General features: G+C 44.8%; 4 protein-coding genes across 6 annotated transcripts in view; 2 read left to right on the plus strand and 2 right to left on the minus strand.

Moving 5' to 3' along the window:
* LOC110531407 (polyadenylate-binding protein-interacting protein 2B) overlaps window positions 1-1,042 on the plus strand; it is an 8,195-nt gene extending 7,153 nt beyond the window's left edge. For both annotated transcript variants that reach the window (XM_021614604.3, XM_021614603.3), the window contains exon 4: window positions 1-1,042. This exon is cut by the window's left edge and continues 2,064 nt beyond it. The gene's annotated coding sequence lies outside the window, so the exon portion shown is untranslated.
* Window positions 1,043-12,444: 11,402 nt separating this feature from the next.
* Window positions 12,445-29,016, minus strand: nagk (N-acetylglucosamine kinase). 2 transcript variants are annotated; one of them, XM_036987248.2, is made up of 10 exons: window positions 28,777-29,016; window positions 28,366-28,450; window positions 26,814-26,912; window positions 22,671-22,812; window positions 22,328-22,438; window positions 22,032-22,144; window positions 17,876-17,963; window positions 16,154-16,251; window positions 14,057-14,135; window positions 12,445-13,006 (listed from the first exon to the last, which is right to left on the minus strand). In XM_036987248.2, the coding sequence occupies exons 1-10, from the start codon at window positions 28,803-28,805 to the stop codon at window positions 12,798-12,800; spliced, it is 1,053 nt and encodes a 350-aa protein (XP_036843143.2). In that variant the 5' UTR covers window positions 28,806-29,016; the 3' UTR covers window positions 12,445-12,797. The 2 variants fall into 2 exon arrangements, with proteins under 2 accessions (XP_036843143.2, XP_090039584.1); XM_090183458.1 differs by lacking the exons at window positions 26,814-26,912; window positions 28,366-28,450 and having other exon boundaries at window positions 28,777-28,975.
* Window positions 29,017-29,743: 727 nt separating this feature from the next.
* On the plus strand, window positions 29,744-56,380 carry dok1b (docking protein 1b). The gene is made up of 7 exons (XM_036987249.2): window positions 29,744-30,374; window positions 40,815-40,940; window positions 45,150-45,320; window positions 46,339-46,432; window positions 47,780-47,952; window positions 53,797-54,238; window positions 54,520-56,380. Exons 1-7 carry the CDS (start codon window positions 30,318-30,320, stop codon window positions 55,452-55,454), a joined length of 1,998 nt encoding a protein of 665 aa, XP_036843144.1. The 5' UTR covers window positions 29,744-30,317; the 3' UTR covers window positions 55,455-56,380.
* Window positions 56,381-66,469: 10,089 nt separating this feature from the next.
* m1ap (meiosis 1 associated protein) overlaps window positions 66,470-72,089 on the minus strand; it is a 59,546-nt gene continuing 53,926 nt past the window's right edge. Inside the window, exons 11-13 of the mRNA XM_036987250.2 lie at window positions 71,943-72,058; window positions 71,442-71,520; window positions 66,470-66,700 (exon numbers count right to left, since the gene is read on the minus strand). Of these exons, the coding sequence (XP_036843145.2) occupies window positions 66,521-66,700; window positions 71,442-71,520; window positions 71,943-72,058 (375 nt within the window). The 3' untranslated portion in view covers window positions 66,470-66,520. The remainder of the gene's footprint in view (window positions 66,701-71,441; window positions 71,521-71,942; window positions 72,059-72,089) is intronic.

Genomic DNA, 72,089 nt, shown 5'->3' on the forward strand with positions numbered 1-72,089 from the left:
CATAGTTGTCAATGGTTTTAGCGGAGCTAGAGGTCTCCTTGCCCCCCTAGCAGCCAACTCGAACACTCTGCACTGTATTGTGACGTTTTTATTGATAACCACCTACAGACCTGCCTAAATTTCCTCTTATGACATCATAAACACTCTCTGTGTAGAGCGGTTTTTATTCCTCATGGGTCTGGTTCCAAACCAGTTACTCCTCTCTCCTATCCCCTAACCCCTTGTGGGTGAAAAGATTGAGGTTCTAGCCCCCATATCAGAACCTGGATCTGAAAGGTAGGTCTTGTATGGGGAGTATTTGAACCCTTTTGATGGTTCTAAGTGAACAAGGGTGTAGGGTTTAGGGTATTTTAGAGTTTGGAACGAGGCTATTCTCTCTGGCTTGCATCTCAAATGGCACCCTGTTCCCCCGTACAGTGTTCTACTTTTAACCAGAACCCTACGGGCTCAGGTCAAAAGTAGTGCACTAAATAAGGAACAGGGTCCTGTTTGGGACGCGGCCTCTCAGTACTGAAAGAATGGAAGCATCATGTTGAACTCTTGTTGGTTCAATCGTGTTTATATAAACACCTGATCAGGCTCTGTTTTAAAATTTAAATCTCATTTATTTTGTCTTTCGAGGAGCAAAGTTGTTTTGTCTCTCTTGGGTTGCCGTAGCCTGTGGTCAAAACGGGAATTGGAAATGAATTCCAAAATGGCACCCATATTCCTTCGTATAGTGCCCTACTTTTGATCAGGGCCCATGGGGCTCCCAGTGGTAGTGCACCACATGGGCAATAGGGTGCCATTTTGGGGTTCATACTTGTCTGTCTTTAGCTCAGTGTCTAGGGGAGGTTCAAATGAATGGGCGGGACTTGAGGTCAAGTTGACTAATCACAGGCCACGTGCACGCTGGGTCAACCAATAAGAATTGTCCGCCGAGTGGATTTACATAAATCATTTTCTTTTTTGTGATTTTTGAGTTGGAAAGTCCTGACAACACAAAGTATGAATTTCAATACAAAAAAAAAAAGATTAATAAAGATGAAAAAATGCAGGTAAACGGCTGGTTGTCTTTGTCAACTTGTTTAGGAGTTATTTCTCAACGTTAGGAGGAAGGAAAGATTGTCATGTTACAGTTGATGAGCACAAACAGAAAGGGAACGTTTCTCTTGGAAGACTTTGAGGTTGGTTTATAACCGCCCTGAGGGAAGACTTCCAGCGAGGTTGGTTTATAACCGCCCCGAGGGAAGACTTCCAGCGAGGTTGGTTTATAACCGCCCCGAGGGAAGACTTCCAGCGAGGTTGGTTTATAACCGCCCCGAGGGAAGACTTCCAGCGAGGTTGGTTTATAACCGCCCCGAGGGAAGACTTCCAGCGAGGTTGGTTTATAACCGCCCCGAGGGAAGACTTCCAGCGAGGTTGGTTTATAACCGCCCCGAGGGAAGACTTCCAGCGAGGTTGGTTTATAACCTCCCCGAGGGAAGACTTCCAGCGAGGTTGGTTTATAACCGCCCCGAGGGAAGACTTCCAGCGAGGTTGGTTTATAACCGCCCCGAGGGAAGACTTCCAGCGAGGTTGGTTTATAACCGCCCCGAGGGAAGACTTCCAGCGAGGTTGGTTTATAACCGCCCCGAGGGAAGACTTCCAGCGAGGTTGGTTTATAACCGCCCCGAGGGAAGACTTCCAGCGAGGTTGGTTTATAACCGCCCCGAGGGAAGACTTCCAGCGAGGTTGGTTTATAACCGCCCCGAGGGAAGACTTCCAGCGAGGTTGGTTTATAACCGCCCCGAGGGAAGACTTCCAGCGAGGTTGGTTTATAACCGCCCCGAGGGAAGACTTCCAGCGAGGTTGGTTTATAACCGCCCCGAGGGAAGACTTCCAGCGAGGTTGGTTTATAACCGCCCCGAGGGAAGACTTCCAGCGAGGTTGGTTTATAACCGCCCCGAGGGAAGACTTCCAGCGAGGTTGGTTTATAACCGCCCCGAGGGAAGACTTCCAGCGAGGTTGGTTTATAACCGCCCCGAGGGAAGACTTCCAGCGAGGTTGGTTTATAACCGCCCCGAGGGAAGACTTCCAGCGAGGTTGGTTTATAACCGCCCCGAGGGAAGACTTCCAGCGAGGTTGGTTTATAACCGCCCCGAGGGAAGACTTCCAGCGAGGTTGGTTTATAACCGCCCCGAGGGAAGACTTCCAGCGAGGTTGGCTTATAACCGCCCCGAGGGAAGACTTCCAGCGAGGTTGGCTTATAACCGCCCCGAGGGAAGACTTCCAGCGAGGTTGGTTTATAACCGCCCCGAGGGAAGACTTCCAGCGAGGTTGGTTTATAACCGCCCCGAGGGAAGACTTCCAGCGAGGTTGGTTTATAACCGCCCCGAGGGAAGACTTCCAGCGAGGTTGGTTTATAACCGCCCCGAGGGAAGACTTCCAGCGAGGTTGGTTTATAACCGCCCCGAGGGAAGACTTCCAGCGAGGTTGGTTTATAACCGCCCCGAGGGAAGACTTCCAGCGAGGTTGGCTTATAACCGCCCCGAGGGAAGACTTCCAGCGAGGTTGGTTTATAACCGCCCCGAGGGAAGACTTCCAGCGAGGTTGGCTTATACAGTGCCTTGCGAAAGTATTCGGCCCCCTTGAACTTTGCGACCTTTTGCCACATTTCAGGCTTCAAACATAAAGATATAAAACTGTATTTTTTTGTGAAGAATCAACAACTAGTGGGACACAATCATGAAGTGGAACGACATTTATTGGATATTTCAAACTTTTTTTAACAAATCAAAAACTGAAAAATTGGGCGACCAGGTACATGGCTTTACCTTCCCTTCACAACCTGCTCAAAGATAACGGCGATAGGTTTAGGTGTTATTCCAAAGGTTTAAGGAGAAATGTATTGAGGAACAGCCATGATTCTTTTGTATTGCATATATAACTTCAGCATACTTCGGGAAAATAACAGAATTTCAGATGAAGGGATGTTTTTTTCCCTGACTGTTGTGATAATTTGCTGTAGGGGGAAAAAAAAAAAAACTCTATGAAGATCGAGGTGAGGAGGATGAAGGCTGTTGGTCAGTGGCTGGTGTTCTGGACCGGTCCTGAGGTGGGACATGGGAGTCTGGTGAGGAGGATGAAGGCTGTTGGTCAGTGGCTGGTGTTCTGGACCGGTCCTGACGTGGGACATGGGAGTCTGGTGAGGAGGATGAAGGCTGTTGGTCAGTGGCTGGTGTTCTGGACCGGTCCTGAGGTGGGACATGGGAGTCTGGTGAGGAGGATGAAGGCTGTTGGTCAGTGGCTGGTGTTCTGGACCGGTCCTGAGGTGGGACAAGGGAGTCTGGTGAGGAGGATGAAGGCTGTTGGTCAGTGGCTGGTGTTCTGGACCGGTCCTGAGGTGGGACATGGGAGTCTGGTGAGGAGGATGAAGGCTGTTGGTCAGTGGCTGGTGTTCTGGACCGGTCCTGAGGTGGGACATGGGAGTCTGGTGAGGAGGATGAAGGCTGTTGGTCAGTGGCTGGTGTTCTGGACCGGTCCTGAGGTGGGACATGGGAGTCTGGTGAGGAGGATGAAGGCTGTTGGTCAGTGGCTGGTGTTCTGGACCGGTCCTGAGGTGGGACATGGGAGTCTGGTGAGGAGGATGCAACTGATGTGTTGCATCTGAAAATACATTACACAAAGCAGCCACAACTGTCAGTAAGAGTGTCCATGATTGAGTCTTTGAATGAAGAGATTGAGATAAAACTGTCCAGTTTGAGTGTTTGTTGCAGCTCGTTCCAGTCGCTATCTGCAGAGAACTGAAAAGAGCAGCGACCCAGGGATGTGTGCTTTGGGTACCTTTAACAGAGTGTGACTGGCAAAACGAGTGTTGTATGTGGAGGATGAGGGCTGCAGTAGATATCTCAGATAGGGGGGAGTAAGGACTAAGAGGGTTTTATAAATAAGCATCACCTAGTGGGTTGCGACGGGTATAGAGAGATGACCAGTTTACAGAGGAGTATAGAGTGCAGTGATGTGTCCTATACGGAGCATCGTGGCAAATCTGATGGCCGAATGGTAAAGAACATCTAGCTGCTCGAGAGCACCCTTACCTGCCGATCTATAAATTATGTCTCCGTAATCTAGCATGGGTAGGACGGTCATCTGAATCAGGGTTAGTTTGACAGCTGGAGTGAAAGAGGAGCGATTACGGTAGAGGAAACCAAGTCTAAAAATAACTTTAGCCTACAGCTTTGATATGTGCTGAAAGAAGGACAGTGTACCATCTAGCCATACTCCCAAGTACTTGTATGAGGTGACTACCTCAAGCTCTAAACCCTCAGAGGTAATCACACCTGTGGGGAGAGGGGCATTCTTTTTACCAAACCACATGACCTTTGTTTATTTTGGAGGTGTTCAGAACAAGGGTAAGGGTAGAGAGCTTGTTGGACACTAAGAAAGCTTTGTTGTAGAGCATTTAACACAAAATCCGGGGAGGGGCCAGCTGAGTATAAGAGTGTATCTGCATGTAAATGGATGAGAGAGCTTCCTACTGCCCGACACTATGAAGATGTAAATTGAGAAGAGCGTGGGGCCTAGGATCGAGCCTTGGGGTACTCCCTTGGCGAGAGGCAGTGGCTGAGACAGCAGAGTTTCTGACTTTACACATTGCACTCTGAGAGAGGTAGTTAGCAAACCAGCCCAAAGACCCCTCAGAGATCAGGGTCGTACACAGACACTCATACCATAGTTCGCCTCTTACACAGTATCCAGGTCCTACACACAATAGTTCGCCTCGTACACAGTATCAGGGTGTATACACAGTCCCTTTGGTATCTTATTTCTGTGACTGGTAGTCCTAGCACAATAATGGCCTGAAAGGAGCCTAACTCCATGTTCTGTTTAAAGGTGAATTGGCTCTGGAAGCCATGTGGCTCAGTTAGCACTTGCAATGCTAAGGTTGTGCGGGAAAAAAAATGTCTGCACTTGCTACTACTGTAAGTTGCTCTGGATAAGAGCGTCTGATAAATGGCAAAATTATAAATTAAGCTAAAATACTCCATCTAAACATGAATTGATTCTCAATTGCGGTACTGTTCTAGAAACAGAAATCACACTTCCTCTAAACAGTTTTAACACAATTGCAGCCGACCAGTATTTTTCAGTAGCAACATGTTTGTGGCGTCCACCTTCCGATTACACACAGGTGTTGGGAGATGCAGTGTGCTAATTATCCCAGGTAGTCCTGTCATCAGTTGGTCTTCTGTAAACACGCGTTGTGACATGGCGTTATGGCCGTGTGGGAGCTCTAACCCAATAAAAGGTGTCTATCAATTTAACCTTTTTGTTTGACAATTATTTCTCGAGGTTATGAAATAAGGACATTAGGCGTCCAAAAACCGTACAGCAAGAGATGAGTGTCAATGTTCAGACCGAGCGTCAGGGCTCTTAACTATAAACTCCACCCATACAGAAGACACCTTCTTCCAATGACTCTTATATGGAGTCATGGTCAAGGGCTACAATACTCAATGCAAATCTCTCACTCAAAGTTTATTATAAACAGTATATGAATAAAACAGGTATGTACAGCAGTAGCTTTTATGTGGCAAGTCAGTTAAGAACATATTCTTATTTACAATGTTGGGTCTAGGAACCCAACTTGTTCAGGGGCAGAACGACAGAGTTTTACCTTGTCAGCTCAGGGATTCGATCTAGCTTTCGGTTACTGGCCCAACTCTCTAACCACTAGGCTATCTGCCGTTATGCAGGATGAGCCATGACTAGAATACAGTATATACATATGAAGTGGGTAAAACAGTATCTAAACAAAGTGACCAGTGTTTATTGACTATGTACATAGGGCAGCAGTCTCTAAGGTACCGGGTGGTAGCCGGATAGTAACATTGACTGAGGATGCTTTCACGTATCCCTTTATGATCGTGGAGTGTTTGGTACTCTGATTTGCGTTATAAAGCATGTGTGAAACAAATCCTGAACCTGTCTGAGTAACTGGTCCAGGACCAGAGTACCAGGTTCTAAAAATAGCTAGCTCGCTAATGTCATGTAGAATGTGCATCTTGCTAATCGCAACATGAAACTGTTGTTTTTCAGGTTTTGTGAAAGATGAACTTATTCTGTTCTATTCTCACAAACAAGCTCCAGGAAACCGAACCAGGGTACTGAATTTTCTACGTGAAAAAGCCCAGGACAGGGTACTGGGCAGAGAGGGCAGATAGTGGGTGAAGTCTGATGGCCTGGAGATGGAAGCTGTTTTATCAGTCTCTCAGTCCCAGCTTTTATGCACCTATATATACTGTCTCCTACTTCTCAGGATGCTCTCAATGTTGCATATATAGAAGTCTGTGAGGGTCTTAAGGAACAAGCTGAATTTCTTCATCATCCTGATGGTTGAAGAGGCGCTATTTCCGCCTCCTTCACCACACAGTCTGTGTGAAGGGACGCTGAGGAACTTGAAGCTCTTGACCCTCCACTGCAGCCCTGTGGATGTGGATGGGAGCGTGCTCTCTCTGCTGTCTCCTGTAGTCCATTACCTTTGTTTTCAAATCAAATATTATTGGTCACATGGTTAGCAGATGTTAACGCGAGTGTAGCTTGTTCTAGTTCCGACCGTGCAGTAATATCTAACAAGTAATCTAACAATTACCCAACAACTACCTTATACACACATATCTAAAGGGGTGAATAAGAATATGTACATATAAATGTATGGACGAGCGATGGCCGAGCTGCAAAGGCAAGATGCAATAGATGGTATAGAGTACAGTATATACAGTTGAAGTCGGAAGTTTACATACACCTTAGCTAAATACATTTAAACTGTTTTTCACAATTCTTGACATTTAATCTTAGTAGAAATTCCCTTAGGTCAGTTAGGATCACCACTTTATTTTAAGAATGTGAAATGTCAGAATAATAGTAGAGTGATTTATTTTAAGCTTTTATTTAATTCATCAAAGTATTTGGTAGCATTGCCTTTAAATTGTTTAACTTGGGTGAAACGTTTCAGGTAGCCTTCCACAAGCTTCCCACAATAAGTTGGGTGAATTTTGGCCCATTCCTCCTGACAGAACTGGTGTAACTGAGTCAGGTTTGTAGTCCTCCTTGCTCAAACACAGTTCTTCAGTTCTGCCCACAAATCTTCTATGGTATTGAGGTCGGGGCTTTGTGATGGCCACACCAATACCTTGACTTTGTTGTCCTTAAGCCATTTTGCCACAATTTTGGAAGTAATGCTTGGGGTGATTGTTCATTTGGAAGACCCATTTGCGACCAAGCTTTAACTTCCTGACTGATGTCTTGAGATTTATCCACATAATGTTATTTCCTCATGATGCTATCTATTTTGTGAAGTGCACCAGTCCCTCCTGCAGCAAAGCACCCTCACAACATGATGCTGCCACCCCCGTGCTTCACGGTTAGGATGGTGTTCTTGGGCTTGCAAGCCTCCCCCTTCTTCCTCCAAACATAACGATGGTCATTATGGCCAAAATATTACATTTTTGTTTCATCAGACCAGAGGACATTTCTCAATTAAGTACGATCTTTGTCCCCGTGTGCAGTTGCAAACCGTAGTCTGGCTTTTTTTATGGCAGTTTTAGAGCAGTGGCCTCTTCCTTGCTGAGTGGCCTTTCAGGTTATGTCGATATAGGACTCGTTTTACTGTGGATATAGATACTTTTGTACCTGTTTCCTCCAGCATCTTCACAAGGTCCTTTGCTGTTGTTCTGGGATTGATTTGCACTTTTCGCACCAAAGTACAGAACATGTCTCCTTCCTGAGCGGTATGACGGCTGGATGGTCCCATGGTTTATACTTGCGTACTATTGTTTGTACAGATGAACATGGTATCTTCAGGCATTTGGAAATTGCTCGCAAGGATGAACCAGACTTGTGAAGGTCTACAATTATTTTTTTCTGAGGTCTTTGCTGATTTCTTTTGATTTTCCCATGATGTCAAGCAAAGAGACACTGGGTTTGAAGGTAGACCTTGAAATACATCCACAGGTACACCTCCAATTGACTCAAATTATGTAAATCAGCCTATCAGAAGCTTCTAAAGCCATGAAGCTTCTAAAGCCATGACATCATTTTCTGGAATTTTCCAAGCTGTTTAAAGGCACAGTCAACTAAGTGTATGTAAACTTCTGACCCACTGGAATTGTGATACAGTGAAATAATCTGTCTGTAAACAATTGTTGGAAAAATTACTTGTGTCATGCACAAAGTAGATTTGCCAAAACTATAGTTTGTTAAGAAATTTGTGGAGTGGTTGAAAAACAAGTTTTAATGACACCAACCTAAGTGTATGTAAACTTCTGACTTCAACTGTACATATGAGATGAGTAATGTAGGGTATGTAAATATTATTAAAGTGGGGTTATTTAAAGTGACTAGTTTTATTATGTCCATTTATTAAAGTGGCCAGAGATTTGAGTCAGTATGTTGGCAGCAGCCTCTCTATGTTAGTGATGGCTGTTTATGTTAGTGATGGCTGTTTAGCAGTCTGATGGCCTTGAGATAGAAGCTGTTTTTCAGTCTCTCGGTCCCTGCTTTGATGCACCTGTACTGACCTCACCTTCTGGATGATAGCGGGGTGAACAGGCCATGGACCGGGTGGTTGTTGTCCTTGATGATGTGACAAGCCACATTTCTTCAGCCTCCTGAGGTTGAAGAGTTGCTGTTGCTCCTTCACCACACTGTCTGTGTGGGTGGACCATTTCAGTTTGTCTGTGATGTGTACTCCGAGGAACTTAACTTTCCACCTTCTCCACTGCTGTCCCTTTGATGTGAATAGGGGTCTGCTGTTTCCTGAAGTCCACGATAATCTCCTTTTGTTTTGTTGTTGAGTGAGAAGTTGTTTTCCTGATACCACACTGAGTGCCCTCACCTCCTCCCTGTAGGCGGTTTCGTCATGGTTGGTAATCAGGCCCACCACTGTTGTCATCTGCAAACTTAATAATTGAGTTGGAGATGTGGGTGAACAGGGAGTACAAGAGGGAGCTGAGCACGCACCCCTGTGGGACCCTCGTGTTGAGGATCAGCGTAGTGGAGGTGTTGTTGCCTACCGTCACCACCTGGGGTCAGCCCATCAGGAAGTCCAGAACCCAGTTGCACAGGGCGGGGTTCAGACCCAGGGTCCTGATCTTAATGATGAGCTTGGAGGTGTTGAAAGCTGAGCTACAGTCAAACAGCATTCTTACATAAGTATTAATCTTGTTCAGATGGGATAACGCAGTGTGTAGTGCGATGGCGTTGCCTGTGGATCGGCTGTGGCGGTATGCGAAATGCAGTGGGTTTAGGGTCTCAGGTAAGATGATATGATCCGTAACTAGCCTCTGAAAGCACTTCATGATGAGAGAAGTGAGTCCTACAGGGAGATGGTCCCTAGTTAAGGTAACTGAACTAAATGACTCTCTCTCTCACTGTGTTTTCCCACCAGGGACCATGTAGTGGAGGGCTGGGTTCCTCTGAAGGCCCGGGTCAGAAAACGAGTTACACATCTGAAATGTAAAAAAAGATATGAAGACAAGTTCTCGTGGCGAGATTGAATCCCCAGCGCTGAAGATCCACTTTATGGCGCGAGTCAAATTTAAAGGTGATCTCCGATTGCGCCGACATACGAAGCATTTACCGTGAATGCAATCTCTGCGACTGTGGAAACATTTGCCTTTAAATTTCAATCGTACTATTGCGCAGATCTTCACTGCAGATTAAGAGCAGCAGGTAGCCTAGCAGGTAACCGAAAGGACGCTTGTTTGAATCCCCGAGCTGGCAAGGTGGAAAAATCTGACGTTCTTCCCTTGAGTAAGGCAGTTAAGGCAGCCACCCGCACCACTCTAATTCAGAGTTTTGGTTAAATGCGGAAGACACATTTCGTTTGAAGGCATATCCTTTTCCCCTTTCCTTAAATCTATGCCTGACTATAGATGGACTCTTCGCAGTAGTTATCGAGCAGCAGTGATTGTGTTAGGCAAAAGGTGAGTAAGTAAGCCTCGTCCCAAGCCAGACCCATAAGCCAAAGGTGATCCTACCAGGGCTGTTTGTGTTTGAAACTGGGCTGAGGGAAGCGTTCAAAAAAACACAGTGTTGTACAACTGTTTGTCATTGATGTATAGGTGAGCGTTCAGAGTCATACCAGGGCTGTTTGTCATTGATGTATGGGTGAGCGTTCAGAGTCATACCAGGGCTGTTTGTCATTGATGTATGGGTGAGCGTTCAGAGTCATACCAGGGCTGTTTGTCATTGATGTATATAGGTGAGCGTTCAGAGTCATACCAGGGCTGTTTGTCATTGATGTATAGGTGAGCGTTCAGAGTCATACCAGGGCTGTTTGTCATTGATGTATATAGGTGAGCGTTCAGAGTCATACCAGGGCTGTTTGTCATTGATGTATAGGTGAGCGTTCAGAGTCATACCAGGGCTGTTTGTCATTGATGTATAGGTGAGCGTTCAGAGTCATACCAGGGCTGTTTGTCATTGATGTATGGGTGAGCGTTCAGAGTCATACCAGGGCTGTTTGTCATTGATGTATAGGTGAGCGTTCAGAGTCATACCAGGGCTATTTGTCATTGATGTATAGGTGAGCGTTCAGAGTCATACCAGGGCTGTTTGTAGCTTGATGCTCTTCTCTGCTGGACTGAAGCTGGGGGAGTGGTTGGTAGAGACACACGCGTGTCTGTTTTACTATACTTGGGGGGACCCATAACATTTAAAATCCTATTTTCCCTAATTGTAATCCTGACCTTTAAGCCTAAAATAGCCTTTTTCCTTGTGGGGACTAGTGAAATGTTTGTTTTAACATAGTCAAACCACACACACACACGGGTCAAGTGCAAGGTGGACTTATGGTCTAGGTTGGTCTCGTTAATAGTGTCAGTTGTGTTAGATAATTAGGTCTATGTTGGTCTCGTTAATAGTGTCAGTTGTGTTAGATAATTAGGTCTAGGTTGGTCAGTGGTCGCCCCCCAGTGGTCAGACTAAGATAAGACAGAAATATGGGGGGAGCCGTCCTTTCTCGTTTGAAAGTTAGGCTGGTAGCGCCCCACGCAGAGATGCAAAACACAATTTGTACAGCAGAGGTTGTCTTTGAGTCACCAGTATAGACCCATCCATTAAAGTATTGTCAGGTCTGGTGTACTTACATCTGTGACTGTGTGTGTACCTACCACAGGAGGTTGGCTGGCACCTTAATTGGGGGAGGACAGGCTCATGGTAACGGCTGGAGCGGAATTCATATCAAACACATGGTTTCCATGTGTTTGATTCCATTCGCTACGTTCCAGCTGTTACCATGAGCCTGTCCTCCCCAGAGCGGCCTGTTGGTGGTCTTATAGCAGAACCTCCTAAACATGGCCCAGTGTCACTGTCAATCTACAGACCGGAGACGCAGGAACACTGTCATTCAGATGGTGACAGGAGTGCTATTCGTGATTCTCTGTGAAGTGCTGGTCTGGGGTATCAGTTAGTTAGCTGTCGTTCCACCCCTTGCCACTCATGTCTTGCTAAACATCAACACAATCTTTGGCATATGACACGGAGCACAAGGAGTGGAGTGTCAGCTAAGTAGGCGGGTACCCGGGTGACTAAAGCGCTACACATCTCCAACTAAAGCCGACCCAACCGCCCAATGCAACGGTTGTTTAAAGAATCAGCCATGTGTGTAGCCTCCAGTGGGTCACCATAGTTACTTTAAGTTCCCGACATGCAGAATCAGCCGTGGAACAGTGCTGGGGGAAACTACCCACTGCATCAATAGTTAGCTGAGGATGATGGATAGATTTGTAGAAGTCTTATCACTCAGACACACGCCACTTCAAAGCTCATCCCACTCATGTTGGGTGGGGTGATGAGTTTGCGGTGCACCTGTAGAGGCTCAATTAAGACAGTCCTGTAGGTCTGAAGGGGGGGGGGGGGGGGGGTCTGGATTAAGTGTTCAACTGTTTCTCAATGTCTTCCTCTCACTCTGTTGTTCATAGACAGTGGAGACAAAATAGATTCTTACGTGACACATCAAGGCTCAATGTCATGGCACTGTCATTCCTTTCAACGGTGTATATAAGAGTACAGGCAAATCTGTCGTATGTGAACAGCGCATTAGCTGAACCATTGACTTAAACTAGTTTGGTGGTATTGAATTAGGTAGGCCTGATTTTACCTTCCGGCTTGTCATAATATTCATCTGGTTTTTACAGTCTCACATTCAATCTATCACTTTACCAGTGTGAACTTCTACAGGAGAATGTCCCTCTACACTCTCTGGATTAGAAATGGAATGTTAGAACTATGATGTCACACTGGTTAGAACTCGCTCTCTGCTGTGTCCTTTGGAATAGAATGTTGTGACTCAATGTCATATCACAACAATCCATAACCATGATGTCACAATGGCCGGGCCGTTCTGACCAATCCAAGCCATGGTAATTATGTAGCCTTGTCAGCAAGTGAGAGAAGAATCGGTAAAAATAAGACAGCGACCGAATGCTTTCACAAATGTTTACTACAAAACGTTGTGTATATTTCATAATTGCATTACAGATATTAGTAAACATACCTCAGACTATATTCTCTTAATATGATTAAACATAAATCTTTCCTGCTGATATATTTAGATTCACAGTACAATTGATGGACAGTTGCCGTGTGCTTGATAGCTAAAGACCTCCCTCTTGTGGAGAGTTATTAGAAGTACAAGAAACCAGAGCTAATCAAATCAAGGACATATTATTGGTCAAATAAATCCCAAGCACTTAATTATTGCCCTACTTATAGCTGCGTCCTGATTGGTCAAGCTTGTGAGGCTTCGTTTGAATTGGTTCAGAGGCGATTCCTCATTGACTGCTTTGAAAGGAGTGTTTGTAGAAGACTTGTGCGTTGTCGGCGTAGTTGAGTGTTACCGTGGCGCCCGCGCTCTTCGCGCCGAGAACCGCGCCGCCTAGCGCCGACCCCGATGACTGCCTCAGGGTCAGCAGGTTGTAACCGTAGAAATTACCCTTGAAGGCAGGCGTGGACTCCAACTCCGCCAGGACCTCTGTGAAACCTGCCAACGAGACAGTTAGAGCTTAGCTGAACCCAAGTATTTATATATACACTAGATGACTGACAGGGGGTGCTGTTTGGAAGCCATTGCTCCATCTTGGTACTCTCCCACATTTAAATAAATATTTTAGAAGCTATAGAAATGCATGTATTAATGTCTACATTTGTTCTATTAAACACTTCAATGCATAATGTTAAATTATATTATGTGAGCTAAACAAATTAAAACACACTACATGACCAAACGTATGTGGACACCTGCTTGGGGGAACATCTCATTCCAAAATCATGGGCATTAATATGGAGTTGGTCCCCCCCTTTGCTGCTATAACAGCCTCCACTCCTCTGGGAAGACTTTCCACTAGATGTTGGAACATTGATGCAGGGACTTGCATCCATTCAGCAAAAGAGCATTACTGAGGTTGGGCGATTAGGCCTGGCTCATTGTCACGCTGAAGCAGGAAAGGGCCTTCCCTAAACTGTTGCCACAAAGTTGGAACCACAGAATGATCTAGAATGTCACTGTATGCTGTAGTGTTAAGATCTCCCTTCACTGGAACTAAGGGGCCCGAACCATGAAAAACAGCCCCAGAGCATTATTCCTCCTCCACCAAACTTTACAGTTAGCACTATGCATTTGGGGCAGGTAGCGTTTCTCCTGGCATCCGCCAAACCCAAATTAGTCAGTCGGACTGCCAGATTGTAAAGTGTGATGTATCACGAAAGAGAACGCGTTTCCACTGCTCCAGAGTCCAATGGAGGCGCGCTTTACACCACTCCAGCCAACGCTTGGCGTTGCGCATGGGGATCTTAGTGTCATTTTGACATCCAGTGTGGACTGTTGGCTTGAAAAAAGCTCATCTTTATGTTGACCTGGGAAATCCTTAGCCTGGTCCCAGATCTATTTGTGCCATCTTCCCATTCCAAACATGTTTAACAAGGAGTGGGATGTTAGCACAAACAGACTAGTACCCAGGCTAGGAAATCCTGCCATAAGAGGACATTTTGACAACAGACTGGACTGATCCAACAACAGTCAGTTATAACCCACCTGGCTTCAGCAGCTCCCAGCTCTTCCACACTGATCCAACACACAAGATGGGTAGACACTGTTCACCTGTCAACAGAGCCTGATGTAGAGAGACAGAGACAGGGAGATAAGGGGGGTACAATATCAGTGTAATCTGTTGAACCTTATATACGACATCATAGAAAAGGGTGAAAGTACAGTGCATTCTGAAAGTATTCAGACCCTTTGACCTTTTCCACATTTTGTTATGTTATAGCCTTATTCTAAAATGGATTAAAACAAATTCCCATCAATCTACACACAGACATCACAATACGCCATAATGACATCACAATACCCCATAACGACATCACAACACCCCATAACGACATCACAACACCCCATAATGACAAAGCAAAAACAGGTTTTTAGAAATGTTTGCACATTTATTAAAAAATAAACTGAAACCTTATCCAGACCCTTTGCTATGAGACTTAAAATTGAACTCAGGTGCTTCCTGTTTCCACTGATTATCCTTGAGATGTTTCTACAACAGGAGTCCACCTGTGTTAAATTCAATTGATTGGACATGATTTGGAAATGCACACACCTGTCTATATAAGGTCCCACAGTTGACAGTGCATGTCAGAGCAAAAACCAAGCCATGATGTCGAAGGAATTGTCTGTAGAGCTCAGAGACAGGATTGTGTCGAAGCACAGATCTGGGGAAGGGTACCAAAACATGTCTGCAGCATTGAAGGTCTCCAAGAACACAGTGGCCTCCTTCATTCTTAAATGGAAGAAGTTTGGAATCACCAAGACGACTTATATTTGGCCGAACGGAGAAACTGAGCAATCGGGGGAGATGGGCCTTGGTCAGTGAGGTAACCAAGAACCCAATGGTTAATCTGACAGAGCTCTAGAGTTCCGCTGTGGAGATGGGAGAACCTTCCAGAAGGACAATCATCTGTGCAGCACTCCACCAATCAGGCCTTTATGGTAGAGTTGTCAGACGGAAGCCACTCATCAATAAAAGGCACATGACATGACAGCCCGCTTGAAGTTTGTCAAAAAGCACCTAAAGACTCTCAGACCATGAGAAACAAGGTTCTCTGGATTTAACTCTTTGGCCTGAATGCCAAGCTTCATGTCTGAAGGAAACCTGGCACCATCCCTACAGTGAAGCATGGTGGTGGCAGCATCATGCTGTGGGGTTGTTTTTCAGTGGCAGGGACTGGGAGACTAGTCAGGTTTGAGGGAAAGATAAACGGAGCAAAGTACAGAGATCCTTGATGAAAACCTGCTCCAGAGCTCTCAGGACCTCAGACTGGGGTGAAGGTTCACCTTCCAACAGGACAACAACCCTAAGCACACAGTCAAGACAACACAGGAGTGGCTTCAGGACAAGTATCTTAATGTCATTGAGTGGCCCAGCCAGAGCCCGGACTTGAACATCTCTGGAGAGACCTGAAAATAGCTGTGCAGCGACGCTCCCCATCCAACCTGACAGAGCTTGAGAGGATCTGCTGAGAAGAATGGGAGAAACTCCCCAAATACAGGTGTGCCAAGGTTGTAGCGTCATACCCAAGAAGACTCAAGACTGTAATCACTGCTTCAACAAAGTAAAGGGTCTGAATACTTATTAAATTGTATTTCAGTTTTTAATTTCTATACATTTGCAAAAAAAAATCCTAAAACCTGTTTTTGCTTTGTCATTATGGGGTATTGTGATGTCATTATGGGGTATTGTGATGTCATTATGGGGTATTGTGATGTCATTATGGGGTATTGGGATGTCATTATGGGGTATTGTGATGTCATTATGGGGTATTGTGATGTCATTATGGGGTATTGGGATGTCATTATGGGGTATTGTGATGTCATTATGGGGTATTGGGATGTCATTATGGGGTATTGTGATGTCATTATGGGGTATTGGGATGTCATTATGGGGTATTGGGATGTCATTATGGGGTATTGTGATGTCATTATGGGGTATTGTGATGTCATTATGGGGTATTGTGTGTAGATTGATGGAAAAACAACATTTAATCAATTTTACAATAAGGCTGTAACGTAACAAAATGTGTAAAAAAGTCCAATTTTGCACTGTATGTGGGTAAAATGTGTGTGTCTCACCTGTTGTGCTTTAGGTAGTACAGCCACTATGTGTTGGGCCAGGACCCTGCCTGCCAGGGTGAACAGATACTGACACAGAGCATCACCAGCTTTAGCCCCTGTAACTCACAATAGTACACATTTATACACATTTATACACATTTATACACATTTATAGATCAATAAAAAATATCGTATGAGGTTGATTAAAACCATGCAACACACGAGTCCAGTCCCAACACACGAGTCCAGTCCCAACACACGAGTCCAGTCCCAACACACGAGTCCAGTCCCAACACACGAGTCCAGTCCCAACACACGAGTCCAGTCCCAACACACGAGTCCAGTCCCAACACACGAGTCCAGTCCCAACACACGAGTCCAGTCCCAACACACGAGTCCAGTCCCAACACACGAGTCCTGTCCCAACACACGAGTCCAGTCCCAACACACGAGTCCAGTCCCAACACACGAGTCCTGTCCCAACACACGAGTCCAGTCCCAACACACGAGTCCAGTCCCAACACACGAGTCCAGTCCCAACACACGAGTCCAGTCCCAACACACGAGTCCTGTCCCAACACACGAGTCCAGTCCCAACACACGAGTCCAGTCCCAACACACGAGTCCAGTCCCAACACACGAGTCCAGTCCCAACACACGAGTCCTGTCCCAACACACGAGTCCAGTCCCAACACACGAGTCCAGTCCCAACACACGAGTCCAGTCCCAACACACGAGTCCAGTCCCAACACACACGAGTCCAGTCCCAACACACACGAGTCCAGTCCCAACACACGAGTCCAGTCCCAACACACGAGTCCAGTCCCAACACACGAGTCCAGTCCCAACACACGAGTCCAGTCCCAACACACGAGTCCAGTCCCAACACACACGAGTCCAGTCCAACACACACGAGTCCAGTCCCAACACACACGAGTCCAGTCCCAACACACGAGTCCAGTCCCAACACACGAGTCCAGTCCCAACACACGAGTCCAGTCCCAACACACGAGTCCAGTCCCAACACACGAGTCCAGTCCCAACACACACGAGTCCAGTCCCAACACACACGAGTCCAGTCCCAACACACACGAGTCCAGTCCCAACACACACGAGTCCAGTCCCAACACACACGAGTCCAGTCCCAACACACACGAGTCCAGTCCCAACACACACGAGTCCAGTCCCAACACACACGAGTCCAGTCCCAACACACGAGTCCAGTCCCAACACACGAGTCCAGTCCCAACACACGAGTCCAGTCCCAACACACACGAGTCCAGTCCCAACACACACGAGTCCAGTCCCAACACACACGAGTCCAGTCCCAACACACACGAGTCCAGTCCCAACACACACGAGTCCAGTCCCAACACAAGAGTCCAGTCCCAACACACGAGTCCAGTCCCAACACACGAGTCCAGTCCCAACACACGAGTCCAGTCCCAACACACGAGTCCAGTCCCAACACACGAGTCCAGTCCCAACACACGAGTCCAGTCCCAACACACGAGTCCAGTCCCAACACACGAGTCCAGTCCCAACACACGAGTCCAGTCCCAACACACGAGTCCAGTCCCAACACACGAGTCCAGTCCCAACACACGAGTCCAGTCCCAACACACGAGTCCAGTCCCAACACACGAGTCCAGTCCCAACACACGAGTCCAGTCCCAACACACGAGTCATGTCCCAACACACTTACGCTGTTGGGAGAGTGAAAATAAGAGGATAACTAACCTTCAGCTATTTTCTGGCAGAGTCCTGCAAAGTGAGATTTCTGGAAGTTTCTATAGAGATGAGGGAGCATCCCCATTAAGTCTGATACCTGTAGGGAGAGAGAGAGTAGAGTGAAGGGAAGGGAGAGGGGGGAGAGAGAGGAGAGAGAGGGAGAGAGGAGAGAGAGAGAGAGAGAGAGAGAGAGGGGAGGGAGAGAGAAAGAGGGGAAGGGAGGGAGAGAGGGAAGGGGAGGGAGAGAGAGGGGGAGGGAGAGAGAGGGGGAAGGAGAGAGAGAGAGGTTAGATGAACAACTCAAACATAATGTAGATGTAAAATATGTTGTTTACTTGATGAATTAAAAGTGCCAAGCCATTCACACCTGATTAAAATCAGGAAGACTGGCCTGAACGGCTTGGCACTTTTAATGAATCGGGAAAACACAACATAATTCACATTGCTTCCTGTCTTACCTCATCAGCACAGCAGCCATTTATGGGGTAGTGTTTATAACGTCACCTCATCAGCATAACGTCATGTCTTTCTTCCTCCTTCCCTATTAGCAAGGGGAATGTCCTCCACCTATTAACTTCAGTTTATGAGCATGGCACCCCGCTTGCTGATTAACCTATGAGCTCACTGGTGCAATAATCCGTTTCCTTCCTTTCAACCAATGGGTATGAATCTACATTGTTTCTCCCACTTGCTGTTTCGCAGCAGCAGACTTCCAACGACCTTCCACCACCAAACGACCTTCCACCTCCACCACCAAACAACCTTCCACCTCCAAACAACCTTCCACCTCCAAACAACCTTCCACCTCCAAACAACCTTCCACCACCACATGACCTTCCACCTCCACACGACCTTCCACCTCCACACCACCATATGACCTTCCGCCTCCACACCACCATATGACCTTCCCCCTCCCCACGACCTTCCACCACCATACGACCTTCCACCACCACCACCACATCACCTTCCACCTCCAAACAACCTTCCACCACCACATGACCTTCCACCTCCAAACAACCTTCCACCACCACATGACCTTCCACCTCCACACAACCTTCCACCTCCACCTCCCCACCACCATATGACCTTCCCCCTCCCCACGACCTTCCACCTCCACACCACCACCACATGACCTTCCACCTCCCCACCACCAAACGACCTTCCACCTCCCCACCACCACCAAACGACCTTCCACCTCCCCACCCTATGACCTTCCACCTCCCTATGACCTTCCACCTCCCCACCACCACCCTATGACCTTCCACCTCCCACACCACCACCACCATATGACCTTCCCCCACCCACCACCACCACATGACCTTCCACCTCCCCCTCCGCACCACCATATGACCTTCCACCTCCCTATGACCTTCCACCACCACATGACCTTCCACCTCCCCCTCCGCACCACCATATGACCTTCCACCGCCCTATGACCTTCCACCACCACATGACCTTCCACCTCCCCCTCCGCACCACCACCACCACATGACCTTCCACCTCCACCACCCCACCATATGACCTTCCACCTCCCCCTCCGCACCACCTCATGACCTTCCACCTCCCCCTCCGCACCACCTCATGACCTTCCACCTCCCCACCATATGACCTTCCACCTCCCCACCACCACCACATGACCTTCCACCTCCCCACCATATGACCTTCCACCTCCCCACCACCACCACATGACCTTCCACCTCCCCACCATATCACCTTCCACCTCCCCACCACCACCATATGACCTTCCACCTCCCCACCACCACCACATGACCTTCCACCCCCCCACCACATGACCTTCCACCTCCCCACCACCACCACCACATGACCTTCCACCCCCCCACCACCACCACCACATGACCTTCCACCCCCCCACCACCACCACCACATGACCTTCCACCTCCACACCACCACCACATGACCTTCCACCCCCCCACCATATGACCTTCCACCTCCCCACCACATGACCTTCCACCCCCCCACCATATGACCTTCCACCTCCCCACCACCACCACATGACCTTCAACCCCCCCTACCACATGACCTTCCACCTCCCCACCACCACCACCACCACATGACCTTCCACCCCCCCCACCATATGACCTTCCACCTCCCCACCACCACCATATGACCTTCCACCCCCCCACCACCACCACCATATGACCTTCCACCTCCCCACCACCACCACATGACCTTCCAACTCCCCACCACCACCACATGACCTTCCACCTCCCCACCACCACCACATGACCTTCAACCCCCCCTACCACATGACCTTCCACCCCCCCACCACATGACCTTCCACCTCCCCACCACCACCACCACATGACCTTCCACCTCCCCACCACCACCACATGACCTTCCACCTCCCCTCCCCACCACCACCACATGACCTTCCACCCCCCCACCATATGACCTTCCACCTCCCCACCACCACCACATGACCTTCCACCTCCCCACCACCACATGACCTTCAAACCCCTACCAAATCACCTTCCACCTCCAAACAACCTTCCACCTCCAAACAACCTTCCACCTCCAAACAACCTTCCACCACCACATGACCTTCCACCTCCACACGACCTTCCACCTCCACACCACCATATGACCTTCCGCCTCCACACCACCATATGACCTTCCCCCTCCCCACGACCTTCCACCACCATACGACCTTCCACCACCACATGACCTTCCACCTCCAAACAACCTTCCACCACCACATGACCTTCCACCTCCACACGACCTTCCACCTCCACCTCCCCACCACCACATGACCTTCCACCTCCCCACCACCACCACATGACCTTCCACCTCCCCACCACATGACCTTCCACCTCCCCACCACCACCACATGACCTTCCACCCCCCACCACATGACCTTCCACCCCCCCACCACATGACCTTCAACCCCCCTACCACATGACTTTCCACCCCCCACCACATGACCTTCCACCTCCCCACCACATGACCTTCCACCCCCCCCACCACCACATGACCTTCCACCCCCCCACCACATGACCTTCCACCTCCCCACCACCACCACATGACCTTCCACCCCCCACCACCACCACATGACCTTCCACCCCCCACCACCACCACATGACCTTCCACCCCCCCACCACATGACCTTCCACCTCCCCACCACCACCACATGACCTTCCACCTCCCCACCACCACCACCACATGACCTTCCACCTCCCCACCACCACCACATGACCTTCCACCTCCCCACCACATGACCTTCCACCTCCCCACCACCACCACATGACCTTCCACCCCCCACCACATGACCTTCCACCCCCCCACCACATGACCTTCAACCCCCCTACCACATGACTTTCCACCCCCCACCACATGACCTTCCACCTCCCCACCACATGACCTTCCACCCCCCCCACCACCACATGACCTTCCACCCCCCCACCACATGACCTTCCACCTCCCCACCACCACCACATGACCTTCCACCCCCCACCACCACCACATGACCTTCCACCTCCCCACCACCACCACATGACCTTCCACCTCCCCACCACCACCACCACATGACCTTCCACCTCCCCACCACCACCACCACATGACCTTCCACCTCCCCACCACCACCACCACATGACCTTCCACCTCCCCACCACCACCACCACATGACCTTCCGCCTCCCCACCACCACCACATGACCTTCCACCTCCCCACCACCACCACATGACCTTCCACCCCCCCACCACATGACCTTCCACCCCCCCACCACATGACCTTCCACCTCCCCACCACCACCATATGACCTTCCACCACCAACATATGACCTTCCACCTCCCCACCACCAACATATGACCTTCCACCTCCCCACCACCAACATATGACCTTCCACCTCCCCACCACCACCAAACGACCTTCCACCTCCCCACCACCAAACGACCTTCCACCTCCCCACCACCAAACGACCTTCCACCTCCCCACCACCAAACGACCTTCCACCTCCCCACCACCAAACGACCTTCCACCTCCACCACCAACTGAAACCCGTCATCAGAACCATTGTTTAGGGCAACCGATCAGCAGCACCCGGCCCAAACTATTCAATGAAATCCCATATTGCATTCTGTCTCGGTTGTCATTCAGTTAAGCCTGTACTCTATTTAAGTTCCTGTTGTACTTTCGGTTGACCTCTCACCTGGAAGTAATTCTCAATGACCTTCTTGACGTGAGTGACATCATGATGGGGCTTGACCAGGTTGTCTTTGGCATCGAACACCGTCTTCACTGCCAGGTGGGAGATCCAGAACGCTGATGGAGAGAGAAAAGAGAGGGGGGGGGAAGAGGGAAAGAGAATGGAAAGGAAAATGGGGGCGGAGAAAGAGAGAAACAGTAGGATGAAAAAATAAATGAATGGAGGAAAAGAGAGGTGATCATTAGAGAAGATACGTTTATTGGACTTCTGTTTATGTTGATTGTTGTCGTCATGGCTACCTGACCCCTCGTCCCCCATCATATGACCCCAGCCTCCACAGCCGACCTGGCTTCCATCTGGGTTCACCAGCTTACAGTTAGAACCAGTCCCACTGATCAACACTATACCTCCTATATGTAGTGTGAGAGGGGCAGAGAGAGATGGAGGGATGAGTGAAGTCATACTACACAGTTGTAAGATGACAGTGAACATTCCTTTCAACAATTAAGTCGAAGGACACCACACACAGATTACAAGATCCACTTCTCATACTGGCTATTGATCATATTAAATCATTCTTTCAAATCCTAATTTATCACTTTCAATAAAAAAAAAGTTATGTTAACAAGATGGTTCCGTTACCCCGGTCGCTGGCTGTTGCCATGGCGCCGATGGCATCGGTGGTGATGTAATAATTGATGCTGAGTTTAGGAAACCTGTTCTTCATCTCACAGATGATCTTCTCAATAGCATCCTTCTGTTCCCCTCCGCTAAGAGACATTCCCTGCGAGAGCGAGATATTACAAGTTATCATACTAGTTAGCCCACTTGGTAAAAAGGGGCAATTACACAGTAACAGATTTGCGCTGGGACTCAGACTCTTCACTTAAAATGTATGCCAAGCAAAAACCATTGATTTCAAATTTTAACAAACCATATAACTCTATGGACAAGGACTACTTTAAACAATTTACACCAAATATTTTACAAAAACACATTTTACTGGAAGAACAGTGCAGATGAAAGTTTGGTAACATAATGATGGTAAAATCTATTTTTTTTTTTTGTGTCCAAAAACTGTAAAATATCTGCTCTGAATTAAGAATCCCAGACGTCTTCAGAAAGAATGGGGTGTCAGCTATGACATCACACCTTGAGTTTTGAAAAAAAATCTATTTTGGTTACTGAACTACAATAAGTGAAGTGGATTAACGCCCTGTAACGGAATTTCATCATGGTTCCCTGATCTGTACTCCACAGGAATACATCATTATGGATATTAATGTCATTCTCTTCATGGTGATGTATCCTAATAGGTACAAAGGTAGAAATATCCAATATCCTCCTTTCCATATTTGGGTATTATTCTACACACTGGCTATTATTTTAATGAGCTCCAAACAAGACCAAATATGATTGGACCGGACCAAATCTGAACCAATCATAGACGTCTATGTTTCACAAGTTTGGACATCAGAGTAGAGCACAGTACAGCAGAGCTCAGTAGAGTACAGCAGAGCTCAGTAGAGTACAGTAGAGCTCAGTATAGTAGAGCTCAGTATAGTACAGTAGAGCTCATTAGAGTAGAGTACAGTTCAGTAGAGCTCAGTAGAGTACAGCAAAGCTCAGTATAGTAGAGCTCAGTATAGTATAGTAGAGCTCAGTACAGCAAAGCTCAGTACATTAGAGCTCAGTAGAGTACAGTAGAGCCCAGTACAGTAGAGCTCAGTAGAGCTCAGTACAGTAGAGCTCAGTAGAGCTCAGTACAGTAGAGCTCAGTACAGAACAGTAGAGCTCAGTACAGTAGAGCTCAGCAGAGCTCAGTACATAACAGTAGAGCTCAGTAGAGCTCAGTACAGTAGAGCTCAGTACAGTACAGCAGAGCTCAGTACAGTAGAGCTCAGTAGAGTACAGTAGAGCCCAGTACAGTAGAGCTCAGTAGAGCTCAGTACAGTAGAGCTCAGTACAGAACAGTAGAGCTCAGTACAGTAGAGCTCAGTACAGCAAAGCTCAGTACAGTAGAGCTCAGTAGAGTACAGTAGAGCCCAGTACAGTAGAGCTCAGTAGAGCTCAGTACAGTAGAGCTCAGTACAGTAGAGCTCAGTAGAGCTCAGTACAGTAGAGCTCAGTACAGTTGAGCTCAGTACAGAACAGTAGAGCTCAGTACAGTAGAGCTCAGCAGAGCTCAGTACATAACAGTAGAGCTCAGTAGAGCTCAGTACAGTAGAGCTCAGTAGAGCAAAGTACAGTAGAGCTCAGTAGAGCACAGTAGAGCTCAGTAGAGTAGAGCTCAGTACAGTACAGCAGAGCTCAGTAGAGTACAGTACAGTAGAGCTCAGTAGAGTACAGTTCAGTAGAACTCAGTAGAGTACAGCAAAGCTCAGTAGAGTACAGCAAAGCTCAGTATAGTAGAGCTCAGTAGAGTACAGTAGAGCTCAGTACAGTTGAGCTCAGTAGAGTACAGTAGAGCTCAGTAGAGCTCAGTACATTAGAGCTCAGTAGAGTACAGTTCAGTAGAACTCAGTAGAGTACAGCAAAGCTCAGTAGAGTACAGCAAAGCTCAGTATAGTAGAGCTCAGTACAGTATAGTAGAGCTCAGTACAGCAAAGCTCAGTACAGTAGAGCTCAGTAGAGTACAGTAGAGCTCAGTACAGTTGAGCTCAGTAGAGTACAGTAGAGCTCAGTACATTAGAGCTCAGTAGAGCTCAGTACAGTAGAGCTCAGTAGAGCTCAGTACAGAACAGTAGAGCTCAGTACAGTAGAGCTCAGTACAGTAGAGCTAAGTAGAGTACAGTAGAGCACAGTGGAGCTGAGTAGAGCTCAGTATAGTAGAGTACAGTAGAGCTCAGTACAGTAGAGCTCAGTAGAGTACAGTACAGTAGAGCTCAGTCGAGTACAGTAGAGCTCAGTACAGTACAGCAGAGCTCAGTAGAGTACAGTACAGTAGAGCTCAGTACAGTAGAGCTCAGTACAGTAGAGCTCAGTACAGTACAGTAGAGCACAGCAGAGCTCAGTAGAGTAGAGCTCAGTAGAGTACAGTACTCAATTCTAGTGCCCTACTAAACTATAATCTACTACTCTACTTTACTGTGCACTACTGTACTGTCCTAACTTGTGAAACATAGTTGGTTCAGATTTGATCTGAATGTCTATCTTTGAGAAAGTGAAAGAAAACCGTTATCACCTGAACAGAACAGCATGCCAGTGGAAGGGAAGGACAGTATCAGGTGACCTAACTGGGGTTTGTGACTACTGCCATTTCACACTGTAGCCAATTCATTTGCAGAAATTCCGTTACTGATTATTAGGAAATTCAATTACCGATTTGGTAACAGAATTTAGCTTGAATCATTTAGTAATTCATACACAAAATGTATATCAGTAAAAACACTAAATAATTGGTAGGTCTACCTTTACTTGTTACTTCTGTGTACTTTCATTAATCCTCCCTCCTCATGAAGGAGAGAAATTAGAAAATATCTTAAAGATATCTGGGTTTTTGGTAACGGAATTTCAAGGCACAAGGCAATGATTCCTTAATGTTACTACAGGAGGGGAAATGTTCCTTAATGTTACTACAGAAGGGGAAATGTTCCTTAATGTTACTACAGGAGGGGAAATGTTCCTTAATGAGAGGAAATGTTCCTTAATGTTACTACGGAGGGGAAATGTTCCTTAATGTTACTACAGGAGGGGAAATGTTCCTTAATGAGGGGAAATGTTCCTTAATGTTACTACAGGAGGGGAAATGTTCCTTAATGTTACTACGGGAGGGGAAATGTTCCTTAATGTTACTACAGGAGGGGAAATGTTCCTTAAAGAGGGGAAATGTTCATTAATGTTACTACGGGAGGGGAAATGTTCCTTAATGTTACTACAGGAGGGGAAATGTTCCTTAATGAGGGGAAATGTTCCTTAATGTTACTACGGGAGGGGAAATGTTCCTTAATGTTACTATAGGAGGTGAAATGTTCCTTAATGAGGGGAAATGTTCCTTAATGTTACTACAGGAGGGGAAATGTTCCTTAATGTTACTACGGGAGGGGAAATGTTCCTTAATGTTACTACAGGAGGGGAAATGTTCCTTAATGAGGGGAAATGTTCCTTAATGTTACTACGGGAGGGGAAATGTTCCTTAATGTTACTACAGGAGGGGAAATGTTCCTTAAAGTTACAGAAGGGAGAAAAAGTGATCCACCAGTAAATATAGGTGTTGATATTAGCTGTCACGGGTCTTGTGTTTCCATGCATTTCTAATGCGTTTGATACTTTTTCTGGTAAAAAAAAAAAGATCCCTTTTCCATCTGCTTGACAAGAAATCAAAGACTTTGATTTCCCCCAATTTTTAGGTTGAAAAAAAAATATATATATATATATATTCCTTAATTTGTAAAACATATAAACTCTTAGCTTTCATTTGCCCCCAATTTGACATGCTCCTATGAATTGCACGTTGGTGCTCATGAGTCTTTATTTTATTTTATATATACATGGAATTGACCTCAAGCCTTAGTAACGATTAGCCTACACAATACACAACCCAAGAACTACAATTAGCTACACAAAAAAAAGGTGATTCTGTGTAGATGCATCGCAAATTATACACTCAATACAAGTGCTCAGGATCGCCATTTTGAGTAGCTAACAGAGCTAGTAAATAGAATATCAAAATCTAATCAAATCTAATTTGATTGGTCACATACACATATTTAGCAGATGTAGGGAAAATGCTTGCATATTAGGCTTTAGATTAGATTTTTGCATTAAAATCATGAATTGATTCACCAGAGAGTGGAGAGGTGTGTCTGGGTCTAGCCCCGCTTCTATTTTGGCTTTCTGGACCATGTCGTTGATGGCCTCGATACACTTGTCAACACCCACCAACTGAAAGACAACACATACAGTCAACACCCACCAACTGAAAGACAACACATACAGTCAACACCCACCAACTGAAAGACAACACACACAGTCAACACCCACCAACTGAAAGACAACACATACAGTCAACACCCACCAACTGAAAGACAACACATACAGTCAACACCCACCAACTGAAAGACAACACATACAGTCAACACCCACAAACTGAAAGACAACACATACAGTCAACACCCACCAACTGAAAGACAACACACACAGTCAACACCCACCAACTGAAAGACAACACATACAGTCAACACCCACAAACTGAAAGACAACACATACAGTCAACACCCACCAACTGAAAGACAACACATACAGTCAACACCCACCAACTGAAAGACAACACATACAGTCAACACCCACCAACTGAAAGACAACACATACAGTCAACACCCACCAACTGAAAGACAACACATACAGTCAACACCCACCAACTGAAAGACAACACATACAGTCAACACCCACCAACTGAAAGACAACACATACAGTCAACACCCACCAACTGAAAGACAACACATACAGTCAACACCCACAAACTGAAAGACAACACATACAGTCAACACCCACCAACTGAAAGACAACACATACAGTCAACACCCACCAACTGAAAGACAACACATACAGTCAACACCCACCAACTGAAAGACAACACATACAGTCAACACCCACCAACTGAAAGACAACACATACAGTCAACACCCACCAACTGAAAGACAACACACACAGTCATCACTCACAAACTGAAAGACAACACATACAGTCAACACCCACCAACTGAAAGACAACACATACAGTCAACACTCACCAACTGAAAGACAACACATACAGTCAACACCCACCAACTGAAAGACAACACATACAGTCAACACCCACCAACTGAAAGACAACACATACAGTCAACACCCACCAACTGAAAGACAACACATAGTCATCACTCATGAAACGTTTCATAATGTAGAAGAACCACTCATGACTTTAATAGAAGCTTATAACGTCTTCTTTCTTCACACTTCTATGCACAGATCTAAGACCAGCTTACCATCTCTAAATCCTGACCTTAACCATTAGGAGGGAAAACACAAAGCTGACATCAGATCAGCACTTACAAGTGGTTGGACTGAAATAGATGCCGATTATGTTTTTAATTTAGATGCCGGATAGTATTTCTAAGCCAATAATCTACAAGGGGGGCAGGAACTCAAGCAGTAGAACATTTGAGGTGCCGGAACTAATTTCCTGTACATTGGAATCTACTCGCTGTCATAATAAAAGTGTACTGTCAGTTCTGTGGTCTCATTCAGTGGTTGGTTGAGGTGTTTCGGCTGATCTGTGGTCAGCTTTACTTTAACCACCTAACGGTTAACATCAGGCTATGGAATATGGTAAACTGATCCTAGAGCTGTCATCTCACCCAGTGGTTGGTTGAGGGGCCGTCTGTCTCTGCAAGGATTTTCCCATTCTCAGAGACCAATACCGCCTTGGAGTGGGTCCCACCACTGTTACAATAGATGACACGCACAGACAGGCCGACAGGAGCACCGCGCACACACAAATCAAATCAAATGAATAGGAAGCTTTTCCTTAAGAATATGGATATTGTCACAAAGGAATGTTTAATTTTAACTGACTAAACTCCACCCCCTGGTGAAAGGAAGTGTCTGATGAATCGTTGGTGTAGAGTTTAGTCAGACAGGTTTATGTTCTATGTGACAATCAAACAACAGCACAGCCTTTTGCCCTAATCAGTTCTGCGCTATATCTGCCTGATAACACGTTTTCATTCAAATTATTACCGGATAAAAATGGTTTATTAGAGACTCACCCTTCAACACCACCGAACACTGCAGCCATTACTTCTCTCTTTTTCCTGTTTCGATCATGTGACACGTCACTTCAGTTTCTGATCCAATCAGATCACATTATACAGTTTAGACTTTGACATTTTTAAAAATAACTTTTATATAATCAGTTTTATTGTGGGAGGATCTTATGATGTCTATGCCTTGTAAATAATTCCATTCAACGCCCAGTTTCACTCAGGAGCTATTCTGGTATCTACTCTGGGGCTCAGTGTCGCAGTATTGCCTAATAACCAGCAGGGGGCGGAATTACACAAGTTGAAATTGAAAGGATACATGTTTCCCATGCCAATGAAGAATGGGGAGGGGAGGGGGTGCAAAGGGTATTTTAGGCTTAGGGGTTAGATCTGGGAAAATAGGATTTTGAATGGAAATCAATTTTAGGTTCCCACAAGAATAGTACAAAATATTCTGTGTATTTGTGTGTGTGTGTGTGTGTGAGAGAGAGAGAGAGCGAGCGAGCGAGTTATAAAGATTGCGTGGCTGTTATTTTGGTGATAAAGATCTTGGGGACAAGGTGTGTTGAGTCAGCCAGAGAGGTCAAGTAGAGATATTATGTAATTTCACAAAGAATACAAACACACATAATTCCTGTGTGACATCTTGGCAAAAGGCATTGTCTATATGTCGAGCAAACCTGGGCACAACCAAGTCAACACATGAAGGATCAATGCAGGTCTATTATTTGGATTCCAATGAATTATATAAATGGACTGAATTCAAATGCAGTATGCACAAAATATTGCAATTCTATTTTTTTATTTTGAAAGAATGCCCGTTATGAACCTGTCCATTCTCATTGTAATTATTCTGAAGAAGGCTATTGAAAGTTGAAACGTCAATCTTTAAAACGTTTCTAATAAAACGACCTATTTTTCATGGTGAGCGAGAATTGCGCCTTTCCCTGTCCAATGATGTCTACACATTTTTAGGTTGCACCTCTACTCACGTTGGTTAAGCACATTCTACTTCTTTCCCGAAATAATTCATTAACAAATAAACATAAGTCAAAGGTGTGTGTGTGGCACTGCGAGCCAGCTGTTGAACTATGCTGCTCTGCTGTTGTCCTCATGCTGTCAGACGGAGTGCAAAACGAGGAGGTGGGAGGAGAAGAGAGAGGAACAGAGGAGAGAGCGGTGCAGTGCACTCATCATGCACACCAGACTGCGCGGACACACGGCACGCGGGGGCACAAGGAGGAAGAGGGAGCGGCGGGTGGCGACAAGCGACAGACAATAACATTACCGTCAGGTTTTCAGGACGTTAGATAACAACTTTTTCAAGACTAGAGGGTACTTCCCCCCCCCCCCCCCCCGTTTTAAACATGTATTAATTTTATTAAAATACTTTAAATGCCTCGGAATGTTGAGAAAAGCGCGTTGTTTGCGGAAGTAAGTAAACTTGAGTTGGAGGAAGTTCAGACAGAGAAGGAAAAGTAACCGAAAAGTGGTGTCAAATTCGAGACTATTCCTAGTTCTTGGGACGGGGGGTCCGAACTTTGGAGATGGATACCCACGTAAAAGAGGGACAACTTTACGTTCAACATCAGAAGTTTGGCAAGGTAAGACAATAAAATATTTTAAAGCTACGTAATTCTAACTTGTCATAGCCCACTAAAAAAGTGTTTTCAAGTTGAAGAGGAAAAATACAGAATGGCCCTATCCGGTTGTTAACCGTCGCGGACTGGACTTGGGACCGTTCTTCTACGTCATAGAGCACACATTGATCCAATTAAAGTAAGCTATTGTATCCAGTTAAGTTCAGACGCCGGGCCCGACCATCCCGCAAACCATTGTAGCCTAATTTACATCCCATGTCAAAGATTTAGTTTTGATATTATGCAAAATCGTATTGTCGAACGAGTTCCACAACAAGGGGAAGTAGAGAAGGGACCAGTTTAGCTCTCTATTGCAACTCAGCATCAATGTTTGGACATGATATTGCCCTATAGCCATCAACTCATTTCAACTGTTTGCTGACGGATAGGTCTAGGTTTAGAGCAGTCTAAACCTGAATGTATAGTAAGTAGTACTGTCAGTGTTTATTCAGTCTGTTTCAGCTTCAACATTGGAGTAGTTGTTTTTTCTCTGCACTGTCAGCTGCAACTTAGTTGGCCTATTACTGTGTGTAATGTGTATGCATGTGCGTTTTTATTAAGAAACCATAAAACAATCTTATCAAGTATTACTAAGTATTTAATAAGAGTCAATAGAGGACATTCATGTTATATCTTTCAGTCTGTATATTGCTACGTTCCCCTATAAGCCCCCGGGCCTGTATTTAACTACCTTGCCCTAAAGCCCCCAGGCCTGTATATAACTACCTTGCCCTAAAGCCCCCAGGCCTGTATATAACTACCTTGCCCTAAAGCCCCCAGGCCTGTATATAACGGCAGGGTTATTTACAGGCGGCAGGGTAGCCTAGTGGTTAGAGCGTTGGACTAGTAACCGAAAGGTTGCAAGTTCAAATCTCCGAGCTGACAAGGTACAAATCTGTCGTTTTGAACAGGCAGTTAACCCACGCTACACACTTAACTGACTTGCCTAGTTAAATAAAGGTAATAAAAATAAAAATACCTTGCCCTAGAGCACCCAGGCTGAACATTAATAGTAACACACGGTCACTAGTCACTGGTCTTTCTCTTTCTCTCGCTCTCTGTCTCTCTGTTTCTCTCTCAATTCAATTCAAGGGGATTTATTGACATGGGAACCATATGTTTACATTGCCAAAGCAAGTGAAATAGATAAACAAAAGTGAAATAAACAATACAAGTGAACAGTAAATATTACACTCACACAAGTTCTAAAATAATAAAGACATTTCAAATGTTATATTATGTATATATACAGTGTTGTAACAATTTGTAAATAGTTAGAGTACAAAGGGGAAAATACATGTATTTGCAATGGTGTGTGTTCTTCACTGGTTGCCCTTTTCTTGTGACAACAGGTCACACATCTTGCTGCTGTGATGGCACACTGTGGTATTGCACCCAGTAGATATGGGAGTTTATCAACATTGGATTTGTTTTCAAAATCTTTGTGGGTCTGTGTAATCTGAGGGAAATATGTGTCTCTAATATGGTCATACATTTGGCAGGAGGTTAGGAAGTGCAGCTCAGTTTCCACCTCATTTTGTTGGCAGTGTGCACATAGCCTGTCTTCTTTCGAGAGCCAGGTCTGCCTACAGCGGCCTTTCTCAATAGCAAGGCTATGCTCACTGAGTCTGTACATGGTCAAAGGTTTCTCTGTATCTCTCTCTTTCTGGTGGGTCCATCAGTGTACCATGGTCTATTATTATATGTGGTTATGACTGATGGTGTCAGATGGCGGCAGACGGTGTCAGGTGGCGGTATATGTGTTAAATGGTGTCAGATGGTGGTAGACAGTGTCAAATGGTGGTAGACAGTGTCAGACGGTGTTAGATGTGTCAGGCGGTGTTAGATGTGTCAGACGGTGTTAGATGTGTCAGACGGTGTTACATGGTGTCAGATGGTGTTAGACAGGTCAGACAGTGTCAGATGGTGTTAAATGATGGTAGATGGTGGTAGAAGTGTCAGACAGTGTCAGACAGTGTTAAATGGTGTCAGATGGTGGTAGACCGTGTCAGATGGTGGTAGACGTGTCAGACGGTGTCAGATGGTGGTAGAAGTGTCAGAGAGTGTCAGACGGTGTTAAATGGTGTCAGATGGTGGTGGTAGACCGTGTCAGATGGTGGTAGACGTGTCAGACGGTGTCAGATGGTGGTAGACAGTGTCAGATGGTGTTAGACGTGTCAGACAGTGTTAGACAGTGTTACATGGTGTCAGATGGTGTTAGACAGGTCAGACAGTGTCAGATGGTGGTAGAAGTGTCAGACAGTGTCAGATGGTGTTAAATTATGTCAGATGGTGGTAGAAGTGTCAGACAGTGTCAGATGGTGTTAAATTATGTCAGATGGTGGTAGACCGTGTCAGATGGTGGTAGATTTTAAACAGGGAGGATTGTGTAAGCATCCGTTCCGTTGGTGAGAACACACACTTTGATACAACCATGTCTTGAGGTTGGAAAATGTGACACAACTGTGTACCACTAATAAGTCTGAAGGTTTCATAAGTACATTTATAGCAGGGCACTGCTCAATTCCCGTTTCTGAAATCATACAGAGACACCTACCATAGATCTTAACTGTACCCTACTTCATTTGAATTATTAGTGTTGTTTTTGTCTTGTCAGCTAGGCATCTATGCATGTATGATTGTTGAAACTTCATTACTAATGCAGTCAGAGGAGGATGCTATAAGCTCTGCCTTTCTGATAAGCAAAAGGAGGTTTGGGCTCATAAATGGAACGGTATCAAACGGGGCCTCGCGAGTGGCACAGCGGTCTACGGCACAGCGGTCTACGGCACAGCGGTCTACGGCACAGTGGTCTACGGCGTCGAGGTGCTTGAGGCGTCACTTCGATCCCAGGCTGTGACCGGGGAGACCCATGAGGCGGCGCACAATTGGCCCAGCATCGTCCGGTTTAGGAGAGGGTTTGGCCGGCCGGGATGTCCTTGTCCCATCGTGCTCTAGGGACTCCTTGTGGCGGGCCAGGCGCCTGCATGCTGTTTTCGGTCGCCAGTTGTACGGTGTTTCCTCTAACACATTGGTGGAAACAGTGGGCACTGTGCCAAGCAGTTTGTACGGGAATATCATGAAATTGGGGAGATATTAAACTGATGAAACATGGAAACCAGATGTTTGACTCTGTTCCATTTGTACCTTTCCAGACATTACAATGAGCCCGTCCTCCAATAGCTCCTCCCACCAGCCTCCACACACACTGAGAGACAGGCAGCTGCTTGTCTACACCCTGCAGCAACAGACTCTAGACGGTGTGGTGGATGGATGGAGGATATGTTGTGTTATTAAGGGCCTGGAGGGTGTAGAAATCAGAGAAGCTATTACAGTATAAATACAATACAACTTTATTAATCCCTGAGGGGTTGACATTAATACAATACAACTTTATTAATCCCTGAGGGGCTGACATTAATACAATACAACTGTATTAATCCCTGAGGGGTTGACATTAATACAATACAACTGTATTAATTCCTGAAGGGCTGACATTAATACAATATAACTTTATTAATCCCTGAGGGGTTGACATTAATACAATATAACTTTATTAATCCAGAGGGGCTGACATTAATACAATACAACTGTATTAATCCCTGAGGGGTTGACATTAATACAATACAACTTTATTAATCCCTGAGGGGCTGACATTAATACAATACAACTTTATTAATCCCTGAGGGGTTGACATTAATACAATACAACTTTATTAATCCAGAGGGGCTGACATTAATACAATACAACTTTATTAATCCCTGAGGGGTTGACATTAATACAATACAACTTTATTAATCCCTGAGGGGCTGACATTAATACAATACAACTGTATTAATCCCTGAGGGGTTGACATTAATACAATATAACTTTATTAATCCAGAGGGGCTGACATTAATACAATACAACTGTATTAATCCCTGAGGGGTTGACATTAATACAATACAACTTTATTAATCCCTGAAGGGCTGACATTAATACAATACAACTTTATTAATCCCTGAGGGGTTGACATTAATACAATATAACTTTATTAATCCAGAGGGGCTGACATTAATACAATACAACTGTATTAATCCCTGAGGGGTTGACATTAATACAATATAACTTTATTAATCCCTGAAGGGCTGACATGAATACAATATAACTTTATTAATCCCTGAAGGGCTGACATGAATACAATATAACTTTATTAATCCCTGAAGGGCTGACATGAATACAATATAACTTTATTAATCCCTGAAGGGCTGACATGAATACAATATAACTTTATTAATCCCTGAAGGGCTGACATGAATACAATATAACTTTATTAATCCCTGAGGGGCTGACATGAATACAATATAACTTTATTAATCCCTGAGGGGCTGTCAGGGTGCTTCAGACAGCACAAACAGACCGTATAAAAAATTAAGGTAAAAGTGCATGGTTCCGTCTAAAGAAACTCAAATTTGAACTAAAAGTTGTTCATTAATGGCTAAGCTATCTCTAGAATAGTCATCCTTGATGGTCCTGTTAACCAGGCAGATGGCCATAGGCCACAAACGAGGCCCTTGCGCCTTTTGGGTGGAACACCTGAGACCGAGCAGGTGGTGTCCAACGGGGAGCAGTTGGAACTGTGGGTTGAGGACCTGCAGTACCCCAGGATGTCACGGGCCTCTCCTGTCTGTCTGTGTTTGTGTGTCTGTCTGTGTGGGTGTCTGTCTGTGTAGGTGTCTGTCTGTCTGTGTGTGTGTGTGTGTGTGCCCCCTAGTTCATGGAGTTGACTGAGTTGTAATGACTGTGTCTGTACCAGATGGAGAGGCCTAAAATAGTCTCCTGTGAAGAGTTGACTGAGTTACAATGACTCCGTGTCTGAACATGTTGCTTCCTGGCAGTGGAAAGCAAGGCGATGCAGAGTAGAACGACATGTTGTGTTGTGTTCTCTAACACTGATGAATGTGGGACCTACTCCCTGTTAATCTCTCCTAGTGACCCGAGCGTGTGTGTGTGTTAGCGTGTGTGTGTGTTAGCGTGTGTGTGTGTGTGTGTTAGCGTGTGTGGTGTGTGTGTGTGTTAGCGTGTGTGTGTGTGTGTGTGTTAGCGTGTGTTAGCGTGTGTTTGTGTGTGTTAGTGTGTGTGTGTGTGTGTGTGTGTGTGTGTTAGTGTGTGTAATGCTCTAACAACGTTCTCAGTCTATTCATCTGGTCAGACAACACTGTACTGGACTATAACTATAACACTCTACACTATAACTATAACACCCTACACTATAACTATAACACCCTACACTATAACTATAACACTCTACACTATAACACTATAACTATAACACTATAACACTATAACACTATAACTATAACACTATAACACTATGACACTATGACACTATAACACTATAACACTATGACACTATGACACTATAACACTATAACACTATAACATTAACTATAACACCCTACACTATGACACTATAACTATAACACTATAACACTATAACACTATGACACTATAACACTATAACACTATAACACTATGACACTATGACACTATAACACTATAACACTATAACTATAACACCCTACACTATGACACTATAACTATAACACTATAACACTATAACACTATGACACTATAACACTATGACACTATGACACTATAATATTATAACATTATAATATTACACTATAACACCCTCCACTCTACACTATAACACCCTCCACTCTACACTATAACACCCTCCATTCTACACTATAACACCCTCCACTCTACACCATAACACCCTCCACTCTACACCATAACTATAACACCCTCCACTCTACGCTATAACACCCTCCACTCTCCACTATAACTATAACACCCTACACTCTACACTATAACACCCTCCATTCTACACTATAACTATAACACCCTACACTCTACACTATAACACCCTCCACTCTACACTATAACTATAACACCCTACACTCTCCACTATAACACCCTCCACTCTACACTATAACACCCTCCACTCTACACTATAACACCCTCCACTCTACACTATAACTATAACACCCTCCACTCTACACTATAACTATAACACCCTACACTCTACACTACAACACTCTCCACTCTACACTATAACTATAACACCAGTTTGTTAAAGGTAAATGCAGCTGCAGAAAGCGGAAAACACACACATGATTTATTTTAAAAGGACACAGGTTTGAGGAAGTCCTTGTCCCCTCTCTCTCTCTCTCTCTCTCTCTCTCTCTCTCTCTCTCTCTGTCTCTCTGTCTCTCTGTCTCTCTCTCTCTCTCTCTCTCTCTCTCTCTCTCTCTTTCTCTTTCTCGCTCTCTCTCTCTCTATCAGTTCATTTGCATAATTTCCATTCAGTATTAGCGGTTGATGCTTGTACCATTGCCTTATTTGGTGCTGCTGGCTCGTTCATTTAGTATCGTCATGTCAACACAACATACCAGGATACTGCATGCAGAAACACCAAATTATACCTAAAGATTACCTACAGATTACCTAAAGATTACCTACAGATTATACCTAAAGATTACCTACAGATTATACTTAAAGATTACCTACAGATTATACCTACAGATTATACCTACAGATTACCTACAGATTATACCTACAGATTACCTACAGATTATACCTACAGATTACCTAAAGATTACCTACAGATTATACCTAAAGATTACCTACAGATTATATCTACATATTATACCTACAGATTATACCTACAGATTATACCTACAGATTATACCTACAGATTATACCTACAGATTATACCTACAGATTACCTACAGATTATACCTACAGATTATACCTACAGATTACCTACAGATTATACCTAAAGATTACCTACAGATTATACCTATAGATTATACAGTAGGCTATATGCACCAATGCTATATAATACAGGTATTACATTATAATTTACGTTTTTAATTTTTATACAGTTACAGTGATCTGATCTCACGTGTGTGTGTGTGTGTGTGTGTGTGCGCGTGCGCGAAGAAGGGATACACAGCTGCAGATAGCAGGCAGGAGGAAGCAGAGGCTCCTGGGTAATTATCCCACACACTTCCTGTCCCCTGGTTTCTGTCTCAGCGGCAGTTATATTGACATTTGAGTCATTTAGCAGACGTTCTACCCAGAGCCACTTGCAGGAGCATTCGGAAAGTATTCAAACCTTTTGCTGTGAGACTCAAAATTGAGCTCTGGTGCATCCTGTTTCCATTGATCATCCTTGAGATGTTTCTACAAATTGATTGGAGTCCAACTGTGGTAAATTCAATTGATTGGACATGATTTGTAAAGCCATGAGGTCGAAGGAATTATCTGTAGAGCTCTGAGACAGGATTGTGTCGAGGCACAGATCTGGGGAAGGGTACTAAAATATTTCTACAGCATTGAAGGTCCCCAAGAACACAGTGAGCCTCCCGGGTGGCGCAGTGGTTAAGGGCGCTGTACTGCAGAGCCAGCTGTGCCATCAGAGTCCCTGGGTTCGCGCCCAGGCTCTGTCGTAACCTGCCGCAACCGGGAGGTCCGTGGGGCGACGCACAATTGGCCTAGCGTCGTCCGGGTTAGGGAGGGCTTGGTCGGTAGGGATGTCCTTGTCTCATCGCGCACCAGCGACTCCTGTTGCGAGCCGGGCGCAGTGCGCGCTAACCAAGGTTGCCAGGTGCCTCCGACACATTGGTGCGGCTGGCTTCCGGGTTGGAGGCGCGCTGTGTTAAGAAGCAGTGCGGCTGGTTGGGTTGTGTATCGGAGGACGCATGACTTTCAACCTTCGTCTCTCCCGAGCCCGTACGGGAGTTGTAGCGATGAAACAAGATAGTAGCTACTACAACAATTGGATACCACAAAATTGGGGAGAAAAAGGGGGTAAAAATTCAAAAAAAACTAACAAAAAAAAAAGAACAGTTTGGAACCACTAAGACTCTTCCTAGAGCTGGCCGCCCGGCCAAACTTAGCAATCGGGGTCAGGGTTCCTCTGTGGAGATGGTAGAACCTTCCAGAAGGACAACCATCTCTGCAGCACTCCACCAATCAGGCCTTTATGGTAGAGTGGCCAGACGGAAGCCACTCCTCAGTAAAAGGCGTTTGCCAAAAGTTTGCCAAAGTTTGCCAAAAGACCCTGAGAAACAAGATTCTCTGGACTGATGAAACCAAGATTGGCTTGAATGCCAAGCGTCACGTCTGGAGGACACTTGGCACCATCCGTGCCATCCTACGGTGAAGCAGACTTGAACCTGTGCAGTGTTGCTCCCCATCCAACCTGACAGAGCTTGAGAGGATCTGCAGAGAAGAATGGGAGAAACTCCCCAAATACAGGTGTTCCATGCGTGTAGCTTCATACCCAAGAAGACCCGAGGTTGTAATCGCTGTCAAAGGTGCTTCAACAAAGTACTGAGTGCAGGGTCTGAATACTTATGTGAATGTGATATTTCAGTTTTTATTTGTAATAAATTTGCTGAAAATATCCAAACCTGTTTTTGCTTTGTCATTATGGGGTACTGTGACGTCATTATGGGATATTGTGATGTCATTATGGGATATTGTGATGTCATTGCGGGGTATTGTGTGTAGATTGATTAAATTGTTATTTTTTTTCCTCATCCATTTTAGAATAAGGCTTAAACGTAACAAAATGTGGGAAAAGTCAAGGGGTCTGAAAACTTTCAGAATACACTGTACATTACTGCATTCATTTTAAGATTGTTATGTGAGACAACACTGTGTTAGTGTGTATGTCTATGTGTGAGTGTGGGTGTGTCTGTGTGAGTGTCTGTGTGAGTGTGTGTGTCTGTGAGTGTGTCTGTGTGTGTGTGTCTCTGTGTACTCTCCATCACTGATGTCATTTAGGCCCGAACATATTCACTTTGACCCCTCTTTCCCCCCTCTATCTCTCTTTCTCTCTCCTCTTCTTCCCTCCCTCTCTCCATCTCCTCCCTCTATCTCTTCCCCCTCTCTCCTTCTCTGTCTTCCCTCTCTCTCTCTTCCTCTTCCTCCTCTCCCTCTCTCTCTTCCTCCCTCCCTCCCTCTTCCCCCTCTCCCTCTCTCTCTTCCCCCTTTCTCTCCTTCTGTCTTCCCCTTCTCTCTCTCTCTCTCTCTCTCTCTCTTCCTCCTCTCCCTCCCTCTCTCTCTTCCCCCTCCCTCTCTCTCTTCCCCCTCTCCCTCTCTCTTCCCCCTCTCCCTCTGTCTTCCCCCTCTCCCTCTCTCACTTCCTCCTCTCCCTCTCTCTCTTCCTCCCTCCCTCTTCCCCCTCTCCCTCTCTCTCTTCCTCCTCTCCCTCTCTCTCTCTTCCTCCCTCCCTCTTCCCCCTCTCCCTCTCTCTTCCCCCTCTCTCTGTCTTCCCCCTCTCTGTCTTCCCCTCTCTTTCTCTTCCTCCTCTCCCTCTTCCCCCTCTCTCTCTCTCTTCCCCTCTCTCTCTCTTCCCCCTCTCTCTCTCTCTTCCCCCTCTCTCTCTCTCTCTTCCCCCTCTCTCTCTCTCTCTCCCTATCTCTCCCCCCCCTCTCTTCCTCCCCCCTCTCTCTCTCTCTCTCTCTCTCTCTCTCCCCTTCTCTGTCAGGCTTATGCCTTAGAGTTGATGTGTTATTTGCATGGTGTGAGCAGTGACATTTGATCATGTAAAGAGCTTGAGTCTGTCTATAGAAAGGTCATGCCTCTGTCAGACCGTTCTCTCACACATCCATTCCTGTTTGTTAAGAGTCTAAACATTAGCTCAATATTTTGTAAATAAGGCAATGAGATTATGACATAGGGCCACCTAATTTGTTTACACTCTAGGCAGAATGTAAACACACACACACACACACACACTCCTAGTTAGTCACCTCCTGTGTTTACTGAGGACACACTGTGTGTCTCTGAACAGGAAGGGACTCCGTGATGTTAGCTGGTACTTCCTCTTGTTATAGATAGCCCAATTGGAGGTTCCATTCTCTGAATAGGTCTTCAACCACCTGTTTTGAGAGACTGTGTGTGTGTATGACTGATTAGACTTTCTCTTAGGGACTTGAGTACAGGCCTCTAAACGTTCCTACTTCCTGTATACCACTTCCTGTATACCACTTCCTGTATACCACTAAGGCCTTCTGCAGATTTCCCCTATTTCCCCTCAAGGGTTGTTCTGTGTTCTCATATAGATCACTAGTGTCCTAGTATCCTCGTGTCCTCGTGATCTAGTGTCCTAGTGTCTTAGTGATCTAGTGTCCTCGTGTCCTAGTGATCTAGATAGAATTAACTATAGTAATTTTATTTACTGAAGAACACATTCATTTGGTTAGTACTGACTGTGGTTACCAAACAGTTTTACTCTCCTAAAAGCTGTTTCCATTTTAGTAGTTGGATTGAATAACTGATCATTTGTAACATCAGTCTTTCTCCCTCTCGTCTCTCTCCCTCTTGTCTCTCTCCCTACATCAGAAATGGAAGAAGAACTGGTTTGTCCTCTACCCAGCCAGTCAAAACGGCATCGCTCGCTTAGAGTTTTTTGACTGCTCAGGGGGCGGGTCCAGCGACAAACCCAACACCAAGAAACTAGACAAGAAGGTAGGTTAAAATCCCTGATTGGACAAGAGGGTTGTAGGTTCAAATCCTTGGTCGGACGTAGGGCTGGGCGATATATCGAATTAATTAGATTCATTTCAATTTATGGTTTTGCGCGATATTCCAAATGCCTGTATTGTTTCTGAGCGATTATGTCCGCTTGTTCTCATGTTGTCTTTTTGGTCGTCTCCTTCTGTGCTGTGTCCCATTTACACCAGAGATCTGGATATAATGAAGAGATGCACGTCTCCGTCCTAACAATGAGAGTCATTGTCCCAAAGGCAGGAAGGCAGGCGACAAGTTTAGGTCCAATATAAACCCATAGAAACACATTGGTCATATTTTGGACAGATTTAGGTGAGGTTTGCTTCGCCTCTTCCTCTATGGTTTACACACACACACACACACACACACACACACACACACACACACACACACACACACACACACACACACACACACACACCAAGCCCCTCCCCCTGCCTCTCACGCCAACAAAGTTGAGGAGAGGGGAAAGGGGATACCTAGACAGTGTTGAGGGGAGGGGAAAGGGGATACCTAGACAGTGTTGAGGAGAGGGGAAAGGGGATACCTAGACAGTGTTGAGGGGAAAGGGGATACCTAGACAGTGTTGAGGGGAAAGGGGATACCTAGACAGTGTTGAGGGGAAAGGGGATACCTAGACAGTGTTGAGGGGAAAGGGGATACCTAGACAGTGTTGAGGAGAGGGGAAAGGGGATACCTAGACAGTGTTGAGGGGAAAGGGGATACCTAGACAGTGTTGAGGGGAAAGGGGATACCTAGACAGTGTTGAGGGGAAAGGGGGTACCTAGACAGTGTTGAGGGGAAAGGGGATACCTAGACAGTGTTGAGGAGAGGGGAAAGGGGATACCTAGACAGTGTTGAGGAGAGGGGAAAGGGGATACCTAGACAGTGTTGAGGGGAGGGGAAAGGGGGTACCTAGACAGTGTTGAGGGGAAAGGGGATACCTAGACAGTGTTGAGGGGAGGGGAAAGGGGATACCTAGACAGTGTTGAGGGGAAAGGGGATACCTAGACAGTGTTGAGGGGAAAGGGGATACCTAGACAGTGTTGAGGGGAAAGGGGATACCTAGACAGTGTTGAGGGGAAAGGGGATACCTAGACAGTGTTGAGGGGAAAGGGGGTACCTAGACAGTGTTGAGGGGAAAGGGGGTACCTAGACAGTGTTGAGGGGAAAGGGGATACCTAGACAGTGTTGAGGGGAGGGGAAAGGGGATACCTAGACAGTGTTGAGGGGAAAGGGGATACCTAGACAGTGTTGAGGGGAAAGGGGATACCTAGACAGTGTTGAGGGGAAAGGGGATACCTAGACAGTGTTGAGGGGAAAGGGGATACCTAGACAGTGTTGAGGGGAAAGGGGATACCTAGACAGTGTTGAGGGGAGGGGAAAGGGGATACCTAGACAGTGTTGAGGGGAAAGGGGATACCTAGACAGTGTTGAGGGGAAAGGGGATACCTAGACAGTGTTGAGGGGAGGGGAAAGGGGATACCTAGACAGTGTTGAGGGGAGGGGAAAGGGGATACCTAGACAGTGTTGAGGGGAAAGGGGATACCAAGACAGTGTTGAGGGGAAAGGGGATCCCTAGACAGTGTTGAGGGGAAAGGGGATTCCTAGACAGTGTTGAGGAGAGGGGAAAGGGGATACCTAGACAGTGTTGAGGAGAGGGGAAAGGGGATACCTAGACAGTGTTGAGGAGAGGGGAAAGGGGATACCTAGACAGTGTTGAGGAGAGGGGAAAGGGGATACCTAGACAGTGTTGAGGGGAAAGGGGATACCTAGACAGTGTTGAGGGGAAAGGGGATACCTAGACAGTGTTGAGGAGAGGGGAAAGGGGATACCTAGACAGTGTTGAGGAGAGGGGAAAGGGGATACCTAGACAGTGTTGAGGAGAGGGGAATGGGGATACCTAGACAGTGTTGAGGAGAGGGGAATGGGGATACCTAGTCAGTGTTGAGGAGAGTGGAATGGGGATATCTAGTCAGTGTTGAGGAGAGGGGAAAGGGGATACCTAGTCAGTGTTGAGGAGAGGGGAAAGGGGATACCTAGACAGTGTTGAGGAGAGGGGAAAGGGGATACCTAGTCAGTGTTGAGGAGAGGGGAAAGGGGATACCTAGTCAGTGTTGAGGAGAGGGGAAATGGGATACCTAGACAGTGTTGAGGAGAGGGGAATAGGGGATACCTAGACAGTGTGGAGAATAGGGGAATGGGGATACCTAGACAGTGTTGAGGGGAAAGGGGATACCTAGACAGTGTTGAGGAGAGGGGAATGGGGATACCTAGACCGTGTGGAGAATAGGGGATACCTAGTCAGTGTGGAAAATAGGGGAATGGGGACACCTAGACAGTGTTAAGGGGATACCTAGACAGTGTTGAGGAGAGGGGAAAGGGGATACCTAGTCAGTGTGGAGAATAGGGGAATGGGGATACCTAGACAGTGTGGAGAATAGGGGAATGGGGATACCTAGTCAGTGTGGAGAATAGGGGAATGGGGATACCTAGTCAGTGTGGAGAATAGGGGAATGGGGATACCTAGTCAGTGTGGGGAATGGGGATACCTAGTCAGTGTGGGGAATGGGGATACCTAGTCAGTGTGGAGAATAGGGGAATGGGGATACCCAACAGAATGGGTCATATGGACACCAGAACACAATACCAGACAGTATTTCACTGTAATAGAGGAGAAGATAACAATACGAACAATACTATTTTTATGTCTCAACTACTCCAATTGAGACAGACACTAGTAACAGACACTAGTAAACAGACACTAGTAGACAGACACTAGTAGACAGACACTAGTAAACAGACACTAGTAAACAGACACTAGTAAACAGACACTAGTAAACAGACACTAGTAAACAGACACTAGTAGACAGACACTAGTAGACAGACACTAGTAAACAGACACTAGTAGACAGACACTAGTAGACAGACACTAGTAGACAGACACTAGTAAACAGACACTAGTAGACAGACACTAGTAAACAGACACTAGTAAACAGACACTAGTAAACAGACACTAGTAAACAGACACTAGTAAACAGACACTAGTAGACAGGCACTAGTAGACAGGCACTAGTAGACAGACACTAGTAGACAGACACTAGTAGACAGACACTAGTAGACAGACACTAGTAGACAGACACTAGTAGACAGACACTAGTAGACAGACACTAGTAGACAGACGCTAGTAGACAGACGCTAGTAAAACGAGAGTGTCAATGAACATTGATTCAGGAAAATGAATGCTCAGTTTGTAGCGGGCGGCATTGGGGTAACCACGTTCCGCTAGCAGCATTTCAGTCCAACACTGTTGTACTAGCTGTCTAGTCTGTGTTTTATACACGTGAAATAAGCATAATACACAATTATATAACCTGTTCTCATTGTGAGAAATAAGGTTGGCCACTTGATTTCAACATCTGAACCAAGTGGACAGGCTAGCCTGCTGTTAAAACAGTAGGAGACGGACAGAATGGGGTGTTCATAATAATTAGACTGTTCAACCTCGTTAGCTAGCAAATAGATCCAAGTTGCCTAAACGTTAAATATAAACATGAGCTACTCACTAGCACGTGGGCTTGTGCTTGACAGATTGTTTTAAGAGAACTGTGTTAATGTTCTATAATGGCTGCTACTAGAAGTTGGTCATTATTAGTGAATGTGCATTTTGCATGGTTCTGGTTACATCTGTAACAAAAAAGGCAATTTTATAAAACAGACTTGAAAGCCAAATCAGTGATTATTGCAAAAAAAACCACACAAAAAACAGGTACAACTACTTTGATAAAATAATTATGATTGAGCAAGGCTTATATTTAGCCTAGGTTTATCTTCACAAGCCCTGAATTCACAAGATTATTGCTGACTGATTGAAATGCAGTGTATTGGGCCTTTAATTATACAACGTTTATTTAGATATATGTCTTGAATCACCCATAAATTTGAAAAACTGTAGATATGATTTTTAGGCCATATCTCCCAGGCCTAGTTGTTGGTTCAAATCCCCGGATCGATGGGAAAATGTGGTAGGGGGGGGAGGGGCTTGAGGGGTTGGGTTGAAAGTTCAAAAATAAGAATGAATTTTTCTGTCCCAAGACAATATAAAATGAATAATCATCTCTATCTCTCTCTCCCCTCTACTGCTCTGTCCCTCTCTCTCCTCCTCAGGTTATCCGTCTATCAGATTGTATCTCTATCCTCCCTGCCCTCACTGAAGCCTGTCCCAAAGACAATATGTCCGCCTTTTGTGTGGAAACCAACGACAAGACTCATGTGCTCGCCGCAGAGAGAAGCGTCAGCACAGAGTGGGTGGAGAAGATGTGTGAGATCGCCTTTGGGGTAAAGTGAAGAAACACCTCTCTATCTCTCTCTCTCTCTCTCCCTCATTATTTCTCTCTGTCTTTCTCTCCCTCTGTCTCGCTCCCTCTGTCTCGCTCCCTCTGTTTCTGTGCTATGTGGGTTTTCAGTACCAGATACTGAGGGAACTTCCTTAGGTCTTCTAGCTGTCTAGCCTTCTAGCCGTTTAGCCTTCTAGCCGTTTAGCCTTCTAGCCGTTTAGCCCTCTAGCCATTTAGCCTTCTAGCAGTCTAGCCTTCTAGCCGTCTAGCCTTTTAGCTGTCTAGTCTTTTAGCTGTCTAGCCGTTTAGCCTTCTAACCGTTTAGCCTTCTAGCTGTCTAGCCGTTTAGCCTTCTAGCCGTTTAGCCTTCTAGCCGTTTAGCCTTCTAGCTGTCTAGCCTTCTAGCCGTTTAGCCTTCTAGCCATTTAGCCTTCTAGCCGTTTAGCCTTCTAGCCATTTAGCCTTCTAGCCGTCTAGCCTTCTAGCCGTCTAGCCTTTTAGCTGTCTAGTCTTTTAGCTGTCTAGCCGTCTAGCCTTCTAGCCGTTTAGCCATCTAGCTGTCTAGCCTTTTAATATTCTAGCCTTCTAGCCTTTTAATCTTCTAGCCGTTTAGCCTTCTAGCATTGTAATGCTTCCAGCCCTTTGAGTATAGGGTGTAGGCTGGATATCAGTTAGAGATGTTCACCTGCACTGACAAGGAGAAAAGGGAAGATACTCTTCAGACAGCGTGGGAGTTTAGATTTGCTCACTCAGTGTTTCTCTCTCCACCCTCCTTCTCGCCCTCCCTCTGTCTCTCTCACCCTCCCTCTGTCTCTCTCTTTCTCCCTCTGTCTCTCTCTGTAAGGTTGTAAAATGTGTGGAAAAGTACGATTCTTATGTGAGTCTGAATTATAGCAATAACTGAATCAATTAATAATTTCTCTATCCCACCTCTCTCTCTCCACCCTCCCTCTCGCCCTCTCTCTTTCTCCCCCGCACTCTTTTCTCTCCCTCTCCCTCTCTCTCTCCCTCTCTCTCAGGGGGTTAGTGGTAGCAGCAGTAGCGTGTCTGACTCTAACGGAAAGACTAATCTACAGATGGCTGAGAATCTCATCTATTCCAGCCGAGAAGAGGGTAAATACACACACACACACACAGCCACTAATACCCCATGAGTTTTGTGAGTGCATTGAGCCTGTAAAAAAAAAAAAAAACTTATTCCACAAACAGTGGTTATGGACTAATCATTTCTTAGCAACGTTCATATCAACAAGACTCTGTGGAGACCAGATTAGCTTTCTTAATCAAATCACCCTCAGTGTCCCAAATGGTCAACACAGCCCCTCCCTTTCACAGACATTGGACAGTGAGAGTCTGTCTGTTGACATATATTTATACGGAGAAGCTGGGGGAAGGTACAGCATTTCAAGGTTTTATTATTATTATTATTATTAATTAGACTGTCTTGTAAATGTTCCCAGCTAAAAGCTGAATTGCAGTATACAGACAAGAAACAAAGAAGAAGAAATATATGGAGAATGGAAGTCTTAAAGTTCTGTTGAGAGAGGGAAAAGCAGGGTTGTACAGCGTTCATCGCTATGGTGATGCAACAAACTGTCACTTTCTGTTAAAGGCTGACTGACAAACGAAAAGGCCAAGGGTTAAAAAAAAGAACACACATTTTAAACCACAAGACCTGCCGTTTTATTTGAATCTAGAATGGTTTAATTCTACTTCTAACTTCCCTTTCAATTTAAATTGCTAAACAGATTGTGAAAATAGTATGGAAGGCAAGTCTTCCGAACGACACTCCTGCTTTCTCAGTCTGTGTTCTTTGTAGACTAGTCCCTGGCATTGGGTTCATCACTGTCTCTAGAGGAAAGTGGAGACTACTGGGGAAAACAACTAGAGAAAACACTCTCTCTCTCTGTGTCTCTCTGTCCCTCTCTCTCTCTCTCTCTCTCTGTCCCTCTCTCCTCTCTCTCTGTCCCTCTCTCCTCTCTCTCTGTCCCTCTCTCTCTCTCTCTCTCTCTCTCTCTCTGTCCCTCTCTCCTCTCTCTCTGTCCCTCTCTCTCTCTGTGTCTCTCTGTCCCTCTCTCTCTCTCTCTGTGTCTCTCTCTCTCTCTCTGTCCCTCTCTCTCTCTCTGTGTGTCTCTCTCTCTCTGTCCCTCTCTCTCTCTCTGTCCCTCTCTCTCTCTCTCTCTCTCTGTCCCTCTCTCTTTCTCTGAATCTCTCTCTCTCTCTCTGTCCCCCTCTCTCTCTCTCTCTCTGTGTGTCTCTCTCTCTGTCCCTCTCTCTCTCTCTCTGAATCTCTCTCTCTCTCTCTGAATCTCTCTCTCTCTGTCCCTCTCTCTCTCTCTGTATCTCTGTCTCTGTGTCCCTCTCTCTCTCTCTGTCCCTCTCTCTCTCTGTCTCTCTCTCTCAAATGAAGGTTTGATTTATGGTTTTGTCCCTTACCCCTCCCTCTCTCCCCCTCTACAGTGAATGAGTTCTGGGTAAGTGTGCAGAGGACCGAGGCCTCAGAGCGTTGTGGTCTGTTGGGAACCTACTGGCTGAAGGCTGACAATGACAGTCTTATACTGAAGGAGTCCAGGACCAAGAGCAGTCTACTGATCTGGCCCTACAAACTACTGAGGAGATATGGACGTGACAAGGTGGGTTTATATATATACACACACACACACACACCAGCTTTTTCCGTTAGGAAAATGTGGCGCCCGACAAGGAAGATTTTAATTTCCCAGTCATTTGAGAAATGCACCAGACCCATATGCATTGGGTGAGTAACCTATTAGGGAGGTCCAACCACGGTGCTCAGAATGACACAAATCACATGTAGATTATGGTAATTCATATTAACAGAACATACAACTCCTGTAATGGAGCAGCCAATAAAACGTCATTTTCAAACATTTGCCAAAATACAATTTGTGGGAAATCACCGTTCTAAACAGAGCACCTGATGCCAGCATTATATGACAGAGATGAACATCTCCTTTAGAAACGTAGAAAGACGATGAATCTGAAGATACAACAACTAGGATCGGTCGCAAATATGACTAGGATTGTGCTTTTGGCTTCTGGACAATGAATGAAAGTAAGTTCAAGTGAAAAACCAATGTAACAGGAGACAAATGGCGTATGAGGAAGTCCTTTCACAGGCAGCGCGTGACAAAACAACTAGCTGATTATTGAGTTGCGGCTGTCAGTGACAAAACATCTCAAATATGTGAAGATAATGTGTCTTGAGTATCATTTTAAAATGTCGAGGAGGAGTCCGTGGTGAAGATAGCCTATAGCCGTGTCCCTCTCCAGAATCCACTCAGCTGTCTCCTGCTAATTTTTGAACATTCATTGTTTCCTTTAGGAGTCTGTATTTGTATTTGGGCCCAAAAAGGTGCCAGTGTTTTTGTTGTTGCACTGAAACATGTAGTTAATCCCAGATAGGAGGGAATGCAGGTTTTAACTAATTAAACAACACAGATGAGGATGATCTACATGATCAAGTCTCTGTGTGTGATATTAAAAGTGGTTGATGTGAACCTGACTCACAGCTAAAACATGGAAAGAAAGCAATCCAATGTTATTTGTTGCCGAGACTTTACTGCAAATGACACTCATGTCTTGAGAAAAAAACAATACACTACTATTGCAGTTAGCCATGACAGCCTTTATAACAGAACGCTTGTTACCATGACAGCCTTTATAACAGAATGCTTGTTACCATGACAGCCTTTATAACAGAATGCTTGTTACCATGACAGCCTTTATAATAGAATGCTTGTTACCATGACAGCCTTTATTACAGAATGCTTGTTACCATGACAGCCTTTATAACAGAATGCTTGTTACCATGACAGCCTTTATAACAGAATGCTTGTTACCATGACAGCCTTTATAACAGAATGCTTGTTACCATGACAGCCTTTATAACAGAATGCTTGTTACCATGACAGCCGTTATAACAGAATGCTTGTTACCATGACAGCCTTTATAACAGAATGCTTGTTACCATGACAGCCTTTATAACAGAATGCTTGTTACCATGACAGCCTTTATAACAGAATGCTTGTTACCATGACAGCCTTTATAACAGAATGCTTGTTACCATGACAGCCGTTATAACAGAATGCTTGTTACCATGACAGCCTTTATAATAGAACGCTTGTGACCTCACATAAATATTGCACTTGGGAAAACAACATCTTAAAGTAGAAATATAATGAAACAAACAGGCATATTTTTGTTCCATTATAGTGGCCACTACAGTAGACATCGATCAAGTGCACAAGGCTACATGTGTGCAAAAATAACGTTCACAGAGTACATTTTTTTTATAATTCCCCCTCACTCACACCACAAGTGTTACTGTCAAGTTCAACACAACTAAAGCAATATCTTTGGGCTACACGGCACATTATTACATTGTACACTTTCTGCCTGTGGCCGTCTGTTGTACAATGTGCCAGCAGAGCATGATACCCTTTGTTGGCATAAATGATCACTTTCAGTCAGAGAGGACACCTGGGATAACCCCTTTTTATCCACTGTATTGAAAGAGGGAAAGTGTGTGGTGTTCCTTTTCACGTCTATGGTGGCATCCAGCTTAAACCAGGCCCAGCTCCAGCTCCAGCTCCAGCTCTAGCTCTAGCTCCAGGCCCAGCTCCAGCTCCAGCTCTAGCTCTAGCTCCAGGTCCAGCTCTAGCTCCAGCTCCAGCTCCAGGCCCAGCTCCAGGCCCAGCTCCAGCTCCAGGCCCAGCTCCAGGCCCAGCTCCAGCTCTAGCTCCAGCTCTAGCTCCAGCTCCAGCTCCAGCTCGATCCCTGAATCCACTTGTTTAAAACCTCTCTGGGATAGGTGGGACATTTAGCGTCTGACAGCCTGCCTAACATATTCAATTTGGCCGGTAACAATTTTATTTATCGACTTTTTTCAAAAAAAATGTACCGACCAAAAGCCTGCCCTTATTGGCTAACGGAACCTCTGACACACAGGTGTATGGATGCCGAACGCACGCACTCATTTTAACATTCTGTCATGTTCAACTTCATAAAAAAACATGTTTTCCTGTCTTAAGAGGTACGTTTTTATGTTATTTTTTTAAAAACTATAGCCAAGTGCAAAATAAAGTAACAGGGTTGACCGTAAAGAGGGTTAACGATTTCTTCTTAAATGAGCCTTTAAACCCCCTTGTGAGGGGGAATGGAAGCTTGTTGTGTTGCAACAGGAAGTTGCATTTGAATGCGAGCTTCATCCTTTTGTTCAGTCATTGTTAATTCATTTCCAGCCTGTCTGTCTATGCATAACAGGTTGGACGTGTTTTTCTCGACCCGCTCCCCTGCTTTTACTCTATGAATATTTGAATATTAAATGTTCAATGGTAAAAACATTTTTTTTAAAGGAGTAGTTTCACCATATAAAAACGAGAGGTCAGTTCATGTAACGTTAAAGATGTAAAAAAAGACGTAAATTTAATCACTAATTAAATAAAGTATATAATAATCTTGGGAATTTAGGACTTTGTCAAAGCAACAAAATAACTAGGGCTTTACAATGATGGTGAAAAGCTGGAGAAATGTTGGGATTAAGTGGGTTCACATCTTCCTACAAGTGACACAGGGTTGCTGAATACTGGCACTTTAGCAAGCCTATATTCATATAAAAATCAGATTGATTTAATGTAAAGGATACCCAACTAAATGAGGGATACAAAGTAAAACATTTAAAAAGTCATTTTATCAATGCAAGATATTTAAGCTTGCTTAGATGTCATTTTTTTTGCAGTGAAACATGACAGTGTCGCCATCGTTTATACACATTTCACTACACTCGCATCTGCTAACCATGTGCATGTGACAAATAAATTAGATTTTACATTTTTGTTGAAATGTTGAAATAAACATGTTTCCAACCCCCAAGTCGCACACTCAAACTGTAAATATATTGTAAATGTTGTAATGTATTGTTTTATCAATTGGGGAGAGAAAGTACGACATGAATTCAACGATGTACACCGAATTGACAAAAGTGATCCACTGGAACGCGCCCAGAGAGCAGGGTGCCAAGTAAGGTCTATGGTTTTAGAACAGATACAGCTAAAGGAGGTTATTACTATTACCACTACCTGAGGTTATTACTATTACCACTACCTATTACTATTACCACTACCTGGGGTTATTACTATTACCACTACCTGGGGTTATTACTATTACCACTACCTGGGGTTATTACTATTACCACTACCTGGGGTTATTACTATTACCACTACCTGGGGTTATTACCACTACCTGAGGTTATTACTATTACCACTACCTGGGGTTATTACTATTACCACTACCTATTACCACTACCTGAGGGTATTACTATTACCACTACCTGAGGTTATTACTATTACCACTACCTGGGGTTATTACTATTACCACTACCTATTACCACTACCTGAGGTTATTACTATTACCACTACCTGAGGTTATTACTATTACCACTACCTGGGGTTATTACTATTACCACTACCTGAGGTTATTACCACTACCTATTACTATTACCACTACCTGGGGTTATTACTATTACCACTACCTGGGGTTATTACTATTACCACTACCTATTACCACTACCTGGGGTTATTACTATTACCACTACCTATTACCACTACCTGGGGTTATTACTATTACCACTACCTATTACCACTACCTGGGGTTATTACTATTACCACTACCTGAGGTTATTACCACTACCTATTACTATTACCACTACCTGGGGTTATTACTATTACCACTACCTATTACCACTACCTGGGGTTATTACTATTACCACTACCTATTACCACTACCTGAGGTTATTACTATTACCACTACCTGGGGTTATTACTATTACCACTACCTGGGGTTATTACTATTACCACTACCTGGGGTTATTACTATTACCACTACCTGGGGTTATTACTATTACCACTACCTATTACTATTACCACTACCTGTGATTATTACTATTACCACTACCTGGGGTTATAACTATTACCACTACCTATTAATATTACCACTACCTATTAATATTACCACTACCTGGGGTTATTAATATTACCACTACCTATTAATATTACCACTACCTATTAATATTACCACTATCTATTAATATTACCACTACCTATTAATATTACCACTACCTATTAATATTACCACTACCTATTAATATTACCACTACCTGGGGTTATGAATATTACCACTACAACAACCACCCGAGCCACGGCCTGTTCACCCCGCTATCATCCAGAAGGCGAGGTCTGTACAGGTGCATATAGGCTGGGACCGAGAGACTGAAAAACATCTTCTATCTCAAAGCCAGCAGACTGTTAAACAGCCATCACTAGCCGGCTACCACCCGGCTACTCAACCCTGCACCTTAGAGGATGCTGCCCTATGTACATAGACATGGAATCACTGGTCACTTTAATAATGGAATCACTGGTCACTTTAATAGTGTTTACATACTGTTTTACTCATTTCATGTGTTTATACTGTATTATATTCTACTGTATTTTAGTCAATGCCACTCCGACATCGCTCTTCCAAATGTTTTTATATATTTCTTAATTTCATTATTTTACTTTTAGATGTGTGAGTATTGTTGTGAATTGTTAAGATACTACTGCGCTGTTGGAGCAAGAAACACACGCATTTCGCTACACCCGCAATAACATCTGCTAAACATGTGTATTTGACCAATAACATCTGCTAAACATGTGTATTTGACTAATAACATCTGCTAAACATGTGTATTTGACTAATAACATCTGCTAAACATGTGTATTTGACCAATAACATCTGCTAAACATGTGTATTTGACCAATAACATCTGCTAAACATGTGTATGTGACTAACATCTGCTAAACATGTGTATTTGACCAATAACATCTGCTAACCATGTGTATTTGACCAATAACATCTGCTAACCATGTGTAATTGACCAATAACATCTGCTAACCATGTGTATTTGACTAACATCTGCTAAATATGTGTATTTGACCAATAACATCTGCTAACCATGTGTATTTGACCAATAACATCTGCTAACCATGTGTATTTGACTAACATCTGCTAAACATGTGTATTTGACCAATAACATCTGCTAACCATGTGTATTTGACTAACATCTGCTAAGTATGTGTATTTGACCTGTGGGTTTTACTTCATAACCATGATGGTGACTTGCTTTCTTTCAGTCAGTGGCTTTAGAGATGTTTTTTTAGGAGATGGGTGTTTGTTGTCAGCTGCTGTTTTGTTTATACGACCTGATGTCTTATGAATCGTATCAATTTCACAATAACATTTCACAGACTAGAGACAATAACACTAAGTTATTATACATTTATCATCAAAATAAGAGTCAGAATAAAATGAAAGCTTGTTTGTCCCTCTCTCCGGGGGATATGCTATCTGACCTATAGAATGTAGATTATGTTGTATAATTTTGTTGTTCGTTTGTTTGTTTGTTTTGTTTTCAGGTGATGTTTTCGTTCGAGGCGGGGCGGCGCTGCGATTCTGGTCCGGGGAACTTCAACTTCGAGACCAAACAGGGTAACGAGATCTTCCTCATCGTGGAGCAGGCCATCCAATCACAGAAAGCCCTGGCCGAGGAGTGCCACTCCAGCTACCATTTGAGCAGCCTGGAATCCGACCCTGGCCCTGCCCTCATTCAGCAACGCAGCTCCGTGGCAACGGGAGGTGGCCTGGTAGTCGACGGCAACACCACTAACCGGGATCTGGATGGCGATTCCAGTTCCGGAGGGAGTAAGCCTGGATCAGCCGATGGAGTGTTCGGGAGGAGGGAGGGAGATGGAGGGAAGAGCCAAAATCAGAACCAAAAAGGGAGGAGTTTACCAGAGCCACCGCCGTTGGTGATAGGAATGGGGGGGACGCCCCCGCGCTCACCCATGCCTCGAGGAGGTTAGTCTCATCACGTTTAGTGTACTTTTAGAATCATACTCATTTTAATGTGACTGGGGGTTTTGAAAAGTGCCTAAAATTAGACGTATTATTTATTGTAAGTAGGAGGAGGAAGTTGTGGTGTGATTTTATTGTATTGAGATTGTAAGCGTTTTGATGTTTTTTTCTCTCTTTTCGTTTTAAATACTTTGATTGTTGTCTTTTTTCGTAGACTGTGTGTACATGCTGATGACTGACAAACCCAATTTTAATATTGATTAATACAATATTTGTTGTCTTAGGTAAAGGAGTCGGAGCGACCTCGTCTCAAGAGGAACAGGGGAGTGTGTACTCTGAACCCGCTGACTCTGTCCGTCTCTCCTCTCTCTCCGCCGGCGACTGTCTCTACTCTGACCCTGTGGATACAATCAAGACACAGACCCCCAACTCCCTAAACCTTCCAATCCCCACCCCCCGACTCCGACCCCTCGGCGACGAGGGAGGGGTCTTCGGGATTGGGGGTCGTAACCATGGCAACAACCAGCCCGATCCCCTCTATTCGGACCTCTATGATCGAATCAGTTTGGATCTGATACAGAATATGGGTGTTATGGGGCTGGACGAAGGAGGAGGAGGGAGAGGGAGAGGAGGGAGAGGAGGAGGGGGGAGAGGAGGAGGGGGGAACATGCGTTCTCTCGGGGGTCAGGCGGAAGGGTCATCGTCACTCACCGACGCCGAACACATCTATGATGAACCAGAGGGGCGAGCAGGAGGTGGTGTTTTGGGAAAAGACAGCCCTCCTCCTCAGCCCCACGAGGGGCTCTACAACCTGCCTACAGACAACTACGCAGTCCCCTCCTATGGAAAACAACCACAGCCTCCCCTCGTCATCAGAGGACCAGGGGGCTCCAAGTGGCCACCCAAGCCTGCTACCACCCCCAAGCCCAAAAAGGCTGCTCTTCCTCGGAAGGATCCCGTGCCTCTGCCCCTGGGGAAGGCTGGGCCTGGAGGTCCAACTAACCTGAACAATAATAACAGTAGCGGAGGAGGGGCCTGGGGTGTAGTTGGGGGAGGGGGAGACCGGGCCAGGGGTGTAGGTGGGGAAGGAGGAGGGGAAGGTAGGCACACAGAGCTCTACAGTAAAGTGTCGAGACACAAGCCCCCTCCCAATCCCTGGTACCCCCACACCGGCCTGCGATCCCCTGATATCATCTATGACAATCTGGGAGACATTTAAGCCCCTAAACAGGACTGGATGGTTGTATTCATGAGGCACCAAAATGGAAGAAAACGGACTGAAACAGTGAGGACAACCTGGGACTCCATTTTGAACACGACCCAGCAGATTAAAAAGTGGTGGCTTGATCGCGATCTTCTCCTGTTGCATCTTGGGACATGTAGTTCAGGGAAGACGCGTACCATACCATGGTTGCAAGCAAAGCTAACCAAGAGGACATGGGACGTGAGTGTGAATGTTTGGTCAAACACAACAGTTGGCCAACAGAAACCTCTATGTGGCTAAGCAGACAGAGACACAGGGTGTGTCCCAAAGAGCACCCTATTCCCTAATTATAGTGCACTACTTTTGACCAGGGCCCTATAGACCCTGGTTAAAAAAGAGTGTACTTCAATAGAGAATAGGACACACATTTGGGACGCACACTCAGAAGTGGGAAATACTTATGTGGTTGCAGCAAGTTGAGTGTTCTGCGTGTCAGCGGGAGACGTGTGTGTGTGTGTGTGTGTGTGTCAATGTTGACTATGCACTTACTGGAAAGACTATAACATGTTTCTGCTTTGTAAACTGATATGATGCTAATCACTCATCATAATCTGTAACCTTCAAACAGACATTTTAGAGCAAAAAAAAAACTGTGATTGTTATTTTTTTCATCATCACGTCTAAACTATGGAGACTCAACTGTTGGGAGATCGAGAGCTTATGAAATGGGGGACTTTCAGAATTGGGACCTCAATGGACACAACATGTGATTGTTTTGTCTGTGTCCCAAGTGGCACTATGTTCCCTATTTGGTGTATTACTTTTGACTAGAGTCCTATGGGTCCTGGTCAAAAGTAGTGCACTTCATAGGGAATAGGGCACCCTTTTTTTCATTTCGTTTGTTGTTGTACCTATCTCCAGCTACTAAACATGTAATGCAGGTGTGTGTTTTTTTTGCTTCTTTCTGTGTGTCAAAAACAGCTGTGCTGTGTTGTAAATATGATAAAAATTCTATTAATAAAAATCTGAGAAAAAAATAACTATATTTAGTGTTATCCATCTAAAGCAAAATTCATTCCAACTACAGTGTCACAGATTGAATTGAGAAACCTATTGGTCAAAAGAAACTCAAAACAGTTGTGTGTGTGTGTGTGTGTGTGTGGACTATCCCTATAGAATAGTCAGATAAGACTCAAGGGGAATATTTTTGATTTCTTTGACAGATGTGACCTTTTGGATTGGACCAGAGTGTGTTTTGTAACGAGTTGAACCAGAGTTTAATGAGGAAGACAGAAGTTTTTTATGTCTGCTCCCTCGTTTCGAAACTACAGGTTAAACTGTGCGAGTGGTGTGGTGTGTGTATGTGGGTCTGTATAGGTTGAGAGAGGAGGGCAAAGTGATGGACATACCAGGGATTCAGAAAGATGGGGGGGTGGAGGTGTATCTAAAATATAATCGCGAGGTAAAGGAGCTGGAGGGGAAGAGAAAGACAGGAACGTTTGAGAGAGAAAATGGTGAGACAATAAAACATTTTTAAAAAGAAGTCAGAGAAAGTGTTTGTGTGAGGTGACGAGTGAGGAAAAGGGAGAACGAGAAGGTATGTGAAAGAAAGAGGAGAAAGAGGGAAGAGAGAGACAGACGGGAAAAGGCCTATAACAGCCAACCAGACACTATGTTAATTTAGCCAGCATTCTTTCATTCACTTCAATTTAGTTAGTTTTTTTAAAGTTTTTTTTTTTTCTCTCTCATTTGTTTTTTTTCCTGAGGTCTTGGTTAAGATTCACGGCATGCTAGCGCTGGCGTCCCTGGAACGTTGCTAACAACAACCAGACAACAGAACGCCTCGGTGAAAAGAAAGAAAGGAATCTTTCAGGTCAATTTCAAATGGCCTCGGTAGCAGCCGGTCGTTAGGAAAACAACAAAACAAAATGGGGATTCTAGAAGATGTCATAATGCTATCGTTGAGAGCATGAACACTCAAGCCACCTCTTCTCTCTCTCTCTGTCTCTCACACACCTTTAACCTTACATTTAATGTGTGAATGATCTATTTAAATATATTGTCTGACTTTGTGTTATTGTGTGTGGGGACTGTCTGCTATATTTCAGCCTAGCTCCAGTGGTTTAGTTTATTCAGTGAGGAAGTGCCTAAATGTTTCTCTCCTCCCGTGCTTTCCCTCTGACCTTTTAGACAGCTGTTATGGTTAGTGCTATCCGGGGTTCCTTGGGACGACCCTACCCTAAACCTTAACCAATGGGGGGAGGGGCGTCCCAAGGATCTCATCTGCGCCATAACTCAATTTAACCTGAGTGTCTGACTGTGTGTGTAACTCTCTCTGTGTCTGACTGTGTGTGTGTGTGTGTGTGTGTCTGTGTGTGTGTGTTACAGCCTGGATGCCTGATAACATCCGGCCATCAGGTATTTTCTATTAACCTCTGTGTACCGTGTGTACTGTGTCTGTACTGTGTGTGTGTCTCGCTGTGTGTTTACAGCTGTCCTGTCTCGCCGTGTGTTTACAGCTGTCCGGTCTCCCACGCGTCTGCCATCAAGGCACTCAAGAAGCTGAATCACTCAGATCTCTTCAATCTGTATCCATGAGGCACAAGATGGTTATTTCTTACATTATTAGCCCAGGAAATGTCTTGTGTTATTACACACAGCCGGAAATAACTTTTGGATATCAGAGTGGCGGTAACTCACCAGCATTACCAGCTATACGACCAGGAATACGACTTTCCCGATTTGGATCCTTTTTTCGTACCCCCCTTGGGATTTGAACTTATTCCAGAGGCTGATCCAAAAGTATTCGGCGTGGACTTCTAGTCCCGACTCAGGAGGCGCGCACACCACCCACCGCTTCCGAGTATATTACTTGCTAATGTTCAGTCTTTGGCTAATAAAGTAGACGAGCTCAGGGCGAGGATCTCCTTCCAGAGAGACATCAGGGATTGTAACATATTCTGTTTCACGGAAACATGGCTCTCGGGATATACTGTCTGAGTCCGTACAGCCAGTTAGGTTCTCAGTTCATTGCGCAGACAGGAATAAATATCTCTCTGGGAAGAAGGGCGATGGTGTATGTTTATATAATTAAACGACTCGTGGTGTTACAGTGATAACGTACAGGAACTCAAGTCCTTTCGTTCACCCGACCTAGAATACCACACAATCAAATGCTGACCGTATTACCTCCCAAGATAATTATTTTCGGTTATAGTCACAGCCGTGTATATTCTCCCTCAAGCCGATACCACGACGGCCCTCAAAAGAACTACACTGGACTCTATGCAAACTGGAAACCACATATCCTGAGGCTGTATTTGTTGTAGCCGGGAATTTTAACAAAGCTAATCTGAGAAAAACGCTACCAAAGTTCTACCAACACCATTGACTGTAGCACTCGCTCTGGTACAACATTGGACCACTTCTACTCAGCTTTCCGAAATGCCTACAAAGCCCTCCTCTGTCCTCCTTTCGGCAAATCTGATCACGACTCAATTTTGCTCCTCCCTGCCTATATACGGACACTCAAACAGGAAGTACCCGTGCTATGGACTATTCAATGCTGGTCTGACCAATCATGCTTCACTATTGTTTTGATCCCGCCGACTGGGATATGTTCCAAGTAGCCTCTGAGAATAACATTGACGAATACACAGATACGGTGACTGAGTTTATTAGGAAATGTATAGTAGATGTTGTTCCCACTGGGACTATTAAAACCTACCCAAACCAGAAACTGTTTGCATTCGCGCAAAACTGAAAGCGCAAACCACCGCAATTAACAAGGTGACTGGGAAAATGGCCAAATACAAACAGCGTAGTTATTCCAGGGCGGCAGGTAGCCTAGTGATTAGAACGTTGGACTAGTAACCGAAAGGTTGCAAGATCGAATCCGCGAGCTGACAAGGTAAAAAATCTGTCATTCTGGCCCTGAACAAGGCAGTTAACCCATTGTTCCTAGGCCATCATTGAAAATAAGAATTTGTTCTTAACTGACTTGCCTAGTTAAATAAAGGTAAAATAAATAAAAATTCCCTCCATAAGGAAAACAAGCAAGTCCTCAGTACAGAAACAAAGTGGAGTCACAATTCAATGGCTCAGACATGTGGCAGGGTCTACAGGAAATCACAGATTACAAAGAGAACACCAGCCATGTCACGGACACCGATGTTTTGCTTGTGGACAAGCTTAACACCCTTTTCAACCTCTTTGAGGATAACACAGTGCCACCGACGCGGCCCGCTACCAAGGACTGTGGGCTCTCCTTCTCCGTGGTTGTTGTGAGTACGACATTTAAGCGTGTTAACCCTCGCAAGGCTGCTGGCCCAGACGGCATCACTAGCCGCGTCCTCAGAGCATGTGCAGACTAGCTGACTGGAGTGTTTACGGACATATTCAATCTCTCGCTATCCCAGTCTTCTGTCCCCACATGCTTCAAGATGGCCACCATTGTTCTTGTACCCAAGAAGGCAAAGGTAAGTGAACTAAATGACTATCGGCCCGTAGCACTCACTTCTGTCATCATGAAGTGCTTTGAGAGACTATTCAAGGATCATATCACCTCCACCTTACATGTCACTCTAGACCCACTTAAATTTGCTTATCGCCCCAATAGATCCACAGACGATGCAATCGCCATCGCACTGCACACTGCCCTATCCCATCTGGACAAGAGAAATACCTATATAAGAATGCTGTTCATTGACTGTAGCTCAGCATTCAACACCATAGCTCATCATTAAGCTCGGGGCCCTGGGTCGGAACCCCGCCCTGTGCAACTGGGTTCTGGACTTCCTGACGGGCTGTCCGAGATAAAGTATTGAGATAAACTTTTGTTATTGACCAAATATGTATTTTCCACCATAATTTGCAAATAAATACATTAAAGATCCTACAATGTGATTTTCTGGATTTTTTTCTCTCATTTTGTCTGTCATAGTTGAAGTGTACCTATGATTAAAATTACAGGCCTCTCTCGTCTTTTTAAGTGGGAGAACTTGCACAATTGGTGGCTGACAATTATTTATTTTTTTTGCCCCACTATATATAGTGCAGCAGCCTCTAAGGTGCTAGTGGTGGCTATTTAACAGTCTGATTGTCACCTTCTGACCTTAGTTCCTTTGTTACTGACTAAATACTTTTTTGCCCCACTGTACATAAGACTTGAAATCCCTGGCCACTTTAATAATAGAACACTAGTCACTTTAATAATGTTTACATATTTTGCATTACTCATCTCATGTGTATATACTGTATTATATTCTACTGTATTTTAGTCAGTGCCACTCAGACATTGCTCATCCAAATATTTATATATTCTTAATGACATTCCTTTACTTTAGATTTGTGTGTATTGTTGTGAAATTGTTACATATTACTTGTTAGATGTCACTTACTTGTCGGAGCAAGAAACGCAAGCATTTCGCAACACAATTAACATCTGTTAAACATGTGTACATATAACATCTGTTTAACATGTGTATGTGACCAATAGAATTTGATTTGGTCAGAAGTAAAGAGGGACTTGAGGGTGCCATTTGGAAACACAACCTCGTTTGAAGAAGTTTTAGTTCGTCTCTTTATTTTCCTTCATTTCTCTTTATTGGGAAGATTTACTTTGACTTCCTCGCCTGTGTAGACTTCCGTTAAACTTAGCTTGACATCCCAGAAGTTTATTCATAGATTTTGTGATTCGGTACATTGTTAAACTACTTCTATCTCAGTGGTTGACTCAGGGTAGTAGCATCGCGTTGACTTCCTGTGTCTGTGCGTTTCATTTCCTTGTCCTCTCCTCTAACTCTGCACCGCAGCAGAAAAATATGCCCCCTGCTCAGCTTTTTCCTTCGATTGTCCTCTCTCTGACTCACACACACACACACACACACACACACACACACAACTGAAACTGAAACGGCTGTGAAAAGAGGAAGTCCAGTATGAAGGGCACACCAGCCCTCTGAACTAACGTTAACCCGCGTCCTTCTCAAAACACATTGGAGGACAAGGTTGAGGGACCTCTGGCTTTCTCATACAGTAGGTTTTGAGAAGGAGATGACGCCCAGAAGTATGTAATTGAGATCTTCCCCCTTGTGTTTTAGTTTGTGTGTGTGATGCGTATGTTTTGGGTGTGTCACTATTTGGCCACAGGGACTTCTAATCAGTTGATAACTGCTGATCACAACTGAAACTAGCAGGTTCCACATGCAGGAACTTGTTTTATTTGAATATATGTTGATCTGTACAGTTAAAGTATTATCACATACAGTACACTGGATAGGTTCAGTGAAATGTGTTGCTTTACAGGGTCAGCCATAGTAGTACAGCGCCCAATGGAGCAAATGAGGGTTAAGTGGCAACTAACACAACAGAGGACCACAACAGAACATGAACATTTTTGTGAACATTTAAAAGAACAACACTGATTACATTCAACTACATTCACAGCCAGTCAAACAGAACTTCTATCAAAGTTTCAATATGGGGAGTTGTGGTTTATATCAGAGAGTAGTTAAGATGAGAGACAGGTTTCCATAACAAAGCTCTGTGATGTCACAAGTGAATGAAATTGATGTTTGTTTTTTTTGTTGACAAAGATAAACAATAAAATATACAAGTCAGGCAAGAACACACAAAAAACACCTGAACTTGGTCAGTGACTGAAATTCATCTCTCAGTGGGTGGAGGGGTTCTGTTCTGTGACATCACAATGCCATGACCTCGCCCGGACACTGTGAGTGGGTGGAATGGCGAGAGCCTTTTAAACGATTGGCTGTCTTGTGTGACATCACAATGCCATGACATCACCCGGACACTGTGAGTGGGTGGAATGGCGGGAGCCTGTTTAACAATTGGCTGACAGTTTCAAGTCTTGTGCCAAGTCTTGTGTGACATCACAACGCCGTGATGCCACAGTGTCATACTCTTCAGGGTTGTAGAGTTCAGTGGGTGGGCGGAATGGCGGGAGCCTGTTTAACCACTCAAATGTGTGTGTGTGTGTATGTGACTGTGTGTAATTATGAGTGTGTGACCGAACTCCTTGAATGACATCGTCACACAACAACCTCAGTTCTAGCCTCAACCCCGCTCTGACCTGTTTCTCCAGTACCCCCTCCATCAGTCCATCCACCCCGATCCAGCTTCCTTTACCCCCTCCGTCACCCCCCTGATCCAGCTTCCGTTTCCCCTAGATTACAGCCCTCGTCTATGTCTCAAACTGCACCCTATTCCCTATATAGTGCAGTACTTGTGACTAGGACTGACAGGGCAGGTCCATAGGGCTCTGGTCAGATGTAGTACACTAAGCAGAGAATAGGTTGCCCTTTGGAACTGAAGAGAGAGAGAGAGACCCCCTCTGTTTATTATGTCTCAGCAGTACACAGCAGGCGTTTGACTACTGGGGTGGGACAATGCAGACAATGCCTGCGTTTTACACATCGAACCTGTTTAAATCAGTCTTTATTTTTTTTTCTGGTCTTTGATTGGTTGCTTTTTATGCCGCCTCAGCACTCTGGACACGGCAGCGAGGGAAACAAAATCTAACTAATTAAGTATTGTGAGAAGGTTTTTAATAGGGGTGTTAAATCCATGAAACAACTATAGCTCTAACCATACTGTTGGAAGAGTGTGTGTGTGGTTGCAGGGTTACTGTAGGAAGAGTGTGTGTGTGTGATTGCAGTGTTACTGTAGGAAGAGTGCGTGTATGTGTGTGGTTGCAGGGTTACTGTAGGAAGAGTGTGTGTGTGTGTGTGTGTGGTTGCAGGGTTACTGTAGGAAGTGTGTGTGTGTGTGTGTGTGTGGTTTCAGGGTTTGTTTTACGGTGTTTCTCTGTTTAACGCTGACTGAGCTTCTTTTGAGGCCTCACCGACTCACTGTACAAATGACTCTACCATATGAACAGTTGGAAGGGTGTCCATCTTGTTTACAAACTTTGGATGTGGCCTAGAATTGCAGTCCCTCAGGGTAAGGGTTGAACTGGCTCGTTCCTCGAGTATAGCATTCGTGAGTCTACTTGCGTGTTTGCCATGTCTCTTCCTTAAGAGGTCAGTAGAAGTTGCTTGGAGCTCGAGGGAGTAGGGTGAAGTTGCCCCCTAGACGCTGATCTTGGGTCAATGTTACATTTCCCCCACTAATGGTTATTTGTTAGGATTGGGGCAGGCAAAGATGATCCTAGATCTGTACCTAAGGGAAACCTGCTTGCTTGTATGTTAAAGTGCTTTGAGTATAACATCGGGGGGGGGCCTACTTGCATGTTGAGCTTATTGGTTGAGTTCAGTCTAACACAGCATCGTCAGTAGATGTTCATCGGTCTGTGTCTCGGGGAAACTTCACCCGGGAGCGAGGTGGAATAACAGTCTCAACAGCATCGGTCTGTGTCTCGGGGGAACTTCACCCTGGAGCGAGGTGGAATAACAGTCTCAACAGCATCGGTCTGTGTCTAGGAGGAAACTTCACCCTGGAGCGAGGTGGAATAACAGTCTCACAGCATCGGTCTGTGTCTAGGAGGAAACTTCACCCTAGAGCGAGGTGGAATAACAGTCTCACAGCATCGGTCTGTGTCTAGGAGGAAACTTCACCCTGGAGCAAGGTGGAATAACAGTCTCAACAGCACCGGTCTGTGTCTCGGGGGAACTTCACCCTGGAGCGAGGTGGAATAACAGTCTCAACAGCATCGGTCTGTGTCTCGGGGGAACAACAGTCTCAACAGCATCGGTCTGTGTCTCGGGGGAACAACAGTCTCAACAGCATCGGTCTGTGTCTAGGGGGAAACTTCACCCTGGAGCGAGTTGGAATAACAGTCTCAACAGCACCGGTCTGTGTCTCGGGGGAACTTCACCCTGGAGCGAGGTGGAATAACAGTCTCAACAGCACCGGTCTGTGTCTAGGAGAAACTTCACCCTGGAGCGAGGTGGAATAACAGTCTCAACAGCATCGGTCTGTGTCTAGGAGAAACTTCACCCTGGAGCGAGGTGGAATAACAGTCTCAACAGCACCGGTCTGTGTCTAGGAGAAACTTCCCCCTGGAGCGAGGTGGAATAACAGTCTCAACAGCACCGGTCTGTGTCTCGGGGGAACTTCACCCTGGAGCGAGGTGGAATAACAGTCTCAACAGCATCGGCTTTGGTTGATAGTGGTAGTTTGTTCGTGTTCTGGTGGGTTATTAGTGTTGTTGAGCTGTTATTAGTGTTGTTGAGCTGTGGTGTGTTATTAGTGTTGTTGAGCTGTTAGTGTTGTTGAGCTGTGGTGTGTTATTAGTGTTGTTGAGCTGTTATTAGTGTTGTTGAGCTGTTATTAGTGTTGTTGTGCTGTTATTAGTGTTGTTGAGCTGTGGTGGGTTATTAGTGTTGTTGAGCTGTTATTAGTGTTGTTGAGCTGTGGTGGGTTATTAGCGTTGTTGAGCTGTGGTGTGTTATTAGTGTTGTTGAGCTGTTATTAGTGTTGTTGAGCTATTATTAGTGTTGTTGTGCTGTTCTTAGTGTTGTTGAGCTGTTATTAGTGTTGTTGAGCTGTGGTGGGTTCTTAGTGTTGTTGAGCTGTTATTAGTGTTGTTGAGCTGTGGTGGGTTATTAGCGTTGTTGAGCTGTGGTGTGTTATTAGTGTTGTTGAGCTGTTATTAGTGTTGTTGAGCTGTGGTGGGTTATTAGTATTGTTGAGCTGTGGTGTGTTAGTGTTGTTGAGCTGTTATTAGTGTTGTTGAGCTGTGGTGTGTTATTAGTGTTGTTGAGCTGTGGTGGGTTATTAGTGTTGTTGAGCTGTTATTAGTGTTGTTGAGCTGTGGTGTGTTAGTGTTGTTGAGCTGTGGTGGGTTATTAGCATGGTTGAGCTGTGGTGGGTTATTAGTGTTGTTGAACTGTGGTGGGTTATTAGTGTTGTTGAGCTTTGGTGGGTTATTCTTGTTGTTGAGCTGTTTTTACTGTTGCTGATCTCTGGTTGGTCATTCGTGTTGTTGAGCTGTAGTGGGTTATTAGTGTTGTTGAGCTGTTATTAGTGTTGTTGAGCTGTGCCGGGTTATTAGCGTTGTTGAGCTGTGGTGTGTTATTAGTGTTGTTGAGCTGTTATTAGTGTTGTTGAGCTGTTAGCATTGTTGAGCGGTGGTGGGTTATTAGCGTTGTTGAGCTGTGGTGGGTTATTAGTGTTGTTGAGCTGTTATTAGTATTGTTGAGCTGTGGTGGGGTATTAGTGTTGTTGAGCTGTTATTAGTATTGTTGAGCTGTGGTGGGTTATTAGTGTTGTTGAGCTGTGGTGGGTTATTAGTGTTGTTGAGCTGTGGTGGGTTATTAGTGTTGTTGAGCTGTTATTGGTGTTGTTGAGCTGTTATTAGTGTTGTTGAGCTGTTATTAGTGTTGTTGAGCTGTGGTGGGTTATTAGTGTTGTTATTAGTGCTGTTATTGGTGTTGTTGAGCTGTTATTAGCGTTGTTGAGCTGTTATTGGTGTTGTTGAGCTGTGGTGGGTTATTAGTGTTGTTATTAGTGCTGTTATTGGTGTTGTTGAGCTGTTATTAGCGTTGTTGAGCTGTTATTAGTGTTGTTGAGCTGTGGTGGGTTATTAGTGTTGTTATTAGTGCTGTTATTGGTGTTGTTGAGCTGTTATTAGCGTTGTTGAGCTGTTATTAGTGTTGTTGAGCTGTTATTGGCGTTGTTGAGCTGTGGTGGGGTATTAGTGTTGTTATTAGTGTTGTTGAGCTGTTATTGGTGTTGTTGAGCTGTGGTGGGGTATTAGTGTTGTTATTAGTGTTGTTGAGCTGTTATTGGTGTTGTTGAGCTGTTATTAGTGTTGTTGAGCTGTTATTGGCGTTGTTGAGCTGTGGTGGGGTATTAGTGTTGTTATTAGTGTTGTTGAGCTGTTATTGGTGTTGTTGAGCTGTGGTGGGTCTATCTCCTGTAGTACATTTTTGCTGTTTTATTGAACTATCATCTTTTGAGATGTTTGTTCTCAGGACTCCATTGTGAATGAGACACTGGTCTCAACTGGGATCCCGTGAATAAATAAAAAGTTCAGTAAAAAAATAACAAAATGAATCTATCAGTACTATCAATCTATCAGGGGAAACTTCACTCTGGAGAAAGCTGCAATAATAGTCTCACAGCATCATCAGCAAATCGTCGTCGTGGGAACAGAGGGGTGTGGCGGTGACCCGGGGGTCTGGGGTCATGGTGAGGGTTGGGCGAGACATCTTAGAGGGAGGAGGGGCCGAGGGGAGGGGCGCCACGGTGGCCCTGACTCTCCTGTTACCCCCCTGGAACTGACGACCCTGCTGCTGCTGCTGCTGCTGAGGGGGATGGAGGGAGGAGATAGAGAAGAAGGAGTAAGTTCCTGCGTATTGTGTGGGAGAGAGAACAAACACCGTTGTAAATACAACTCATATTTATGTTAATTTATTTTCCCTTTTGTACCTTAACTATTTGCACATAATATGAAATGTATAATGTCTTTATTCTTTGGATGTACATCTTTATTGTTTATTTCACTTTTGTAGATGATCTAAATTTAGCAAAAAAAAGTAACGTCCCCTTTTTCAGGACCCTGTTTTTCAAAGACTACAGGGCGACAGGACGGACAGCTGATCATCCTCACAGTGGCAGACCACATGTAACAACACCTGCACAGGATCGGTACATCCGAACATCACACCTGCGGGACAGGTACAGGATGGCAACAACAACTGTCCGAGTTACACCAGGAACGCACAATCCCTCCATCAGTGTTCAGACTGTCGGCAATAGGTTGAGAGAGGCTGGACTGAGGGCTTGTAGGCCTGTTGTAAGGCAGGTTCTCACCAGACATCACCGGCAACAACGTTGCCTATGGGCACAAACCCCCCCGTCTATGGACCAGACAGGACTGGTAAAAAGTGCTCTTCACTGACGAGTAGCGGTTTTGTCTCACCAGGGGTGCTGGTCGGATTCACGTTTATCGTCGAAGGAATGAGTGTTACACCGAGGCCTGTACTCTGGAGCGGGATCGATTTGGTGGTGGAGGGTCCGTCATGGTCTGGGGCGGTGTGTCACAGCATCATCGGACTGAGCTTGTTGTCATTTCAGGCAATCTCAACACTGCGTTACAGGGAAGACATTCTCCTCCCTCATGTGGTACCCTTCCTGCAGGCTCATCCTAACATGACAATGCCACCAGCCATACTGCTCGTTCTGTGCGTGATTTCCTGCAAGACAGGAATGTCAGTGTAGCCCGGATCTCAATCCCATTGAGCACGTCTGGGACCTGTTGGATTGGAGGGTGAGGGCTAGGGCCACTCCCCCCAGAAATATCCGGGAACTTGCAGGTGCCTTGGTGGAAGAGTGGGGTAACATCTCACAGCAAGAACTGACAAATCTGGTGCAGTCCATGAGGAGGAGATGCACTGCAGTACTTAATGCAGCTGGTGGCCACACCAGATACTGACTGTTACTTTTGATTTTGACCCCCCCTTTGTTCAGGGACACATTGTTCCATTTCTGTTAGTCACATGTCTGTGGAACTTGTTCAGTTTATGTCTCAGTTGTTGAATCTTGCTTGTTATGTTCATACAAATATTTACACATCTTAAGTTTGCTGAAAACAAACGCAGTTGACAGTGAGAGGACGTTTATTTTTTTTGCTGAGTTTAGTTCACTTGCTCTGGCAATGTTAACATGTTTCCCGTGCCATTAAAGCCAGAGAGAGGGAGATAAAGGGTCGAAGACTAAGTCACTGTGTATTTCACATTACAAAGCATTTAGTTATTTACTAGAAAGGGAGTGGAAAGAGAAAGTGACAGAGAGAAAGACAGAAATAGACGAGAGAGGTGAGATACTGTTAAAGGGGAGGAGGGAGAGAGAGAGAGGCAGACCTGTCTGTCAAGAGACGACAGGCTATGTGCACACTGCCCACAAAATGAGTTGGAAACTGAGCTGCACTTCCTAACTTCGTGCCAAATGTATGACCATATTAGAGACACATATTTCCCTCAGATTACACAGACCCACAAAGAATTTGAAAACTAATTCAATTTTGATTAACTCCCATATCTATTGGGTGAAATACCACAGTGTTCCATCACAGCAGGATTTGTGACTTGTTGCAACAAGCAAAGGTCAACCAGTGAAGAACAAACACCATTGTAAACACAACCCATATTTATGTTTATTTATTTTCCCTTTTGCACTTTAACTATTTGCACATTGTTACAAAACTATATATAGACATAATATGACATTTGAAATGTCTTTATTCTTTTGGAACTTTTATGAGTGATGTTTACTGTTCACTTTTTCTTGTTTATTTCACTTAAGTTTATTATCTATTTCACTTGCTTTGGCAATGTAAACTTATGTTTCCCATGCCAATGAAGCCCCTTGAATTGAGAGAGGTCAGGGGGAGAGAGCGAATCACTGTCACATTACATGATCTATTTGCATTGCAGGAGACCTTATCAGAGATGACCCATAAAGGTAACACACACACACACACACACACACACACACACACACACACACACACACACACACACACACACACACACACACACACACACACACACACACACACACACACAACCAAATGACCTGATCAGGAAACACTATGGGCTGTAGTAATAGCTGATAGCGACATGTATGGCATGATAATGAGTGACTAGGAGTTCATAGCACCAACAGACTGGCAACTCAGGCTAAAAGAATACCTAAGAATTGACTAAAAAGAAGAAGTCTATTGGTTGTGAGGTAATCATTGGAAGACACAGAAGTCTCCACGGTAACGGCCGGGTGACAGTTCCAGTTCCGCTCTCTCTCGTCTCTCTGACCCAGATTGAGACAGGGCGATTCGATTCGCTCAATCACTCCTCTAATACAATGAAATCACCCTGGAGACAGAGTGTGTGTGTATGAGTGACTGTATGTTTGAGTGAGTGAGTGCGTGTGTGCGTGTGAGAAACTTTTGCTAAATATGTCTCTGAAGTCAAGAAGTAAAATACTGCCATCTAGTGCATACTTTCAGAAGTAAAATTATCAGCTATATCATAATACAACATCTATATCATTTATATAATCTATAACATCTATATCATAATACAACATCTATATAATTTAAATGATCTATATAATACAACATCTATATAATTTATATAATCTATATCATCTATATAATCTATATCATTTATATAATCTATATCATAATACAACATCTATATAATCTATATCATAATAGAACATCTATATAATCTATATCATCTATATAATCTATATCATTTATATAATCTATATCATAATACAACATCTATATAATCTATATCATAATAGAACATCTATATAATCTTTATAATTTATATAATCTATATCATAAAACAACATAATCTATATCATAATACAACATCTATATAATCTATATCATTTATATAATCTATATCATAATACAACATCTATATAATCTATATCATTTATATAATCTATATCATAATACAACATCTATATAATCTATATCATAATACAACATCTATATAATCTTTATAATTTATATAATCTATATCATAATACAACATCATCCATATCATAATACAACATCTATACAATCTATATCATTTATATAATCTATATCATAATACAACATAATCTATATCATAATACAACAAGGAAGTAATACTAAGTGTATGTTGTGTAGTAAGCTGTTAGTAGCCCATGTGCCTCACCCTAATAAATCGGTCTATTTTCACCTCTTAATTTCATCTACTGTTCTGACTTGGTGGTGAACATGTAGCCTATAACCTGTTTTTGAGAAATATAATCATTGAATATTGTAAGAGCTTTCATTGTCTGCTTCTATGCCCCCATTATTTATCTTACGGTTCTGACTTGGTGTACAGGGAAAACACTGTAAGAACGGCCCATGTTCTGAATTCTGTTGCTGTACATTTCAAAAGTGCTGAACAAATAGTTATATTGACTACGTCCGTCCTACCTCCCTCAATGTCTTCATCGAAATTACGGATTGCCTCTTATCCGCTCGTCGTCCCCCTTATGCCATAGTTAGTACATCTCAATCGTCAGTAGAAACCACATTTGTTTAAGCAAGTCAGCCATATCAGCTATGTTTTTTTAAAAGGCAGTAAATGAGGCTGAATGAACCGTTATAGTTCAATTCATGTGTTGTTTAGTGTTGTTGCTTTGCTGGCATGTATCGCACATTTTTTTTGTTGCCCCACCAAGATTTACATACTAAAATCACCACTGCACAGAGATACCGTGACGAGATCCTGAGGCCCATTGTCATGCCATTCATCCCGCGGCCATCACCTCATGTTTCATCATGATAATGCACAGCCCCATGTTGCAAGGATCTGTACACAATTCCTGGAAGCTGAAATTGTCCCCGTTCTTCCATGGCCTGCATCCTCACCAGACATGTCGCCCATTAAGCATGTTTGGGATGCTCTGGATCGACGTGTACGACGGCGTGTTACATTTCCCGCCAATATCCAGCAACTTCGCACAGCCATTGAAGAGGAGTGGGACAACATTCTACAAGCCACAATTAACAGCCCGATCAACTCTATGTGAAGGAGATGTGTCGCGCTGCATGAGGCAAATGGTGGCGAGACCAGATACAGACTGGTTTTCTGATCCAATCCCCTTCCTTCTTTTAAAGGTGTCTGTGACCAACAGAAGCATATCTGTATTCCCAGTCATGTGAAATCCATAGATTAGGGCCTAATTAATTATTTAAATTGACTGATTTCCTTATATGAACTGTAACTCAGTAAAATCTTTGAAAAAAATCGTTACATGTTTCGTTTATATTTTTTGTGTTGAGTATATCTTGTGTGAATGTTAGTCCACTACAATCAAGTTGAAACAGAACAAACAGCTCAAGTATAACCATGAACTTTGACCCCAGTCATAAATGTCCAACGGTTAAACTAATCATTCACCAGGAACACATCATAAGCAGAGAAAAAGATGGTTCTGTGGTCATAGAAACGGAGAAACAGAGTCAAGGATCGTTAGTAGTAGACTGAACAGGGACAAACAAACCTGTCTTGGCTGTCGAGCGGGTGTAGTCGACGGGCCCACTGCTGGCCGTGGTTGGTCCCTGCGGGGAGTCTGTTGGGGTCTGTAGGGGAAATGACAGATCAACTGTTGTATTGTAGTAAGGGTGGTGACAGCAAGTACCTGTATGGATATGAGGGTGGTGACAGCAGTCCCCTGTATGGATATGAGGGTGGTGACAGCAGTCCCCTGTATGGATATGAGGGTGGTGACAGCAGTCCCCTGTATGGATATGAGGGTGGTGACAGCAGTCACCTGTATGGATATGAGGGTGGTGACAGCAGTCCCCTGTATGGATATGAGGGTGGTGACAGCAGTCACCTGTATGGATATGAGGGTGGTGACAGTAGGTACCTGTATGGATATGAGGGTGGTGACAGTAGGTACCTGTATGGATGTAAGGGTGGTGACAGTAGGTACCTGTATGGATATGAGGGTGGTGACAGCAGGTACCTGTATGGATATGAGGGTGGTGACAGCAGGTACCTGTATGGATATGAGGGTGGTGACAGTAGTCCCCTGCTCCTTAGGTGCTGGTAGAGGTTACTCCTCAGAGAGAGAGGGTTGAAGAGAGACTCTTCTTCTAGCTGACCCACACAACTCTGACAAGAGAGAGAGGAGAGAGAGAGAGAG

Source organism: Oncorhynchus mykiss, chromosome 9, assembly GCF_057628025.1.
Source record: "Oncorhynchus mykiss isolate SJ-2025 chromosome 9, ASM5762802v1, whole genome shotgun sequence".
Lineage (NCBI taxonomy): Eukaryota > Metazoa > Chordata > Actinopteri > Salmoniformes > Salmonidae > Oncorhynchus > Oncorhynchus mykiss.

Excerpts from the sequence above, each read along its gene's own strand:
- nagk (XM_036987248.2), bottom strand. The coding sequence starts at position 28,805 with ATGGCTGCAGTGTTCGGTGGTGTTGAAGG. Across the intron at positions 22,439-22,670 it reads GGCAACAGCCAGCGACCGGG|GAGGTATAGTGTTGATCAGT; the intron begins GTAACGGAACCA and ends CACTACATATAG. Across the intron at positions 22,145-22,327 it reads GATGGGGGACGAGGGGTCAG|CGTTCTGGATCTCCCACCTG; the intron begins GTAGCCATGACG and ends TCTCTCCATCAG.
- dok1b (XM_036987249.2), top strand. The coding sequence starts at position 30,318 with ATGGATACCCACGTAAAAGAGGGACAACTTTACGTTCAACATCAGAAG. Across the intron at positions 30,375-40,814 it reads AACATCAGAAGTTTGGCAAG|AAATGGAAGAAGAACTGGTT; the intron begins GTAAGACAATAA and ends TCCCTACATCAG. Across the intron at positions 45,321-46,338 it reads TGTGTGAGATCGCCTTTGGG|GGGGTTAGTGGTAGCAGCAG; the intron begins GTAAAGTGAAGA and ends CCTCTCTCTCAG.